Here is a 69,182-nt window from a genome sequence, read left to right as displayed (position 1 = left end):
AATGGATAAATGAAAAATGGAGCGGCGATGGCTAGAAAGCCGGTGACGTCGACCGCCGAATGCCGCCCGAACAAGGAGAGGAGCCGACTTCGGCGGAAGTCGTGACACTATTGCACACTTTGTGTGAAAGAATCAACTCTTGAAAATGGGTGCCTGGATGTGCACACATTGTGTATTCTGAAATAATTTTGTAAAAACTCGGCAAGTACAACACGTTTGTGTAAATGTGTGATAGTGTAACATGTTTTAGCGGTTAAGACATTGATCAATGGGTGAGACGTCGATACCTTTTACCGAGCACATCTCCCCTACAGGGAAACTTTTATCTGCTACCTATGGCACATACAATATTTTCTAGCCTAGACCTTTTGTACAACCAGCATTGTACAAAAATAAATAAAAAAATGAATTGAAAAAACGTCCTTGTGTCTAAAACTATTAATTGCATCATTTTTAATATCTCTCTCTCTCTCTCTCTCTCTCTGAGTGTGTGCCACAGACTCATGAGCTACTCCCCATCCCCGTATGATGAGAAATCATTACGCAAATCATTATTTATAAATCCTCATAATCTGATTATAGATTTGTTGAATGAACAATTACACTTTTTTTAAATTAATTTAAATGTTATGAAACCGATTACACAAATCAATAGAATTTAATGGCATTTATTTGCAGTTTAATAAAACAAATATCCTATTTTTCGATGTCTTTGAAGCATGCAGCGGGCATTCTCAAAAGATGACTTCTGACTGTAACATAAAGGTGTGAGATCTGCACATATAGGCCAATGTCATATTAAATAAGTGCTTCCAACACGTTATGAAGTTATGCAGGTAAGACAATATCCTATGTCTCAGACAGTTGGCCTACTCCTCTTAATACATCTCAGTTTTGGTCCACCGACTCAGGGGAGGGGAGTGTGGGGGGAAACCTGTTTTTCCGGCTGGCATGGGGACATACCACAGACGAGTAGCCTATATCTGTGTGCGCTGTCTAGATGTATCTTCTTTAACAGTGCAGTGGCCTAAAAACAAAAGCAGACGTTTAAGTAAGCCTACTCTCATAGTAACATATTTGACCAAATAATGTATTTTTCATTTAGGCCACCATGAGGCTTATCAAAACGGCCCATAGACCTATACATTGATTTCCTAATACAGTGAGGTAAACATAATGCCCTCTGGTGGAAATACACTCTTAGAAAAAAGGGTTCCAAAAGGGTTCTGCAGTTGTCCCCATGGGAGAACCCTTTTTGGTTCCATGTGGCACCCTCTATAGAAACGGTTTTACCTGGAAAAAAGTGTTCTTCAAACGGTTATCCTACTGTATGGGGACAGCCAAAGATTCTAGATAGCACCTTTTAAAAACAAAGTGTAGGCACAGCATCTTTACAGTATTACATTCACTTATATGGCATCATGTGTGGGTGCCTACAGTAGCAGTGTTAGCAAATGTTTACTTATCAGGATTCCACGTCTATTCTGACACCTAGTGGTATGAAATAATACTACGGCAGGGGTCTCCAACCCTGTTCCTGGAGAGCTACCCTCCTGTAGGTTTTCCACCAATCCCAGTTGTAACTAATCTGGTTCAGTTTATCAACCAGCTAATTATTAGAATCAGGTGTGCTAGATTAGGGTTGGAGTGAAAACCTACAGGTAGGTAGCTCTCCAGGAACAGAGATGGAGAGCCATGTACTACAGCCACTACCTGATTGGCTTTTTGCAACACATGGACCCAATCCCAAAAGGACCCCTAGACCCTATAACCTATGCACTTGTGGAGATCTGATCATATTAGACATCTGCAATCAATATGGTAATAGCTCCACCTTGCCCTCTGATAGGCTAAGTGGAAGTTTCACCATATTGCTTATACGAATCAAATCATCTCAGATCCTCGCAAGTGCATTAGGTCTAGGGGTCCATTTGGGAAATAGGAAAGGAGCAAAGCCCAGGTAAAAAATTAGATGAAAACCTGCCTCAGTCTTCTGAAAACCTAACCCTGGGTGGGATACAGTTTTATTTTTCAGCGAGACAATTACACACATTTTAATTCCAAAGGCACAGCAGAATGGCTAGCCAAGAGGTGCTGCTGAGTGGTCTAGTCTCAGTCTCAGAACTTGAGCAATTTTGATAAAAACAATGGATATATGTTGCCCTAAGAGTTGTGCAAATTTGATGGAATCTTATTCCAAATGATTCACAGCTGTAATGGCTGCCAAAGGTGCTTCCACCAAGTATTAACTAAGGGGGGTGGAGACTCCAATTAGGATTTCAGTTATTTTGTATTAGTATAGAAACATTTCATTAACCTTCTTTCACTTTGAAAATGTGGAGTAGGTTGTGTAGATCTGTAGATCTACATGTGGAGTAGGTTGTGTAGATCTGTAGATCTACATGTGGAGTAGGTTGTGTAGATCTGTAGATCTACATGTGGAGTAGGTTGTGTAGATCTGTAGATCTACATGTGGAGTAGGTTGTGTAGATCTGTAGATCTACATGTGGAGTAGGTTGTGTAGATCTGTAGATCTACATGTGGAGTAGGTTGTGTAGATCTGTGTTTCTAGATACGAATGAAATACCTTTTTAGATTTAATTTTAAGGCAGCAAAATGTGACCTTCCTATTCCATGTTTCAAAAATTGGTAAATTATATTATTTTATACTAATACAATTGCTCAGAGAAAGAGATTTTGTTGAACAAGTCTCAAAAGATAGGGAAAGAAAGAAATATTGGTATTATTTCAATACTCTAGCAGCCTCCTTTTGTGAGGATAACTACACTGATCATTTTTCTAATGATATTATTGATTGTATAGTCTTTTTTTAATCAAGGGTACAAATAATATGTATTGCCCCTCATCATCATTTTGAGATAAACCAAGTTAAAATGATAATACTATTGTGAATTCCTCAAGATATTTTAATGCATAAAATCAACCTAATACAAGTGATATTTAACTTTCAATCTTTATTGATAATGCTGCATAGTACAACCAGGCAACTAAAGAACAACATAACAAAAAACAGGCTATGAAGTTTAGATGAGGAGCATATATTTTCAGAAAGCCCTAAAGAGGTAAATATATTCCCATCTATTCATTTTAACAGTGCAGAATTATAACTATTTAACAGCCATACATCTCGGTTGTAACAATATGAAAGACAGGGACTGGTACCACTGAATATCCATTCCATTGAATATAGGGTTATGAAACATAGATATGGAGAGCTCTCTTGGATCTGTGAGCATAGAAATGGCATCATTAACACTGGAAATCTGAGTAGTGGGGTTAATAGCACAGAAGAGATCAAATCAAACAGCAGTGCTTTAGAGCACAAGGACAAATGAAGTAAAGAACAGAAAACATAACTGTGAACCCTTTCTTAGGTAAGACACAGTAGGGAACACAGAACATGGACCACAGTGTAAGATGAAACAATATTGGTTAGTCATGAGCAGATCATGATCAAAATCAAAACTACTATGGCAAATGAAGATATATAAAATCCCCAAAACATCTAGAAAACATGCCCATAATGTCTTTTAGAGTGATTCTTTTGTCTCTTACATTACTTTTGGTGTAAATTGCTTCAAAATATGTCAAATATATAATAGATTACGTAAAAGAAAGATATGTGCCGAGCAAAGACAATTCTCCAGAAATTGAATTATTTTGTTATAAGAAACACAAATAACTGTTATAATACTTAATCTCTGAGATACAATAAAACACATAAGAGATACATTCATAGATAACTTTGGATATTTGTTTTAAGTACAATTTTGGTTAAATTAGATTTTACAGTGTATTATTTATAAACACATTTTTTATCCAATTTCCACTCAAATTGTAAATAATAGTTAATTTAGGTGCAGATATTTAGTTACAAATTATCTACAGTAATAAGTAAAGGAATACCCTTCTAATTAACCCACTATTGAGTCAAGTCTTTTGGTATTTAGGTAATTGGCCTGCTCTGTTAATATTTGCAGCTATATAGATACAGATACATTTTTTTTACTGAAAGTGCAAGTGTATATCTTGCATGGAGTGCATATCTGTTCAAGAGGGGGGGATGACCGCGGCAGCTTTCCAATCTTTAGGGATCTCAGACGACACGAAAGAGAGGTTGAACAGGCTAGTAATAGGGGTTGCAACAATTGCAGTGGATAATTTTAGAAAGAGAGGGTCCAGATTGTCTAGCCCAGCTGATTTGTAGGGGTCCAGATTTTGCAGCTCTTTCAGAACATCAGCTATCTGGATTTAGGTGCAGGAGAAATGGGGGAGGCTTGGGCAAGTTACTGTGGGGGTTTCAGAGCTGTTGACCGGGGTAGGGGTAACCAGGTGGAAATTATGGCCAGCTGTAGAAAAATGTTACTGAAATGATCGATTATTGTAGATTTATTGGTGGTGACAGTGTTTCCTAGCCTCAGTGCAGTGGCAGCTGGGAGGCGGTGTTCTTATTCTCCATGGATTTTACAGTGTCACAGAACTTTTTGGAGTTTGTGCTACAGGATGCAAATTTCTGTTTGTTAAAGCTAGCCTTTGCTTTCCTAACTGCCTGTGTATATTGGTTCCTAACTTCCCTGAAAAGTTATATATTGCGGGGGCTATTCAATGCTAATGCAGTACGCCACAGGATGTTGTTGTGCTGGTCAAGGGTAGTCAGGTCTGCAGTGAAACAAGGCCTATATCTGTTCTTAGTTTATTTTTTTTTGAATGGGGCATGCTTGTTTAATATGGTGAGGATAGCACTTTTAAAGAACATCCAGGTATCCTCTACTGACGGAATCAGGTCAATATCCTTCCAGGATACCCGGGCCAGGTCGTTTAGAAAGGCCTGCTTGCTGAAGTGTTTTAGGGAGCGTTTGACAGTGATGAGGGTTGGTCGTTTGACCGCAGACCCATTACGCACGCAGGCAATGAGGCAATGATCACTGAGATCCTGGTTGAAGACAGCAGAGGTGTATTTAGAGGGCAGCTTGGTCAGGATGATATCTATGAGGGTGCCCGTGATTACGGATTTAGGGTTGTACCTGGTAGGTTCCTTGATAAATTGTGTGAGATTAAGGGAATCTATCTTAGATTGTAGGATGGCTGGGGGGTTAAGCATATCCCAGTTTAGGTCACCTAACAGTACAAACTCTGAAGATAAATGGGGGGCAATTAATTCACATATGGGGTCCAGGGCACAGCTGGGGGGGTGAAGGGGGTCTATAACAAGCGGCAACAGTGAGAGACTTATTTCTGGAAAGGTGGATTTTTAAAAGTAGAAGCTCGAACTGTTTGGGCATAGACCTGGATAACATGAAGGAACTCTGCAGGCTAACTTCACCCGCTTTGGCAGTTCTATCTTGGTGGAAAATGTAGTTGGGGATGGAAATTTCAGAATTTTTGGTCGCCTTCCTAAGCCAGGATTCAGACACGTCTAGGACATCAGGGTTGGCGGAGTGTGCTAAAGCAGCGAATAAAACAAACTTAGGGAGGAGGCTTCTGATGTTAACATGCATGAAACCAAGGCTTTTACGGTTCCAGAAGTCAACAAATGATAGCGCATGGGGAATAGGAGTGGAACTGGGGGCTACAGGGCCTGGGTTAACCCTTACATCACCAGAGGAACAGAGGAGTAGTAGGATAAGGTTACGGCTAAAGGCTATAAGAACTGGTCGTCTAGTGCGTTGGGGACAGAGAATAAAAGGAGCAGATTTCTGGGTGTGGTAGAATAGATTCAGGGCATAATGTACAGACAATGGTATGGTAGGATGTGAGTACAGTGGAGGTAAACCTAGGTGTTGAGTGACGATGAGAGAGGTTTTGTTTCTGGAGGCACCAGTTAAGCCAGGTGAGGTCTCCGCATGTGTGTGGGGTGGGACAAAAGAGCTATCTAAGGCATTTTGAGTGGGACTAAGGGCTAGGTGAGTCAGGGTGCTGTTCGGTAGTCACTACGACGCTAGGAAAGCAGGGGATACAGCGCTCAGAAAAGCTAGCGGGCCGAAGTTAGTAGATGGTTCTTCGGCGACATCATAACAGAATATCCTGTTAAGACCACATCGGCGATCACGTCGGCAGTCCAGTCGTAATGGATCAGCGGGGCTCTGTGTCAACAATAAATGGTCCAGGACAATTGGCAAAGGAGGAGTTGTAGCCCTAGAATTAGCTGGTATATGGGCCTAGCTCAAGGCTAGCTGGTGATTGCTTCGGGACAGAAGCATCAGCTAACAGTAGCCACTCGTTTGCAGCTAGCTAGCTGCGATGATGCGGTGTAATGATCCACAGCGGCAGGAATCCGGTGATTGGTAGAGAGAAGCAGTCCGATATGCTCTGGGTTGATATCGCGCTGAGCAGACAGGCAGGTGTTGTCCGAGCTAAGCCCCCAAGCCATCTTGTATATGCAGAATTGCATTTGTGGTCACTTTTGAGAATTGTGTTTTCCTGCCAATGGAACATTCACACTTATAGCCAGCCTACTGCCGTGTGGTATTGCTCCGCTTGTAATGTGAAAAAAAGCCTAATAGTTTATCAACATTTTAAGCTAAACGTTCTCATCTTTTGAGTCAGGCTTATTGCTTAAAAGACATTTTTTGATTCTGTGGTTGTATTAATTTGGTATCTATCGTATCTCACAACTGTCCCAGACTGTTTGGAATATTTATTTCTCCCACAGAATAGAATAGGTAAACTTTTGTACTTTGGGGGATAGTAGATTGACATAGGCTAGTGCTTTTGCTGTTCATTAGGCCTACTCATCTTGTTGGCTGACGAAAAGTAAATGTGGACAGTTCTTCCAATACCTTCAATATGCGCCACGGAATTTGATAAGGACGTGCGCAGTTGCGTCCATGGATGTGTCTGTCTTCACTTGTAGCCTGTGAGAAAATCCCAATCCCGTGACTGAGAGACATGTGAGTGAAAGGTGCTTCGGCATGCAGCCTGGAGAAGGGAAAAGGCCACTGGCTGCAAAAGGCATGGATTTATTTTGAGGGCATTACGGCCACACAAAGGATGAAGCCGGGAAATCCGAGGCATTATCAAGTGCTTGTCAAATTGTGAATGAGACTGATGAAGTGTGTACAGCCTGCGCAAAAAACAAAGCAAAGCTCATGCCTTTCACGCAACTTAGAAAGTATTAAAACATCTAAACATATAGTCCAACATTTGTATCACAACTAAAGTTACATAAATAACTCTAAATTAAGCATATAGGAGTAGCTGTTTATCTGTTAACCGCTCAACACAGAAAAGCCGCATGTGCGCACTCCCTCAAATCGCTTGGAAAAAATGATCCTTTCTATTTTATTCAGTTATGTTCAATTGTATTCTTCATACTATAAAATAATATAAAATAATGCCATGGAATTCTAAGCAAATCTTGTCTACTAAATTAACTAGTGTAGCCCACAGTAATATGTAATAGCCAGATCAGGGCCTATCATAAGGATAACTCAGAATATGCTATTCTGTTCTTCTAAAATAGACTACATTTTCTTCATGTCATGTTTCTTTAGACCTAAATAATGGATTTATTGGGATGGTGTAGGCTATATTACATGGATTTATTAGACTTTTTAAAACATAGGTGTTCCAAAGGTCTGCATCAGTGGCTTGTAGGCTATGCGTAGAAGCCAGGAGATGCTAAACGTGTTTATGTTAATTAACGGTCAATTACCGTGAGACCAGCAGTTATTTGCTTGACAATTACCGGCTGACAAAATTTCATGTCCGCCACAGCCCTACGCACACCTGCTCTCAATCGTTATGCATACCTGGACTTAATCATTACCTTAATTACTTGCCCTTTATTTAGCCATCAGTAGCCTCAGTCTTCAGACAGTTTTGGTTTTGTTTAGGTTCAGTACGCTACTCCTGTTTTGTTTATCTTCATGTTTCTTATTATTAAACTCATTTTCTGCACCTGCTTCCTGACTCTCTGCGTATGCGTTACAGAATTCTGGAAAAAAAGGAAGCAGCAGAAGAAAACACTATCTTCCGGACAGTCAAGGAACAGGGTCATCTACTCCACCTACACCACGACCAGGAGGTCCTCCGCGTTTTCCACCACCTCGACAACACCAGCGAGGTTCTCCATACCTCTGACGGAAAGCCTCCTAACACGGGTTGTCACAGTGAGCCAGTCCCTCAGCTTAACCAGGCGTCTGCCCAAGTCAGTGATTCCTGACTGTCCCTTCCAGAGAAGTATGATGGTACTCCATTGAAATGCCATGGCTTCCTACTCCAGTGCTCCCTCTATTTCGCCTATCAGACAGGAGCCCCTACCAACGAGAGATCTCAGGTTGCCACGGTCATTTCCCTGCTGACCGGATGGGCGTTGGAGTGGGCTACAGCCGTCTGGGAGAGAGGAGAGGAGGAGCTGTGTTCCTATGAGAGGCTCATGGCTTTGTTCAGGACGGTGTTTGACCATCCTCCAGAGGGCAGAGAGGGAGGTGAGGGACTTTTCCAACTCCAGCAGGGTGCCCAGACTGTTGCGGAGTACGCACTCACCTTTAGGACTGTGGCAGCCTACAGCGGATGGACTGAGTCGGTGCTCCGCTCTCTATACACAGTGGACTGCGCGAGGAGGTTCAGAAGGAGTTGGCATGTTGGGATGGAAACATATCCTTGGATGCTCTCATTGCGATGGCTATCTATCTGGATAACCTTCTTCGGGAGCGCCAGTGTCCACCTCGCCACTCGCCTCCCTCCTTTGTCTGTCCTGAGGCAGAGCCTGAACCCATGGCGGTAGGAGACACACACCTCTCCGCGGAAGAGAGGCATAACCGGAGACAGCTGGAACTCTGTCCCTATTGCAGCCAGGAGGGGCATCAGCTTCAGCGGTGTCCAGTGCATCCCAACCTGGGGTCCACTAGAGCAGAGGAGTGGTCCCGTGACCTTCCATCTCCAAGTGTAGGTGTGAGTATTTCATTATCATCGTTTTCCACCAAACCCTTTTTACTGGCTGTCCCTCAAGTGTTGTCTCTACAGCTCTAGTGGACTCTGGTGCTGCTGGGAACTTCATCGACCAGGCCCTCGCCTCCCCCTGAACTTAACGTCCTACCCGCTGTCCTCTCCTTTTCCTGTCCAAGCCCTGGATATGCTACCATTGGAATCCGGCACAATTACACACATCACAGCACCACTCACCCTCACTGTGGGACCCATGCACCAGGAAAGCCTTCCCTTCCTCATCACCACCGCACCTGTACATAAAGTCATCCTCTGCCTCCCGTGGCTCCAACTTCATAACCCCACCATCTCCTGGTTGAGGATGAGAATCACCGCCTGGGGACCAGGATGCCAGAGGACCTGCTTTCCTGCACCCTGTGGTTTCATGTTGGTGAGAGTCCTGTGAGTGCACTCCAGCCTATCAATCTGTCCTCCCGAATTGTTGGCCCTGTGTATTGGGACGTGGATGTTGACATCCGCCAGTATTGGTTTAGTTTACATTCAAAATGGGTTGTCCTATGGGAACAGCCGAAAACCCTTTTTGGAACCCTTTTTTTTAAGAGTGTAGAGGAAGAGGATGAGGCGATCTCCATAGTGAATTTGTATTGAGGAGGAATTGGTGAGCCCGTCTGAACCCCCCAGTGTTTTTGGGATCTTCTTGTATCGCCCCGCTGTCAGATGTCACACTACGCTAACTCCTTACCATTGGAAAGGGACTCAACAGTATGTGGTGTGATGGGTGGTAATGACTGACGCTGGGAAACACACTGGCCAGGAGGCGTCAGTGTGAGGAAGGAAAACTCAGCTGTAAAATCATCAATTCAACATCTATTCCACATTGGCTCAACGTTTATTAAAGCAGTGTGTGCCCATTAGACTACTTCCTGAATCCTATTTCCCAAATATTCCACATTGCGTAAATTTGAGATGTCCCTTATCCTATCAAACATTACAGTTCACTATCCAGTGTGTGAAAATCCTAAATCCTTCATCCATTACCCATTTACCAGCAGGTTTTATGTTTCATTTTTTAAGGAAACAGTGGTAAAGTCATTAACCTCTCTGGCGCATGTGGGACGAATTCGTCCCACCTACGTAACAGCCACCTGAATTCAGTGGCGCGATTTTTGAATCGTTTGAAATACTATTACTTCAATTTCTCAAACATATGACTATTTTACAGCTATTTAAAGACAAGACTCTCCTTAATCTAACCACACTGTCCGATTTCAAAAAGGCTTTACAACGAAAGCAAAACATTAGATTATGTCAGGAGAGTGCCCAGCCAGAAATAATCAGACACCCATTTTTCAACCTAGCATATAATGTCACATAAATCCAAACCACAGCTAAATGCAGCACTAACCTTTTATGATCTTCATCAGATGACACACCTAGGACATTATGTTATACAATACATGCATGTCTGTTCAATCAAGTTCATATTTATATCAAAAAACAGCTTTTTACATTAGCATGTGACGTTCAGAAAAAGCCTACCCCCCGCAAACTTCCGGGGAATTTACTAACAGTTTGCTAAATTACTCACGATAAACGATCACAAAAAGCATAACAATTATTTTAAGAATTATAGATACATTACTCCTCTATGCACTCGATATGTCCGATTTTAAAATAGCTTTTCGGATGAAGCACATTTTGCAATATTCTAAGTACATAGCCCAGCCATCACGGGCTAGCTATTTAGACAACCACCCAGTTCAGCCTTCACCAAAATCACATTTACTATAAGAAAAATGTTATTACCTTTCCTGTTCTTCGTCAGAATACACTCCCAGGACTTCTACTTCAATAACAAATGTAGGTTTGGTCCCAAATAATCCATCGTTATATCCAAACAGCGACGTTTTGTTCGTGAGTTCTAGACACTATCAGAATGCTACATCACGGTCGTGCGCATGGCGCATGGCGTGACAAAAAATGTCTAAATATTCCATTACCGTACTTCGAAGCATGTCAACCGCTGTTTAAAACCAATTTTTATGCCATTTATCTCGTAGAAAAGCGATAATATTCCGACCGGGAATCTGCAATGAGCCTAAACAGCCGAATGAAATTTCTCCACGGGGGCGAATCGTTCACGCGCCTCATTCAATGGTCCTCTGATCGGCCACTTACCAAAGGCGATAATCTGTTTCAGCCAGAGGCCGCCTCGTCATCCTTCAGGTTTTTCCCGGGTTCTGAGAGCCTATTGGAGCCCTAGGAATTGTCACGTTACAGCTAAGATCCTTACTTTTCAATAAACAGATGCAAGACGCACGACTCCTTGTCAGACAGGCCACTTCCTGCATGAAACCTTGTCAGGTTTTTGCCTGCCATAGGAGTTCTGTTATACTCACAGACACCATTCAAACAGTTTTAGAAACTTTAGGGTGTTTTCTATCTAATAATATGCATATTCTAGCTTCTGAGTTGGTGTAGGAGGCAGTTAAAAATGGGCACATATTTTTTCCAAAATTCTCAATACTGCCCCCTAGCCCAAACAGGTTTTAAGATAATGACAATCAGGTGAACAAGGTGTGCCAGACAGGTCAGTGTATTTTCAGTTGATGTTTTGTCTGGTTTTACTCAGCTAAGATCCATAACAGCTTAATATTCTTGTTAAGCAACTTTGTTAGTAAATGGGTGGAATAAACATTGTTTCTCTCATTACTTTATGTGCTGATTTAGGAAATTACACCTTTCTTGCTGTCATGGGAATTTTCGAATCCCAATGATAATAATTAACAATCAATAAGCCTTGACTAATCCCCAAGGTTTGTAAGACACTGGGTTAATAATAATTAGGCAAGGACTCAGCTTTCTGCAAAAGGTCTGTACAGTTTATTCAGAGAACGTTCTGAAGTACATTACACAAAGAAGTTCATTTTATGCTCCCTCCCCGCTTACGCACATACCTCCACACAAACAGTAGATATCCTACCACATCCATACATGCGAACAGTAGGTGAATAGTATCCCTCCCCGGACTTCTCACCACTGTTAATCACTATCCAGCGCTGCCTGATCCTTTCCCCCGAGATTAGGGGGACCTTGAAGGTTACTCCCTGTTTCTTCCAAGCCTCTTCAGGTCGGGTCACACACACACATGTCTACAGTTCCCTTAGGCCCACTAACACACACACATTTCCCTTCCTCCCGGGCCTCTACTGGACCTTATGGGACTTACGTTCAGTACTTTAATTATTCATCACACATGCTACATATCTACTAACTACTAATCAGTTACATTTCAGGGAGGGATTCTTTATTCATTTACCTTTATTATACACTGCTCAAAAAAATAAAGGGAACACTTAAACAACACAATGTAACTCCAAGTCAATCACACTTCTGTGAGATCAAACTGTCCACTTAGGAAGCAACACTGATTGACAAATTTCACATGCTGTTGTGCAAATGGAATAGACAACAGGTGGAAATTATAGGCAATTAGCAAGACACCCCCAATAAAGGAGTGGTTCTGCAGGTGGGGACCACAGACCACTTCTCAGTTCCTATGCTTCGTGGCTGATGTTTTGGTCACTTTTGAATGCTGGCAGTGCTTTCACTCTAGTGGTAGCATGAGACGGAGTCTACAACCCACACAAGTGGCTCAGGTAGTGCAGCTCATCCAGGATGGCACATCAATGCGAGCTGTGGCAAGAAGGTTTGCTGTGTCTGTCAGCGTAGTGTCCAGAGCATGGAGGCGCTACCAGGAGACAGGCCAGTACATCAGGAGACGTGGAGGAGGCCGTAGGAGGGAAACAACCCAGCAGCAGGACCGCTACCTCCGCCTTTGTGCAAGAAGGAGCAGGAGAAGCACTGCCAGAGTCCTGCAAAATGACCTCCAGCAGGCCACAAATGTGCATGTGTCTGCTCAAACGGTCAGAAACAGACTCCATGAGGGTGGTATGAGGGCCCGACGTCCACAGGTGGGGGTTGCGCTTACAGCCCAACACCGTGCAGGACGTTTGGCATTTGCCAGAGAACACCAAGATAGGCAAATTCGCCACTGGCACCCTGTGCTCTTCACAGATGAAAGCAGGTTCACACTGAGCACGTGACAGACGTGACAGAGTCTGGAGACGCCGTGGAGAACGTTCTGCTGCCTGCAACATCCTCCAGCATGACCGGTTTGGCGGTGGGTCAGTCATGGTGTGGGGTGGCATTTCTTTGGGGGCCGCACAGCCCACCATGTGCTCGCCAGAGGTAGCCTGACTGCCATTAGGTACCGAGATGAGATCCTCAGACCCCTTGTGAGACCATATGCTGGTGCGGTTGGCCCTGGGTTCCTCCTAATGCAAGACAATGCTAGACCTCATGTGGCTGGAGTGTGTCAGAAGTTCCTGCAAGAGGAATGCATTGATGCTATGGACTGGCCCGCCCATTCCCCAGACCTGAATCCAATTGAGCACATCTGGGACATCATGTCTCGCTCCATCCACCAACGCCACGTTGCACCACAGACTGTCCAGGAGTTGGCGGATGCTTTAGTCCAGGTCTGGGAGGAGATCCCTCAGGAGACCATCCGCCACCTCATCAGGAGCATGCCCAGGCATTGTAGGGAGGTCATACAGGCACGTGGAGGCCACACACACTACTGAGCCTCATTTTGACTTGTTTTAAGGACATTACATCAAAGTTGGATCAGCCTGTAGTGTGGTTTTCCACTTTAATTTTGAGTGTGACTCCAAATCCAGACCTCCATGGGTTGATAAATTGGATTTCCATTGATTATTTTTGTGTGATTTTGTTGTCAGCACATTCAACTATGTAAAGAAAAAAGTATTTAATAAGATTATTTCTTTCATTCAGATCTAGGATGTGTTGGTTAAGTGTTCCCTTTATTTTTTTGAGCAGTATATAATTTCCTTATCACTTGCGCACACCTTTCCAATGCACTTCTCAATAGTTGGTATTCAGACTTACCTTGTGAAGTTGCGTAACGGACTTCGCGGGCATGGTTCCCTTGAGTGCTCTGAATAAATGTAATTCAACTGCTGAAAACCCTCCCACTTGCTGGCCAATAGATGTTCTCATGGAGTTTTCATTAAACAGGGTACTTTTATTTTAAGCCATCCCTTTAAATACGTTGTACCTTTAATTATAATTTTCTTGACAGACTAGAAAATATCAAAAGACATCTAAATATATTCATATTAATCTCCGTTTCAACACAAACTGGTAGATTAAAAAATACTTTGATCTTCTAGATTATTTAGGCACATTTTTTGGGTTAGGAAAGCATGTATGAATCATATAAAAAAACTTGTTTGGAAAGCATTTTACGCTTCAAATATATTGGTGAATCAAAAATACAGTGGTTTGATTAATTATGAAAATTGCCATATTCAGTTCTTTATCACATGGTAATGTTGGAAGATTAGTGTACATAGAATAATATTAGGGAGATTAGTGTACAATAGTAGTGTAACGGGGTGAGTGACTGGTTGCCGGGAAGTCAGGCGCAGGAGAGCAGAGATGGGTGATAACAGGAGAACTTTAATATACCCTCTGGCACAAAGGCACAGGCGAGGCAGCACAAAGCACAACCACGGTAACATGAACCGGATAAAACAAAACAAACAAACCTAGGTATGAAACAAACCTAGCGCAAGCCAGCCTGTAGTATAACACCCTGCACAAAGAACAATTCCACACACAGACATGGGGGAAACAGAGGGAAAATTTAGTCTGATGATGGAATTTGAACCAGGTGTGCGGGAAAACAAGACAAAACAAATGGAAAATGAAAGGTGGAGCGGCGATGGCTAGAAGACCAGTGACATCGACCGCCGAACGCCGCCCGAACAAGGAGAGGGACCGACTTCGGCGGAAGTCGTGACAGTACCCCCCCTTGACGCGCGGCTCCAGCAGCGCGCTGACACTGGCCTCGGGGACGTCCCGGAGGGCGAGGTGCAGGGCGATCCGGACAAAGACGGTGGAACTCCCACAGCATAGAAGGGTCCAAAACGTCCTCCACCGGGACCCAGCATCTCTCCTCCTGACTGTACCCCTCCCAGTCCACGAGGCACTGAAGGCCCCTCGCCCGACGCCTCGAATCAAGTATGGAGTACGCCGGGGCCCCCTCGATGTTCAAAGGGGGCGGAGGAACCTTCCGCACCTCAGACTCCTGGAGCGTGCCAGCCACCACCGGCCTAAGGAGGCGGACAGAGGGGCAGGTTTCGGGTTGAGAGCCAGACCCAGTCCCCCGGTGCGAACACCGGGGCCTCACTGCGGTGACGGTCTGTGCTGGCCTTCTGGCGCAGCACGGCCCGCTGGAGGTGAACATGGGCGGAGTCCCAGGTCTCCTCCACATGCCTGAACCAGTCCTCCACCGCAGGAGCCTCGGTCTGACTCTGATGCCAAGGCGCCAGAACCGGCTGGTACCCCAGTACGCACTGGAAGGGCGAGAGGTTAGTGGAGGAGTGGCGGAGCGAGTTCTGAGACATCTCGGCCCAGGGCACGAACGCCGCCCACTCCCCCGGCCGGGCCTGACAATAAGACTGCAGAAACCTACCCACATCCTGGTTCACTCTCTTCACCTGCCCATTACTCTCGGGGTGAAAACCCAAGGTAAGGCTGATCGAGACCCCCAGACGTTCCATTGAACGCCCTCCAGACCTTCAAAGTGAACTGGGGACCCCGATCAGACACTATATCCTCAGACACCCCGTAGTGCCGGAAGACGTGTGTAAACAAGGCCTCCGCAGTCTGTAGGGCCGTAGGGATCCCGGGCAGAAGGAAGAGACAGGACTTGGAAAAATGGTTCACAACGACCAGGTTCATGGTGTTACCCTGTGAGGGAGGAAGATCGGTGAGGAAATCGACCGACAGATGCGACCAAGGCTGTTGTGGAATGGGTAAGGGGTGTAGCTTACCTCTGGGCAGGTGCCTAGGAGCCTTACACTGGGCGCACACAGAGCAGGAGGAAACATAAACCCTCACGTCCTTTGCCAAGGTGGGTCACCAGTGCTTTCCACAAAGACAGCGCACCGTCCGACCTATGCCTGGATGACCAGAGGAGGGTGACGTGTGAGCCCAATAGATCAACCGGTCACGGACAGCAGACGGAACGTACAGACGCCCAGCGGGACACTGGAGGGGAGCAGGCTCTGCACGTAATGCTCGCTCAATGTCTGTGTCCAGCTCCCATACTACCGGCGCCACCAGGCAGGAGGCCGGGAGTATGGGGGTAGGATCCATGGGCAGCTCCTCTGTGTCATACAGCCGGGACAGTGCATCTGCCTTAACATTCTGGGAACCTGGTCTAAAAGAAAGGGTGAAAACAAAACGGGTAAAAAAACATGGCCCACCTTGCCTGACGAGGATTCAGTCTCCTCGCTGCTCGGATGTACTCCAGGTTGCGGTGGTCAGTCCAGATGAGAAAAGGGTCTTGAGCCCCCTCAAGCCAATGTCTCCACGCCTTCAAGGCCTTGTAGACAGCCAACAGCTCCTGGTCCCCCATGTCATAATTTTATTTCCGCCGGGCTGAGCTTCTTCAAGAAGAAGGCACAGGGGTGGAGCTTCGGTGGCGTACCCGAGCGCTGCGAGAGCACGGCTTCTATCCCAGCCTCGGACGCGTCCACCTCCACCGTGAACGCCAAAGAGGGATCCGGATGCGTGAGCACCGGAGCCGAAGTAAACAGAGCCCTTAGGTGACCAAAAGCCCTGTCCGCCTCAGCCGACCACTGCAAACACACTGGGCCCCCCTTCAGCAGTGAGGTAATGGGACCCGCTACCTGACCAAAACCCCGGATAAATCTCCGGTAGTAATTGGCAAACCCTAAAAAACGCTGCACCTCCTTTACCGTGGTGGGAGTCGGCCAATTACGCATGGCTGAAATGTGGTCACTCTCCATCTCCACACCTGAGGTGGAAATGCGGTATCCTAGGAAGCAGACAGACTGCAGGAAGAACAGACATTTCTCAGCCTTGACATACAGGTCATGCTCCAACAGTCGACCAAGCACCTTGCGCACCAAGGACACATGCTTGGCGCATGCAGCGGAGTATGTCAGAATGTCATCGATATACACCACCACACCCTGCCTGTGCAGGTCCCTGAAAATCTCGTCCACAAAGGCCTGGAAGACTGTCGGAGCATTCATCAACCTGTACGGCATACCAAGGTACTCATAATGCCCTGAGGTAGTACTGAACGCCGTCTTCCACTCGTCTCCCTCCCGGATACGCACCAGGTTGTAAGCGCTCCTGAGATCTAGTTTAGTGAAGAAGCGCGCCCCGTGCATTGACTCAATCGCTGTGGCTATGAGAGGTAGCGGGTAACTGTACTTCACAGTGATCTGGTTAAGGGCTCGATAGTCAATACACGGGCGCAGACCTCCCTCCTTCTTCTTCACAAAAAGAAACTCGAGGAGGCGGGTGAAGTGGAGGACCGAATGTACCCCTGACGCAGAGAGACATATGTCTCCATAGCCGCCGTCTCCGCCTGTGACAGGGGATACACGTGACTCCTGGGAAGTGCGGCGTTTACCTGAAGGTTTATCGCACAATCCCCCCGATGATGGGGTGGTAATTGAGTCGCCTTCTTCTTCGAGAAGGCGAGAGCCAAATCGGAATTTTTGGGGGGAATGCGCACGGTTGAGACCTGGTCTGGACTTTCCACCATAATAGCACCAATGGAAACCCCCAAACACCTCCCCAAGCACTCTGGCGACCACCCCGTGAGAGCCCTCCGTTGCCATGAAACAGTGGGGTCATGACAGGCTAACCAGGGAAGGCCTAGCACCATGTGAAACTCAGGACAGTCAATGAGGAAGAGACTGATTCTCTCCCTGTGACCCCCCTGTGTCACTATGACCAAAGGAGCGGTGGCCTCCCTGATAAAAACTGGAAAGGGCCTAACCACTGGAACAATGGGGATCCCTAAACTTTGGGCGAATGCTCTGTCGATAAAATTCCCAGCCGCCCCTGAATCGACGAGCGCCTTATGCTGGGAATGCGGGGAAAACTCAGGAAAGTTGGTTTGCAAAAACAGGTGGGCAACAGAGGGCTCTGGGTGAGAATGGTGCAAGCTCACCTGGGATTACGCCAGAGCGCTCTGCCAGCTGCCTCGACCCCCAGAGGAACCAACCCGACACCGACCGGCAGTGTGACCTCTGCGGCCACAGATGGTGCACGTGAAGGCCCCCCCTCCGGCCTCCCTGAGCGCAGCACCCGCCAGCTCCATATGCACCGGAGCGGTGGTGCTGGGAGATGGAACCGACAGAGCCGCTTCTGAACGTCCGCGGGTGACCAGCAGGTTATCCAGCCGGATGGACAGGTCCAACACCTGGTCAAAGGTGAGGGTGGTGTCCCTGCAGGCCAACTCCCGACGGACGTCCTCACGCAAGCTGCAGCGATAAATGGTCGATCAGGGCCCTGTCGTTCCATCCCGCTGCGGCGGCCAGGGTCCCGAAGACCAGGATGAACTCCTGGGCGCTCCTCGTCCCCTGCCTCAGGTGGAAAAGGCGTTCACCCGCCGCTCTACCCTCGGGTGGGTGGTCGAAGACTGCCCGGAAGCGGCGGGTGAACTCCTCGAAGTGGTCCAGCGTCGCATCTCCTTCTACCCACACGGCGTTAGCCCACTCCAGCCAGGGCTTTCCCCGAGAGGCACGAGACGAGGGTGGACACCCCCTCGTCAAGTAGGCTATATCCTCCTCTATTTCAGCAATAACCATGGAACTCTGTGATGACACAGCCAATTATTGCGGAATGCATCGAGGTCAAACTGTTATGGTTTGACCTACGCTCCGCTCCATAACAATTTAATTAGCCTACATGTCTTTTTCTGAATATTAACAACTGTTACTAATGATCCGCAGCAACAACCACATGGCCGTGACAGCATTTACAGGGGAAGCAAAAAAAGGTAAACAAAACAATGTAATTAAATTGTTTTTGGGTTAGGAAAGCATGTACGAGTCATATAAAGGCTATGTAGGCTATACCAACTAAAGGGAACTAATAGTAATTTGGCAGTTGAATATGTGTTGTTATTAGGCCTACTGATGGTCGATACTGATAGTGGCTAATATTTAACATGATAGAAATAGGAAACGGAGAAAGTCGCAGTAACCTATGATTAAGACATTTGAGAGTGGCCATCCCTACAAGTTAAAAGGCTGTACAATTTAAATTCTGCATAATAGCACAGCATTTCATGAACTTTACTGTCATATGCAGTAGCCGTGCGTGGGGAAGCCACAGTACACGCTTGTATTTTTTGTTGTCCTAGGCTACCTGGCTAAAATGCTTCTCAGGCCAGGGGCACAACAATGTATGAATTAATGGTTGGATCAGATTCACCGTTCTAATCATTGGCCAGTATAGAGAATTAAGTAAAACCACAAGTCCAAATCTCTATCTCCATCCATGGCTAATTTAGGAAAGGGACAATTTTAGCTAGCTAGCTAGCTAGCCCACCGGAGGACAACAACATAATGAGATTCAACAATTGAAGTTTTTTGTCAATGACGCATGCTCTCAATGGGATTTGATAGGATTGACGTCAAAATCCAAGCTGGCCACCATTGAACCTTTTTCTGGTGCGCCAGAACCATTCACAGTTTAGCTCAATGCTGAATGGCAAGTTTTTTTATACTTTTTTTTTATCACTGGAGGCCAAATGCTCACAGGCTTCACTTACCTTCAACGCTATGGGCGGCAACAATATCATACTCGTTTGGACCAGGCAGCATCAGATAGATTGCCAACACGTAGAAAGACAGAGAGGTGCTGTTTCGCTTGCTCGGATGATTTCTCCTGTGAGATACATTCAGCCTCTTGCGAATTGAAGAAAAATGATGAGACACAGAGAGACAAAATATCTATTATTTTTCTTTTTTCTTGGTAAATATTTTTGGGAAGCCTGGCTTCCCCTGGCAGCCATGAATACACACCACTGGCAATATGACATATCACATTTGCCTCTAGTGAGTATAAGGTTGAATAGATCTAAAACAAGTGTAATTTATATTAACATTTCACTTATCAAAAGAGATGACTAATTTACCTAGCTCTTATCAATAGCTCTTATCAAGTTGTAAATTACAGTGCATGGAGAATTAAAAAATTAAGTAGATACTTTTTCCACTTGGAACCGGTAGGTTCCCTCAACCTTATTCATGGTTTTCTCTCTGGTAAAGGTGGTGGAATTATAAAGGAATTAAGTCAAGGCTCTATGTAGTAGTGTGTGCCTCCCATAGTCTGTTCTGGACTTGGGGACTGTGAAGAGACCTCTTGTGGCATGTCTTGTGGGGTATGCATTTGTGTCCAAGCTGTGTGCCAGTAGTTTAGAGACAGCTCGGTACATTCAACATGTCAATACCTCTCATAAATAAAAGTAGTGATGAAGTCAATCTCTCCTCCACTTTCAGCCAGGAGAGATTGACATGCATATTAATAATATTAGCTCTCTGTGTACATCCAAGGGCCCGCTGTGCTGCCCTGTTCTGAGCCAATTGTTTTGAGCCAATTTTGTGGCACCTGACCACACAACTGAACAATAGTCAAGGTGTGACAACTCTAGGGCCTGTAGGACCTGCCTTGAGTTGACACACCACCGCCACACCTTAATTTATAATTCATAATTCAGGGCTCATCTGTAAATTAGACATTTCAGTATGACTCCATGATAAAATAAAGTTTAAATAACAATTTCTTAGATCTCCACCCTGCACGAATAGCAGGTGAATAGCGTGCTAATCTCATGCTTGTTCATAGTCAAAATACGTATAAAGAAAAAAAGTGCATCGAAATTGGGTGCATAGTGAATCTGCAATCATACTGGCACACTGAACTTTTTCTTCTTTTTGATGATACTTGTACGCCTTCAGAAAGTATTCAGACCCCTTGACCTTTTCCACATTTTGTTAGATTACAGCCTTATTCTAAAATCTATTAAATATTTTTTTCTCATCAATTTACACACACTACCCCATAATGACATAGCAAAAACAGTTAAAAAAAAAAAAAAAATTGGCCGATTTATAAAAAAAAAAAAAAGATATAATATATGTGTAAAAAAAAACCTGAAATATCACATTTACATAAGTATTCAGACCCTTTACTCAGTACTTTGTTGAAGCACCTTTGGCAGAAATTACAGCCTCAATTCTTCTTGGGTATGACGCTACATGCTTGGCACACCTCTATTTGGGGAGTTTCTCCCATTCTTCTCTGCAGATCCTCTCAAGCTCTGTCAGCGTTGCTGCACAGCTATTTTCAGGTCTCTCCAGAGATGTTCGATCGGGTTCAAGTCCGGGCTTTGGCTGGGCCACTCAAGGACATTCAGACACGTGTCCCGAAGCAACTCCTGCATTGTCTTGGCTGTGTGCTTAGGGTCGTTGTCCTGTTGGAAGGTGAACCTTCACCCCCAGTCATGTGCCTTTTCCTGAGGAGTGGCTTCTGTCTGGCCACTCTAACATAAAGGCCTGATTGGTGGAGTGCTGCAGAGATGGTTGTCCTTCTGGAAGGTTCTCCCATCTCCACAGAGGAACTTTATAGCTCTGTCAGAGTGACCATCAGGTTCTTGATCACCTCCCTGACCAAAGCCCTTCTCCCCCGTGTCGTGACTTGACTTTAACATTAATCTGAAGACTGTTATTTTTCTAAGTACCTGAATATGTTTAATTGTTACCCGATTAAATGTATAATGTAAGAATTAACTAATTAGGATCTGGGGCACCACGGGAGTGGTTCTTTAAAGAGTTACCATCTCCCGAATTAAACTCTAAAGGTCTGTAACGGGCGTCGTAAGGATTAGACCAAGGTGCAGCGGGAATGTGTATACTCATCTTCTTTATTAAATCAAAAGAAGGAAAAACAAACAAATCACGTATACAAAACAACGAACGACACTAAACAGTCCTGTCAGGTGCACAGACACAAAACAGGAGACAACTACCCACAAATCCCATAGAAAAAACACCCCTCTTAAATAAGACCTTCAATTAGAAGCAACTAGGAGCAGCTGCTTCCAAATGAAGGTCAACCCCATTAACTAAACATAGAAATAGAAAGACTAGAACTAACATAGAAATAAACTAACAAGAACATAGCCCAACTAACCCCGAAATACTCTAAACAAACACCCCTCTTACATAGGAACATAGCCCAACAAACCCGGAACCACATAAAACAAACACCCCCTGCCACGTCCTGACCAAACTACAATAACAAATAACTCCTTTACTGGTCAGGATGTGACAAGGTCTTTACCTATCACATCTATAAACAGTCAACTTGTAAATCATAACCTCATATCATATCATCATTCTGAACAGTCGTAACTCCTTGCATCTGCTAAAACCTGAGCCTTACCTATGATTCAGTACTACACAAATTGGTTACATATTTTATTTACTAGCTAATTAAATGGTAACACAGGATAAACATACACACTTAACACGTTAAAACCTGGTCTCTAGCAGACTGACAAAAGAGATGGAGAGGATGAGAAAGAGAGGGACAGAGACACTTAACATTGGTGCATTTAGAAACTACTCTCACCTACAGTAATCGTATACTTTGGACACGAACCGCCGCCCGCTTTGAGTAAGAAATTCTGAATGTATTTACGTGAAATGCCTTGGTTCGCCGGATCTTTCTCGGTGGAAAGGGAGTTGGGCCTTTTTGCGGCACGCTGGTAAGGCTCTGATTATCCAAAGGGGTTCCAACAAGTCTTCTACTGTTGTTCTTCTCCGTAGTTGTCCGGTATCCGGTGACTTGTCGTGTAGTCCTGAATAGAACTACAGAGTTTATTTTCCTTCCCTTAGCTCTTGAAGATGCTTCTTTAAAGATAGGCTAGCCAGCTGTGTCGATGGTTTCCCGTGGGGTGATGAGAGTAGCATAATATGATGATTTGAGCAGAGTAATAGAATGGTCCCACTTAAATTCGCTTTCAAAGATACTTTACTTAGGACAGCTAATCAGCCGTACCAGTGATTGTCCGGGAGGTGAGTTTACCATCTCTACCTCATGTTGAGATTCAAAGGTCAGACCACTTTAAATGTGCAGCTGCAGCTTGATGTTTTTCTGGTCTGCTATGTTAATTTCTTAATTCATAATTTAAACAGTTTGTTCAACAGGGACGATTCCGTCAGGCTGACATGCTCTCTGAACTCACTCGGGGTGTGACTTGTAACTTGTACAAAATTATGTAAAACAATTATCTCTTATAGTTTCTCAAATCACATCCCTCTCTTAACAAAATCACTTTCATCATTTTCCATATTACATGCACAACGCATAGTATGGAAACTTCGTACATGTAGTGGGTATACTTTCCAAGTTACAGTATTTCCTTCATAAAATTTTTAATGACAACACAAAATAACAAACATAATGACATTAGTGTTCTATAGATCGCCTCTGACCATTCCCCACATTTCATTCCCCACATTCTATCTTCCGTTTAAGAATGATGGAGGCCACTGTGTTCTTGGGAATCGTCAATGCTACAGACATTTTTTGGTACACTTCTCCAGATCTATGCATCGACACAATCCTATCTCCGAACTCTACGAACAATTCCTTCAACCTCATGCCTTGGTTTTTGCTCTGACATGCACTGTCAACTGTGGGACCTTATATAGACAGGTGTGTGCCTTTCCAAATCATGTCCAATCAATTTAATTTGCACACAGGGGGACTCCAATCAAGTTGTAGAAACATCTCAAGGATGATCAATGGAAACAGGATGCACCTGAGCTCAATTTCGAGTCTCATAGCAAATACTTATGTAAATAAGGTATTTCTGTTTTTTATATTTAATAAATTTCTATAAATCTCTAAAAACCTGTTCTCAGTTTGTCATTATGGGATATTGTGTGTAGATTGCTGAGGATTTTTATTTATTTAATACATTTTAGAATAAGGCTGTAAAGTAACAAAATGTGGAAATAGTCAAGGGGTCTGAATACTTTCTGATGGCACTGTAACTATATCGGTTGAACGATATTATCAGCCGATATTAGCCTTTCTCATAAATATTGTAACGGTCTTTATTCCACCAACAAAGCACCGATATTATATATACTGAACAAAAATATAAAAGCAATATGCAACAATTTCTAATATTTTGCTAGGTTATGGTTCATATGAGGAAATCAGTCAATTTAAATTAATTAATTAGGGCCTAATGTAGGGATTTCACATGACAGGGAATACAGATATGCATCTGTTGGTCACAGATACCTTTATGAAAAGGTATGGGCGTGGATCAGAAAAACAGTCAGTACATGGTGTGACCACCATTTGCCTAATGCAGCTCGACACATCTTGTTCACATAGAGTTGTACAGGCTGTTGATTGTGGCCTGTTGTGGATGAATCAGAATTAGTTGGGTAACATAGATAATTAAGATGTCTTATCTGCATAATATGCTTATGTGATATACTTGTTATTAGAATGTATCCCTTTGGACTCTAGTGTTGGCAGTTGCACTTCTTCCCTCAGCTGGGGCTCAGTCAACTGGAGCCCAGAGAGGAAATGTGGCTCAGTTGGTAGAGCATGGTGTTTGCAACGCCAGGGTTGTGGGTTCGATTCCCACGGGGGACCAGTACGGAGAAAAAATGTATGAAATGTATGCATTCACTACTGTAAGTCACTCTGGATAAGAGTGTCTGCTAAATGACTCAAATGTAAAAAATGAGAGGTCAGGCTTGTCTTCTACATGTCCCTGGTGCCATGCAGAATATCGGGAAGAGGACAGGAGGGAACATTGTCTTCATAAGTGAATGTATCTGTTAAACCATGTGAAGGGATGGTGTGATTAATGGGGAACCAATTATTGGTTTCCACAATGTCTGTGCGCCAGTCACTCCCTCCTTTGGCCTTGGGGAATGTGTGTGGTAGTGTCTAGAGCTGACAATTGATTTATGCCATTAGATGAGTTGGTGTTTTTGTGCTAGGAGTAACAGGAACAAGATAACAACCTCGTCTTAGGGGCCAAACTGAACGATAATTTATAGCGAATGGCTGCGGGATACTCCTTTTTCATTTATAAAGTCTCACTTTGTGAACTGTTCCTAATATCTGTGGTTTGTTATGTCGACTAGGGGGTGGATCTTTGCTATAAAAGATCTCAGTAGCCATTGTGTTGTCACTCTCAACAGATCATTAGAAAATGGTGAATCGTTGAAAGTCATTGCTATTGCAAAGCTCTTATTACTAAAGATTTAGTTTAAGTATAACTCTGACTTGTGTGATAAGTTTGTCTCTCCTTATTTGATAGTAAAGAAATTAACCACCACAGGCCTGTGGATGTTGTTCCACTGCTCTTCAATGGCTGTGCGATATTTCTGGATATTGGTGGGAACTGGAACACACAGCCATACACCTCCATCCAGAGCATTCCAAACATGCTCAATGGGTGACTAGTCTGGTGAGTATGCAGGCCATGGAAGGACATTTTCAGCTTCCAGGAATTGTGTACAGATCCTTGCGACATGGGGCAGTGCAATATCATGCTGATTATATGAGATGTGAGATACAGCAGGAGGCTCCTACTGTAAGTTGGGTCACAGCCAGAAACTGTAGGTGCATCAACATCATATGTCTGCATCATCAACATATGTGAGTGCTAATATGAACATAAACTGTGATATCACAATATACTATCACTTCATGGCATGGTATACTGAGAACTGCTTGGTTATTAGGTCACTCTTAGATAAATAAGTATATATTGTTTTCCATATCCAACTCCTCTGAGACACCCTCGGAGGTTTCCTTATTTCCTTAAATGAAAAGTTATCAAAAAACGGTTGTGTCTTAACATTTTGAAGGTTAGAAAGATTAAACATGGTCAATAGCATTGAGGAAGTCTTCTATTTCATCAATGCTAATGACCACACTTGATCTTTCTGACCTTGGCTTATAGCTACAGTACCTTCAGAAAGTATTCACCCCCCTTAAATTTTTCCAAATGTTGTTTTACAGCCTGAATTGAAATTGACTACATTTATATTTTGTGTCACTGATCTACACACAGTACTTTTTTGTAGATGTTAGAAATTAAATTAATACACAAAACGTCTTGAGTCCAAAAGTATTAATTCCCATTGTTATGGCAAGCCTACATTTGTTAGGGTGCAAAAAATGTGCATAAGAAATCGCAAAACAAGATGCATGGACTCATTGCGTGTTCAATAATAATGGTCAACATGATTTTTGAATGGCTACCCCATCTCTCTACCCAACACATAAAATTATCTGTAAAGTCCCTCAATCGTGTAGTGAATTTCAAGTGCAGATTCAACCACAAAGACAAGGGAGGTTTTTGATTCCTCGCATAGGAATGGCACCGATTGGTCGATGTGTAAACATTTTAAAAGCAGACGCTGAATATCCCTTTGAGCATGGTGAAGTTATTAATTAGGCTTTGGATGGTGTATCAATACACCCAGTCACTGCAAGGATACAGGTGTCCTTCCTAATTCAATTGCCGGAGAGGAAGAAACTGTTCAAGGATTTCACCATGAGGCTTATGGTGATTTTAAAACAGTTACCGAGTTTAATGGTTGTGATATGAGAAAACTGAGGATGGATCAACAACATTGTAGTTACTCTACATTACTAACCTAAATGACAGAGTGAACTGAATGAAGCCGGTACAGAATAACACATATTCCAAAACATGCATCCTGTTTGCAGCAAGGCCTTTAAGGAATACTGCAACAACAACAAAAAATGGTCCTGAATACAAAGTGTTATGTTTGAGGCGTATCCAACACAACACATCACTTAGTACTACTCTTCATATTTTCAAAACATGGTGGTGGCTGCATCATGTTATGGGTATGCTTGCCATCAACAAGGACTAGGGAGTTTCTTAGGATAAAAAAAACAGAATAAAGCTATTAACACAGGCTAAACCCTAGATCTATTGTGTTATATTCTCCTACATTTCACATTTCCACAAACTTCAAAGTGTTTCCTCTCAAATGGTATCAAGAATATGCATATCCTTGCTTCAGGTCCTGAGCTACAGGCAGTTAGATTTGGGTATGTCATTTTAGGCAAAAATTGAAAAAAGGGTCCGATCCTTAAGAGAGCTGTATGGCAAGACTTAAAAATGGCTGTCTAGCAATGATCAACAATACATTTGACAGAGCTTGAATAATTCAAAAAATATAAATGGGAAAATATTGTACAATCCAAGTGTGCAAAGCTCTTATAGAGTACCCAGAAAGACTCACAGCTGTAATCACCGCCAAAGGTGCTCCTAGAAATGATTGACTTAGGGCTTGGAATACTTATGTAAATTAGATATGTCTGTATTTTATTTTCAATAAATTAGCAAACATATCTAAAAACATGTTTTACTTCGTCGTTATGGGGTATTTTGTGAAGATGGGTGGGGAGAAATCTATTAAACCCTTTTGAATTCAGGCTGTAACACAACAAAATTTTGAATAAGTCAAGGGGTATGAATATTTTCCGAAGGCACTGTATAGGGTTTCCTCCTTGCAACAAGATGTCAATTTAGTTCACTGGAGAAAAAAAACAGTGTCTAATCCAAAACAGCACGTACCATTTTGCCAGAGGGGGATAAAACTGGTGCTTGGCTGTGACAGGGCAAGAAATTGACCGTTTTTTGCATAATGTTGATATACATGATGTCCTTTGGTCTATAATGTGTTTGTCTTGAATATGGTTGGGTGAGGAAAAACTGGAAGTCTTTCATGTCATGATGAGAGTTGTGTGAATTTCAGACTACACCCTGATTGACAGAATAGTCCGGTTTTTGGATTATTGTTGCTACGGACTTCACTGGTAATTAATTTGTAGGCAATTTCGAAAGATTACACAGTTTTTTACTAAAAGACTTAACAAACAAAAAGGCATTTGACAAACACATGAAAATACACTTCTAGGTAATAACTGCTTTCTTTTCAAATAAAAGCAAACCATACTTTATTCCACATGACCACAGTGTATGGTTGAGATACTTGGAATGAGTGATGGTTATTCAAACAAAACGTTGTTACTATTAAGAGGACTTTGCATCAGGTATCCCAGATTTGAGAAACTCCCAATGGAAGAGAAATGTGGGTTGGATTGACAGTTCCCTAGCAATAGGGTTGAGCCTTAAAAATAAAAGTGCTTCTCAGGCATAGGGGGTGCTATTAGACGTGAGATACATCCAGGTTGGGTCACAGCCAGATACTGTAGGTGCATCAACATCATATGCCTGTATCATCAACATACAGTATGTGAGTGCCAATGTGAGCATAAACTATGATATTAGAATTTAATATTACTTCATGGCATGGTGTACTGAGAGCTGCTTAGTTATTAGGTCAGTTATGCCATGTACAGGTGTGGTATCTTAATTTGATCACTGTTGTCACTGAGAATTTTCCTGCGGTGCATGAAATTCAAATGAGCCTTAATTTACATAAATTCCCTGAAAATCCCAAATGTTCTTCCTCTCTCGCTTGCTCAAACACTACAGTACTAGACAGAATAAATGTCCTAATACTGTATGTCCTTTTACTGCGACCTTCAAATGTGTAAAAATGTATCCGAAATGCAGCCATATACATCAACAACTGTCGTTTTTTAAAGCTTAGTAAGACAAGATAGATATTGGTCTCCAATATGACATACATGTGTATCTGAAATACAGCTGTAGGCTACACCTAACCTATAGCTTAGTGTAGTCTATCAAAACTAATTTCTGGTTAGAAATGACCCATTTGTTTTTTGAAAAATCAAAACCACGTTTATTTTACTCTTGAGACTGGTCAAATTAAGATGCTACACCTCACTGGGCACAAACAGGTTGAATCAATGTTGTTTTTACATAATTTGTCAACATATTGTCAAATCAAATGTAATTCGTCACATGAACCGAATTTAACAGGTGTAGACTTTACAGTGAAATGCTTACTTACAAGCCCTTTCCCAACAATACAAAACTATTGTTTTGAGGGTGAAATTTCAATCACAGGATTATGTCATAATTTTATTAGATACGCTACAGCCAAGCAGCAGGCTGTTAGCCAGGCTGCCAGCCTGCCAGCTTAGTGGAGTCTACCCCTAGCACAGTCAATGTAGTCAGCTAAGTTTTTCCCATTGAGACTGTGTCTGTGCCTCCATCTAGGTCAGGCAAAACTAAACATCACGGTTTTCGCAGTAGCAATCTCACTGGAATAAAGACCGCCTCCATTCCTGTCATTAAGAGACATCTCAAAATAGGACTACTTAATGTTAGATCCTTTACTTACAAGGCAGTCATAGTCAATGAACTAATCACATATCATAACATTGGATACCATTGGACTGACTGAAACATGTCTCAAGCCTGATGAATTTACTGTGTTAAAGGAAGCCTCTCCTGCTGGATACAATAGTGACCATATCCCCCACGCACCACGCAAAGGTGGAGGTGTTGCTCACATTTATGACAGCAAATTTAAAGAAAAAAAAAATGACTGCGTTTTCGTCTTTTTAGCTTCTAGTCATGAAATCTATGCAGCCTACTCAATCGCGTTGTGTAGCTACTGTTTACAGGCCACCTGGGCCATATACAGCGTTCCTCACAGTTCCCTGAATTCCTGTCGGACCTCGTTGTCATTGCAGATAATATTCATATTTTTGGTGACTTCAACATTCACATTGAGAAGTCCACAGACCCACTCCAAAAGGCTTTAGAAGCCATCATCGACTCAGTGGGTTTTGTCCAACATGTCTCGGGACCTATGCATTGCCACAATCATACCCGGTATCTAGTTGTGTCCTGTGGAATAGGTATTGTGGATCTAAATATTTTTCCACATAATCCTGGACTATCGGATCACCATCTTAGTATGTTTGTGGTGGCAATTGTATTATTTCTAAACTCGGACAAAACAGAGATCATAGTTGTAGGTCCCAAGAAACAAAGGGATCTGCTAGGGGACCTGGAACCATCGGCCTGAGGAGGGAAACATGAAAGGAAGGTGAGATCCGGTAGTTAGTGGGGAGTTTGAGATGATAGGTTACCTCATTGACCCTCCAGAGGACCTTGAAGGGCCCCACAACTGGGAGCTCAGCTTCCGGCAGGGCAGGCGGAGCGGGAGGTTCCTGGTGGAGACCAAGACGCGATCACCAGGATGGAACACGGGAGCCTCACTGCGGTGGCGGTACACCTGATCCTTCTGACGGCGGACAGCATGCTGGAGCTTCAGATGGATGGAACCTTTTGTCCACTGCAAGGACCTTGGTCTGGCTCGGAGTCAACAGAGGCAGGGCTGGCTGATATCCCAGGATGCACTGGGAGGGAGTCAGCTGGGTGGAGGAGTGTCGAAATGAGTTTTGGGCGTATTCCGCCCAGGGAAGGAACCGGGCCCACTCCCCTTGCCGGTCCTGGCAGTGACTCCTTAGGAACATCCCCAGCTCCTGGTTGGTCCTCTCCACCTGCCCGTTCAAGACCCAAAACATGAACTGGGGACCACAGCCGGGAACAATGTCCTCCAGAAGCCATAGTACTGGAAGACCTGCTGGAATATTGCCTCAGCAACCTGGAGAGCGGTGGGTACACCAGAAAGAGGGATATAACGGCAGGATTTAGATAATCTATCAACAATAAACATAATAGTGGTAAAACCATCAGAACGGTGGAGATCAGTTACAAAATCTATGGACAGATGTGACCAGGGCCGCTGAGGCATGGGAAGGGGAGTTGACATAGTGGGTGACGTCCTGCACTAAGGTGGGCCACCAGTACTTCTTGCAGAGGGATTGGATAGTGCGGGTGATACCTGGGTGTCCAGTGGTGAGGGATGTGTGTGCCCAGGTCAACAGCCGATCTTATACCCCTGTGGGAACGTAGATGCGCTCCGGAGGGCAGGTGGCAGGAGCAGGTTCCCTCTCCAGAGCCTGGTGGATGTCTAAATCTAGGTCCCAAAACACGGAGCCAACGACACAGGAGAACCAATTGATGGGCACTTACAGGGCCCCTCCACCGGCGTGGAACCACAGGGTACGAGAAAGCATGTCGTCCGACATCCTGGTCCCCAGGTGATAATTTTCATGCTCGACCATACAATGGTGGGGTTGTGATGTTGGAACCACAGGAAGCCGAGGATTACCTTGTGTAGAGGTGCGGAGGTGATGAAGAGGGAAGGCTTTCCTGATACATGGCTCCCATGGTGAGGGTAAGTGGTGCGGTGATGTGCGTAAATGTGCCGGATCCCAATGGTCGTGTATCCAGGGCTTGGATAGGAAAAGTAGAGATATGATGTTAAGTTCAGGGAGGATGCAAGGGCCTGATCGATGAAGTTCCCAGCAGCACCAGAGTCCACTACAGCTGTAGAGACAACACTTGAATAACAGCTAGCCAGTGAAATAAGAACCATAAAGGGTTTGGCGGAAAGCGATGATAATGAAATACTCATGCGTACACTGGGAGATGGAAAGTCACGGGGCCGCCCCTCTGCTCTAGTGGACCCCGGGTTAGAGCACAAAGGACACAGCTGAAACTGGTGCCCCCCCTGGTTGCAATAGGGACAGAGCCCCAGCTGTCTCTGGCAATGCCACTCTGCCGCAGAGAGGTGTGTGGCCCCTGCCTCCATGGGTTCAGGCTCTGCCTCAGGATAGCCAAAGGAGGGAGGCGAGTGGCGAGGTGCACACTGGCGCTCCCAAAGAAGGTTATTTAGACAGATGGCCATCGAGATGAGAGCATTCAAGGAAATGTTGTCTTCTCGACATGCCAACTCCATCTTGACCTCCTTGCACAGTCCACTGCAGAATAGAGCGCGGAGCGCCGGCTCATTCCATCCACTGGAAGCTGCCACAATCCGAAAGGTGAGGGCGTACTCTGCAACAGTCTGGGCACCCTGCCAGAGCTGGAAAAGTTGCTCACCTCCCTATTGCCCTTTGGAGGATGGTCGAAGATCAACCTGAACACAGCCATGAACCTCTCATAGGAACCCAGCTCCTCCTCTTCTCTCTCCCAGACCGCCGTAGCCCACTCAAATGGCCGTCCGGTCAGCAGGAAAATGACGGTGGCAACCTTGGACCTCTCAGTGGTGCGGGCGCCCATCTGATAGGCGAAATAGTGGGAGCACTGGAGTAGGAAGCCACGGCATTTCGATGGAGTTCCGTCATATTTCTCTGGAAGGGACAGTCGGCATCGCTGACCTGGGCGGACGGCTGGGTATGCTGGGGGGCTGGCTCACTGTGAGGCCCTCTGATAGGGGAATGGGTAACCTAGCTGGTGGTGTTGAAGTGGTGGAGAACGCAGAGGACGTCCTCCATGGCCGTAACCAGTTTCACCAGCAGGTCTTGGTGTTGATGGAGTAGATGACCCGTCTGGAAGAGAGTTGAATCTTCTTCGGCTTCCATATTGTTGAGGTGTTATTCTGTAACGCATACGCCGGGAATCAGGAAACAGGTGCAGAAGGTGAGTTTAATAATGAACCGAAACAGATGAACAAACATGAGAAGCGTACTGAAGGTGAGAGAAAACAATAACACCTAGTGACCGATGACAACTGAGGGCTAAATAAAGTGGGAGTAATCAAGGAGAGAATGACGACCAGGTGTGCGTAATGATGGTTAACAGGTGTGCGCAATAATGTAGCCAGGACTGGTGGTTAGTAGACCAGCGATGTCAAGATCCGGAGGGAGGGAGCAGGAGCAGGCTGACAGCTCAACACTCCGGCTACCCAGATAAAGTACTAAATAAAATTCTAGTTAGTTCCATATACGACTGCAAGAATCTTCAACCAGCAGTGCTATTTGCAGAGTTAGCTCAGCCATTCCTGAACATGCAACCAAAACAAGCTATATATGGACAGTACCAAAACAAATTATCTAATGATTCTGAAAAATCTGCAGAGCTGGGATGGTTATGTCCCCCATACAGTTGAAGTCAGAAGTTTACATACACCTTAGCCAAATACATTTAAACTCAGTTTTTCACAATTCCTGACATTTAATCCTAATAAAAATTCCCTGTCTTAGGTCAGTTAGGATCACCACTTTGTTTTAAGAACATGAAATGTCAGAATAATAGTAGAGAGAATGATTTATTTCAGCTTTTATTTCTTTCATCACATTCCCAGTGGGTCAGAAGTTTACATACACTCAATTAGTATTTGGTAGCATTGCCTTAAAATTGTTTAACTTGGGTCAAACGTTTCAGGTAGCCTTCCACAAGCTTCCCACAGTAAGTTGGGTGAATTCTGGCCCATTCCTCCTCACAGAACTGGTGTAACTGAGCCAGGATTGTAGGCCTCCTTGCTCGCACACACTTTTTCAGTTCTGCCCACAAATTTTCTATAGGATTGAGGTCATGTTTTTTTGATGACCACTCCAATACCTTGACATTGTTGTCCTTAAGCCATTTTGCCACAACTTTGGAAGTATGCTTGGGGTCATTGTCCATTTGGAAGACCCATTTGCGACCAAGCTTTAACTTCCTGACTGATGTCTTGAGATGTTGCGCAATATATCCACATAATTTTCCTACCTCATGATGCCATCTATTTTGTGAAGTGCACCAGTCCCTCCTGCAGCAAAGCACCCCCACAACATGATTCTGCCAGCCCGTGCTTCACGGTTGGGATGTTGTTCTTCGGCTTGCAACCCTCCCCCTTTTTCCTCCAAATCAAATCAAATCAAATGTATTTATATAGCCCTTCTTACATCAGCTGATATCTCAAAGTGCTGTACAGAAACCCAGCCTAAAACCCCAAACAGCAAGCAATGCAGGTGTAGAAGCACAGTGGCTAGGAAAAACTCCCTAGAAAGGCCAAAACCTAAAGAGGAACCAGGCTATGAGGGGTGGCCAGTCCTCTTCTGGCTGTGCCGGGTGGAGATTATAACAGCACATGGCCTAGATGTTCAAATGTTCATAAATGACCAGCATTGTCAAATAATAATAATCATAGTAGTTGTCGAGGGTGCAACAAGTCAGTAACACAAGAGTAAGTGTCAGTTGGCTTTTTCATAGCCGATCTTTGAGAGTATCTCTTCCGCTCCTGCTGTCTCTAGAGAGTTGAAAACAGCAGGTCTGGGACAGGTAGCACGTCCGGTGAATAGGTCAGGGTTCCAGCAGGTCTGGGACAACAGGTCTGGGACAGGTAGCAAGTCCTCCAAATATAACGAAGGTCATTATGGCCAGACAGTTCTATTTTTGTTTCATCAGACCAGAGGACATTTCTCCAAAAAGTACAATATTTGTCCCCATGTGCAATTGCAAAACGTAGTCTGGCTTTTTTATGGTGGTCTTGGAGCAGTGGCTTCTTCCTGCTGAGCGGCCTTTCAGATTATGTCGATATAGGGCTCGTTTTACTGTGGATATAGATACTTTTGTACCTGTTTCCTCCAGCATCTTCACAAGGTTCTTTGCTGTTGTTCTGGGATTGATTTGCACTTTTCGGACCAAAGTACGTTCATGTCTAGGAGACAGAACGCCTTCTCCTTCCTGAGCGGTATGACGGCTGCGTGGTCCCATGGTGTTTATACTTGCGTACTATTGTTTGTACAGATGAACCTGGTACCTTCAGGCGTTTGGAAATTGCTCCCAAGGATGAACCAGACTTGTGGAGTTCTACATAAAACATTCTGAGGTCTTGGCTGATTTCTTTTGATTTTCCCATGATGTCAAGCATAGAGGCACTGAGTTTGAAGATAGGCCTTGAAATACATCCACAGATACACCTCCAATTGACTCAAATTATGTCAATTAGCCTATCAGAAACATCTAAAGCCATGACGTCATTTTCGGGAATTTTCCAAGTTGTTTAAAGGCACAGTCAACTTAATGTATGACCCACTGGAATTTTGAAAAAGGAATTATAAGTGAAATAATCTGTCTGTTAACAATTATTGGAAAAATTACTTGTGTCATGCACAAAGTAGATGCCCTAACTGAATTGCCAAAACTATAATTTGTTTACAAGAAATTTGTGGAGTGGTTGAAAAGCGAGTTTTAATGACTCCAACCTAAGTGTATGTAAACTTCCGACTTCAACTGTATATAACATTCTATTGGTTGCAAGAATTTTGTATAATAATGTAAATTGAAAAACTCTAAGCTTTGAATCCAGTGTTGTTTTGTGCGTCAGTTCATAAACCACCTGCCATGGAATCGCTATATCGAAAATCTCTTCCCAACTATTTTGCGATCTATATGGCACAGCTATCAATTTTGGAGTCCTTAAATGAAACTGGAATACTTTTTCATTCATCACAATTGTCTTTAGCTAAATTTGATCATTAATGCAGTGCCGACAGACAAGTTCCTTATTTTCTCCCCCTTCCACTGGCCTCTTTCCATTTTTGCGGTAATGCTGCAATTAGTTGGTTGTAATTTTGAGTAGAGCAGATATTCCATATTTTGTTGTTAGCTGCATGTGTGACATAACTTCAACAGTCCTATTTATGATATCATTTGCAAAGATTATATATTTTATTTAATTTTAATTTTAAATATAAATAATTTTTTATCAATTAGTATATTTGCTTTTAATCATAATATTTGTTGTAATATTTGTTCTGTCTTTTTCTGGTGGATTAAACTGAAATTGCAACCAACTTTCTATAGCTTCTTTTAAAAATATATACATTTTGGGCATTATTTCATTTTCAAATAACCCAAAGTGAGTGGTTGTAATCTAAATAAAGGGGGAAAGGCCAATTTTGAACTTGGGGTGAGAAATTCTTACTAATCTGCAAGAGAACCCATTCGGATTTAAGTATAACCTTTGAATGACTGAAACCTTTAGTGAGAGGTCAAATGCTTTAAAATGTTATAATTTCTTCCCTCCAAATTTGTATTCACTGTCAGAGTGACCATCAGGTTCTTGGTCACCTCCCTGACCAAGGCCCTTCTCCCCAGATTGCTCAGTTTGGCCCGGGCAGGCAGCTCTAGGAAGAGTCTTGGTGGTTCCAAACTTCTTCCATTTAAGAATGATGGAGGCCATTGTGTTCTTGGGGACCTTCAATGCTGCAGACATTTTTTGGTTCCTTTCTCCAGATCTGAGCCTCGACACAATCCTGTCTCGGAGCTTTACGGTCAATTCCTTCGACCTCCTGGATTTGTTTTTGCTCTGACATGATGGCGCCGAAGAACATGGCTGATGTTTTACATTCTCCCAACCAATTGTGTTACCTTAGCCTCCTAGTAGGAGGGAGGTGCAACATGAAGGAAAACACGCACAAAACGAAGTTGCCACACACAGGGAAACTCAATACACACACGGAGGAGAAACCTCGACTCCTAAACAAAATCTCGAAACGGTAACACTACCGAAAGAAACAAAAACCCTGTGGTGCAGACACGCACCCCTAACGTAGTAAACATACAAACAATCCCGCACAAAGACTAGCAGGCAGCGGGGTGTAAATAAACCCACCGAAATCAACTGGATCGGTGGCAGCTAGTAGGCCGGCGACGACGACCGCCGAGCACTGCCCAAACAGGGAGAGGAACCACCTTTGGTGGAAGTCGTGACAGTGGGCAGAAGCCACAGCTCCCGCAGCGCGCCGATGCCGGCCTCGAGGGCAACCCGGAGGACGAGGCGCAGGGTGATCCGGATGGAGGCGGTGAAACTCACTCAGCAGAGATGGGTCCAAGACGTCCTCCACCGGCACCCGGCATCTCTCCACCGGCACCACCAGACAAGAGGCCGGAAGTATGGGGGTGGGATCGATGGACCGCTCCTCTGTATCATACAGACGGGACAGTGCATCTGCCTTAGCGTTCTGGGAACCTGGTCTATACGATATCGTAAATCTGAATCTGGTGAAAAACATGGCCCACCTTGCCTGGCGAGGGTTCAGTCTCCTCGCCGCCCGGATGTACTCCAGATTACGGTGGTCAGTCCAGATGAGGAAAGGGTGTTGAGCCCCCTCAACCCAATGTCTCCACACTTTCAGAGCCTTTACGACAGCCAGCAACTCTCGGTCCCCCACGTCATAGTTTCGCTCCGCTGGGCTGAGCTTCCTCGAAAAGAAAGTGCAGGGGCGGAGCTTCAGTGGCACGCCCGAGCGCTGTGAGAGCACGGCTCCAATCCCAGGCTCGGATGCGTCCACCTCCACCATGAATGCCAAAGAGGGATCTGGATGAACCAACACGGGAGCCTCGGTAAACAGAGTCTTCAGGCGACCAAAAGCTCTGTCTGCCTCAGCCGACCACCGCAGACACATCGGCCCCCCCTTCAGCAGTGAGGTAATGGGAGCAGCCACCTGCCCAAAACCCCGGATAAACCTCCGGTAGTAATTGGCAAACCCTATAAACCGCTGCACCTCCTTTACCGTGGTGGGAGTCGGCCAATTACGCACGGTTGCAATGTGGTCACACTCCATTACCACCCCTGATGTGGAAATGCGATACGCCAGGAAGGAGACGGACTGTTTGAAGAACATGCATTTCTCAGCCTTGACGTATAAGTCATGCTCCAACAGTCGCCCAAGTACTCTGCGCACCAGAGACACATGTGCGGCGCGTGTAGCGGAATATATCAGAATGTCATCAATATAAGCCACCACACCCTGCCCATGCAGGTCCCTGAGAATCTCGTCTACAAAGGATTGGAAAACGGCTGGAGCATTCTTCAACCCATACGGCATGACGAGGTACTCATAATGGCCGGACGTGGTACTAAATGCTGTCTTCCACTCATCTCCCTCCCGGATACGCACCAAGTTATACGCGCTCCTGAGATCCAGTTTTGTGAAGAAGCATGCTCCGAGAAATGACTCAGTCGCCGTAGCGATGAGAGGTAGCGGGTAACTGTAACTAACCGTAATCGAATTTAGACCTCTATAGTCAATGCACGGAGGCAGACCTCCCTCCTTCTTCTTCACAAAAAAGAAACTCGAGGAGGCAGGTGACGTGGAGGGCCGAATGTACCCCTGCTTCAGAGATTCAGAGACATATGTTTCCATAACCAACGTCTCTTCCTGTGACAGGGAATACACGTGACTCCTGGGAAGTGCGGCGTTTATCCGGAGGTTTATTGCACAATCCACTCGTCGATGAGGTAGTAATTGGGTTGCCCTCTTTTTACAGAAGGCGATAGCCAAATCGGCATATACGGGGGGAATGTGCACGGTGGAGATTTGGTCTGGACTCTCCACCGTCGTTGCACCGATGGAAACTTCCACACACCTACCTGAGCTCTCCTCTGACCACCCCTTTAGAGCCCTCTGTTGCCACGAAATAGTGGGGTTGTGAAAGGCCAAGCAGGGAATTCCCAGCACCACCTGAAACGCAGGAGAATCAATGAGGAAGAAATGAATTCTCTCCTCATGACCCCCCTGCGTAACCATGTCCATTGGAGCCGTGGGCTCCCTGACCACCCCTGACCCTAATAGTCGACTATCTAGGGGTTGCACGACTGCCGATCCAACGACTGCCGAGCACTGCCCGAACAGGGAGAGGAGCCACCTTCGGTGGAAGTCGTGACAAATTGTGAAATTGTGTTATTTTCTTTGCATTTTGTGTAACTTATTTATTTACTTATTGTGTACATAATGTTGCTGCTGTCGTCTCTTATGACAGAAAATAACTTCTGGACATCAGAAGAGCGATTACTCACCGCGGACTGGAAGAAACCTTTTCCTTTACCAAGTCCTATGAGAAGGATATCCTGCTTTCACTGGAACACTGATCCACACCTTTTGCGTGAAGAAAAGACGCCAAAGGGGATGCAGATCGGGGATCCTTCTGAGAATCTGGAGGCGAGCGAACAAACTCCCAATGCCTTCAATTCTTCTTGCTATCGTGCGATCATTGGAAAATAAAATTGATTACCTACTATTAAGATTATCCTACCAACGGGACATTAAAAACTGTAACATCTTCTGTTTCACCGAGACGTGGCTGAATGAAGAAACGGACAATATAGAGCTGGCGGGATTTTCCATGCAACGGCAGAACAGAGACGCTACATCTGGTAAGACGAGGGATGGGGGTGTGTGTCTTTTTGTCAATAATAGCTGGTGCGCGATGTCTAATATCAAAGAAGTCTTGAGGTATTGCTCGCCTGAGGTAGAGTACCTTAAAATAAGCTGTCGACCACACTATCTACAAAGAAAGTTCTCATCTGTATTTTTCATAGCCGTCTATTTACCACCGCAAAACAAAGCTGGCACTAAGACCGCTATCAACCAACTCTATAAGGTCATAAGCAAAGAAGAAAATGCTCACCCAGAAGCGGCGCTCCTAGTGGCCAGGGACTTTAATGCAGGCAAACTTACATCAGTTTAACCAAAGTTTTGGTCGTACTGAATGGATTACTGTATCATCATAACAGGGTTGACCTTTGAGTTGCTGAGCCAGCACCTACTCAGAACCCTGATGGTCATAGGGGTCGTGAGGAGCCAGGGGATCACAGGACGCCCGCTCCCTCGCCCATCAACTCCCCTCAGACAGTCAGATGACATGCCTGTGCGTGATCCCGCAGTCTTCACAGAAAAGCCCCCTGTCTTTTCACGCTGTGGGCGGCTGTCCCAGCCACCTAAAATACTTAATCTGTAGGTTTCCTCCTATAGATTACAGACAGAAAAAAAAAAAATGTATGGGAAAAGTGAACAGACTATCAAAATGTGTTGTTTATTTTATACCTGAAAAAAACTAAACTGTTCATGTTGGATATTATTACTAGATTTGCTTTGTTAGTGTATTGACATCTCCTGTCCTATTTTATAAACGGGAAGATGTTATGGGTGTAGGTTGGCTCGTTAATGTCATCTGTTGGTAAATGTTCATTGCTGCAACACACGTGTTTTTACCAGTGTGCTTGATATACCCGGATGTATTACAATGTGCTGAACAAGACTGGTTACTCGCATCATTGACTCCTTCTCATCATTTAACATCCAAACAAATGCTGCTATGGCAATTAACTATTTGATAATGACTAACGTCACTAACAAACACAATTTCTCACTCTCCCTTTCCCTCTTTGTCATGTGTTGTTAAGTACAATAGGCTAATCATCCATAAATGCTGCGCTCTAACATAACTTTGACCAATCTGAGTCATAACTCACTGGGCACACACTGGTTGAATCAACGTTGTTTCCAAGCCATTTCAATGAATTTACACTGAACCATTGTGGAATAGATGTTGAATTGATGTCAGAGCCCAGTGGGAAGCCACTGATCTGTATACACACAGCCGCCCTACTGGTGAGGGATGCTTGTTTGTGTCTCCATCACAGAGACAGGCCCAAGCCATGAGTCAGTCCCACGGATCGATACAAACTCAGGTTAGATCAGAGAAAACAGATAAACGTTCAGAGGATGGGATAGGTCAGCTTATTGATTGCAGACAAATCCCAGACGTCATCCTTGCCCCTACAAGCCAATCGAATGACCTTCAGACTTTAAGCAAATTGAAAATGTAATTACTCTGACTGTCGAGAATCTTGTTTACCCCCTAATTTCAGGATTTCCTTTTACTATAAGTTTCATCATAGCGGCTCATACATTAAAATGTTCTGATGCACGCAGGTAGGAGCACTGTTAGAAAATGTGGACAACAGCTACACTCCAATAATCTGTTTGATTGTAACCAGATTATACTGTCCATCAGAGGTGGAAAAGGTATTCAATTGTCATACTTGAGTAAAAGTAAAGATAACTTCATATAAAATGACTCAAGTAAAAGTGAAAGTAACCCAGTAAAATACCACCTGAGTAAAAGTCTAAAAGTATCAGATTTTAAATGTACTTACAGTAAGTACAGTGGTGGAAAACGTACTCAATTGTCATACTTGAGTAAAATTAGAGAGTAAAAGTAAATGCTACACATCAAATTCCTTATATTTAGCAAACCAGACGGCACAATTTCCTTTTGTATTACTTTTTTTGACAGCCATGGGCACACCCCAACACTCAGACATAATTTACAAAGGAAGCATTTATGTTTAGTGAGTCCAACAGATCAGAGGCAGTAGGGATGACCAGGGACGTTCTCTTGATAAGTGTGTGAATTGGACCTTTTCCCTTTGCTGCTAAGCATTGAAATTGTAACTAGTACTTTTGGGTGTCAGGGATAATGTATGGAGTGAAAAGTGCATAATTTTCTTTAGGAATGTAGTGAAGTAAAAGTAGTCAACAAATTTAAATAGTAAAGTAAAGTACAGATAATCAAAAAGAAAGTTGTATTGTACTGAGGTCCTTTACACCGCTGCTGTCTATTGTGTCTCAAATCATATTCTGAGGTCTATTTGCTTGATTGAGTTGCACACAACTCAGTGAGGCAGTGAAGCTCTCTTTAGAATCTGGCCTCATCAGTATTTGAGTGGTGTAGGTGGACAGCTAGACAGTCACGTGATTCTTTCACATGCCTCATTGTTCCAGTATCATTGGCCATGGCCCCCTGCTGTGGACCCCAGCCTACCACACACAGGCCCACGCTTTGCCAGCCAAACAACTAATACCATTCATAGGAAGAGAGGAGTGCCACAGTGCTTAGTAGAGAGACCTCATAGGGTAACCATGAGTGTCCACCAAAGTCTGCTAAATATTTAGATACAGTTATACTTGTACCAGTGTTGTGATCCAGAATGTTATTTTGTCTTACAGACAATTTTACACCATTTAAGTTGCACACATGGAACTTGCTATGGTGTCAGTCTCAAAGGACAAGGTAAGAAATCCAAACAATTTGAAGAATATGTATTGTATTTTCTCCATGTTGAAGTTCTGTAGTGATTGGTTGTATTGTACAGTATATGTGCATGTAAGAGAGTGAGAGGTGAGTGCGTGTGGGGGTGAGTGAGAGTAAAGAGAGAGAGGAGAGAGAGAGAGAGAGAGAGAGCTAAAGAGAGAGAAAAGAGAAAAAGAGAGAACAGAGAGAGCACATGTTTTACAGAGCACACTGAATTGTTTAGATGAATATACAGATTACAACTTCAATTCACTAATGGTTTTGTGGACAGACAAATAACAGCAAGCCTGGGGGACTATTTATAGTCCTGCTACAGGGAACCACCCAGACTGAGGTTGAAGCTGGTACTTTACTCTAAATGTGACCCTTTCCCTGAAAGACTAATGTCTAATTAAAAATTCACACAGCCAGTTATGACGTGGATTGTTTAGATGGGGATTCTATGTAGATTCCAAACTATTACTTCCTGTGCGTTGACAATCATAGATCGCTGCTGTATGGTTTCCTGATTTCCCTTCCTCCATTTCCTCTTTCTCACGCTTTCGCTCACACTCCTTATACTCCCCAGGGGGAAGGCCTCTTAGCCCCCTCCCCACACACACTCCATAGCCCTTAACACCCAGCTCATACAAGGCTACAGTAGATGAATCCTCTAACTGAATTGGTTGATGTGCTGGACAGTATAAAAGAGGTACTACTCTGTGTGTAGTTTAGGGAGGAGGGTAAGTTTGGGGGAGGAGAGCAAACAAGAAATTCTGGCTCTTATCTCCTAGAGAGAGAGAGAGAGAGAGAGAGAAAGAAAGAAAGAAAGAGAGAAAGAGAGAGAGAGAGAGAGAGAGAGAGAGAGAGAGAGAGAGAGTGAGAGAGACAGCCATGACACAGACAAATCGGCTGAGATTCTTGGCTGCTGACGTGATGTGTAAACCGTTATGAGGAGAGAAATTTTGCTGGGGAAAGTCTAGTCTACAGTATACTGCACAAACGTAATGGGGCCTTGAGGGGAGAGCACTGAGGGCCTGGGGGTAGACCGGAAGTGTTGCCCAACATGAGGGAACTATTTGAGGCAAGAGCACATGGCAAAAACATGTTTGGTATTCACTGGACACACTTTCTCTATGGTATTTCACCATAAAGATGTGTTCTGTAGACATTCCATACACTATTTCATAGAGTCCCATATACCACTACTCCTAGCTGAACACCCATAAGACTACAGCCCCAACCGCAGATCCTCCAACCAGGAGAGAGACCTTTTAGAGAGTCGATCCTGAGTGCTGGGCTGGACCTGCTGCTGTGTGTCACTGAACAAATGTTTTAATGCTTTTTATCGGATTAGCCCACTTAAAGAGCAGCAGGCTGGTCGATGGTCCATTCCGACTGATGGGTAATAACATTATCCTGGGCTGGGATTGGCAGAGACAGCCAGGCAGAGCCATCCTGCCATTGATTCAGAACCCTCCAGGGCCACTCTGATGCTGCCCTCCATCAAATCACTCATTTGTTTATGAAATATTGATATTAGCTGCGATCTCTTCCTGAAGACGGGTAAACGTGGCTAGTAGGAGAAGAACATGTGTTTAAACAGGACTTTGGATCTACTAGATAGGGTTTATTAGAATGCCTAAGCAGGTTAAAATATTAAATCCAACAAACCTGTTGCTGATTGTTCATTAATGTCCCCTAACATTAGGGGGCTCAGCCATTCTGTGCAAACAACATGATGGATTTCGTGTCCTGTCTCCTCAGTGCTGATTGTCACAGAGTGGAAGTATATAGGCATAGATTCCAATGGAAATGTCAGCCGTCGCTTCTTTTCTATTTCATCCGTATCTAGGGGCGATTTGGAGATGGAAGACAGGGATCAATACTCTGACATACTCTGACATACTCTGCTTACATCAGCTACATGTGGTCCTGTTGAATTATAGGAATCTTTGAATACTTTATGAAAGTGAAAGTAAACATCAAGATGTTTTGGAAAATGTCTTCAGATTAGGATTATGTTCTAGTTTTGAAAGGTTTAACATTTTACCACATATTGCAAATAATCTGGTATGAAAAATCTAACATGGTCATGCACAATATATGGTAAAAACCCTCAAATGTTAATCCCTAACTGCTTTGAGACAGCTGCAGATTGTGGAGAATCAACATGCAAATCTGTCATTCTGAGGGAGTCTTGGAGAAGACCAATCAGAAGCCTGTTGATCTGTTTGTTGATAGCGCCCTCTGTCTTCAGAGTAGCTCCATGTCACCATACAACCTTTCTCATTCATTATGGAGAAACCCAGATAATATTTTTAACCAGATGAACAAAGTAACCTTAGCTCCTTCCCTACAAAGCAAACAGAAGCTTTGATCGTTCCATATTGTCAGTTGGAATTGACGTGCTATCACAGGGAAAGCTCTTTATGCAGGAGTAGAGCTCCATGGATCAATAGACGTTACCCAGGAAAAGCCCACAGAACCACTAATGAATACAAGAGATTCCATGGGTTTATGCTGTATGGTTTCTGCAATAAGAGCTGAACTAACCACCAACCTACAGTGATAAACAGACCATGGAGAGGGACAACAATACTCCATTCCTGTATTTAAAAAAATAAAAATGTAAACCCCACCAGCCTATGAATTGATACATTGCAATTATTTCCATACTTATATACTATACTATAGCCTACTATGGTAGGCTGATGAAGTCCAGGGATGCCCTGTTAACCCCAATTTCCCGTCCTCCTGGGAAAAAGTTGCAATGGAATTCAATTTTGTGGCATTGTTTATCCTGTTGTGATGATGCATTTCACCAGTGGTCTGCTGGACAGGTTTTATGGGGTGTTTGAAGAGAAGTGATCTTTCATGGTGAATATTTGACACACCCATCGGTCTGCAGCATTCAATCTCTTCAAACACCACCTGTTTTTCAATGGTGGTAAATGTATGATCAATGAGACCCTTTGTATGGAACTCATACCCTTGACTATGAAACTCAACCTTCAGAGAGGAGAAATGTTACTCTATTATATCACCCTAGTAAACAACAAGAAATCTCCTAACCCCTGTTTTCCTCACACATCCCATAGACACATTAAGAGAAGGTGCATGGAAGACAAGGGGATGATTAAAAAAGGTCTATTTCCTACTGCACTGTATATTACAGACTGCGCTCAATCAATTTTGACAGGCTTGATTGACAATAGTGTACCACTGAGGCTAAAACCCTGGCAGAACCATATAGCTACTCCACCGGCCAAGAAATGATGACCGTTTCCACCGCTCTCCACCTCCAACACCGATAATGTGTGATTCCATCATGCTGATCCAAGCACTTTGGAGCTCGTCTACAGGATATTAGCACAGCCAAAGGTTATTCATAGACTATCTAACCAAAGCTGTGGACAGGAAATGCTGACTTATGTGCAAATATCAATTCAATTAGTAGGGGCCCCGGTGAGTGCGGGTGCACTAGCTTGCTTTAATGGCAATAGACGTCAACATGTTTACACAAGACAGGCAAGACACACATATATACATCCAATAACGGCCGATGTGTTGCCGTTTATTGTCACAAAGTATAATGACAAATTTAGAATTCGGATGTTGTTTTTATTAGGACTGAATTAGTAGGAATTAGAAAGATTAGTCAATTAAACATCACTTCACATCCATGCTGTAACAACTGGCATGAATAATCTGTTCACAAATAGGCACAGCTAGGGAGGTAATACCATTAAAGTTCTGCTACTGCAGCATGCCTGCTATGGGTTCAGAAGCAAGGGTTTGAGTGTATTGTGAAGACAAGGCACAGTAGAGAACACTGCCAAGTTGTTTTCACGGATGGCAAAATAGCTTCCATGCTCTCTTTCACTGTAATGTAGGCCAGCCTGTGTCGTAGAGAGACAAAATGAGAGCATAGCTCAGCAGTTGCAATCTCATCAAAATCATCTCTGTGGAATTGTGGGCAGCAAGGTTATTCCTATTTGGCAGTAGGGTAAGATGCATTGAGTTAAGCTATTTAACTACGAGAGAGTATTGAGTAAAATTTGGTCATAAGCTATGGTAGGGGTTAGTCACTTATAATAAAATGCATATACAGTTCATTAAATACTCTGCAAACACTGGACTATTGTAACACTGCCTCCAATTAGCAATGCATTCAGATTTCTATACAGTGAATCTAATTGCCACCAAAGCTACTTGCAATACACAGTGCATAGTATTACGTAATGGATAGGACAAACTGCGTGTCGTATTCACAAAACCTCATCACCATTTACCATCATTTCCCACACGTCCTCTTTGAGTCGGTCAATTAAGAATTTAGAATAACCCTTCAGGTTGATTACATAATGATCCCTATTTGTCTGACTTGTTGCACCTCTATCAGCATCACTCTGAGTGTACGCACAGCGCCACGTTCTTGTGCCTCTCCCAGTAGTGACAGTCCTCAGGGAAGCTCCAGTTGGCCTCACTCTGCTTATGGTGACTGACAGCATGCACCACAAACCCTGCCAGCTGCTTCTCCAGGACCCCCACCACAGACTGGGCATCACCCTTCTTCCCCGGGCCCTCCATCAGTTGCCGGATGCAGTCGCGGGGCACCGGTTGGGGACTGGTGCTGTAGGAAACCACCAGGTTGGTATCGTTCACCTGCAGCATCTCAAACCAATTCTGACCGGCCATGTGTTGGAAGTGGTCCCCGGCACGCCAGTTCCGATAGCTGCTGCCAGAGTGGTTGACCACTCGGACCGACCAGCTCACCCAGTCGTACTTCCTGGTGAGAAATTCCTGTACTTCCTGAGCCGTGTCCTGAAGATTGCGTTCCTCTTTTTCCTGGAGAAGACGCTGGGCGTCAAGGCAGGCCTGTTCAGGGAAGGCTGCTACGCAGGCCTCGATGCATGCCTTCATCTTTAATTCCACTTCCTCGATTTTTCTGCTCCAGACGTGGATGGTTTCCTGCTCCTCATCGGGGCCCTTGGTGAGGGCACAGTGGCCCAGCAGGGCAATCAGGCCCAGGCAGAAGATCTCCTTCATCCTCACACAGAAGTCCTCCAGTATGCGCCTGTTCCTCGCCTCATACCTGAGACAGATGAAGAACCAACCACTCAGTTGTTATGAATAACAATAAAAGTAGTCATCCTATTTACCATAATCACAAGTTAACAGTTCAAATTCATGCCATAAGTGTTCTCAAACTAAAACACTCAACAAACACCATGCTCCCCAGGTGCGTAAAGGCCCATTTAGCATGGTTAAGAACACTTTACCTCTCCACCACCTCCAAGATGGACTCCCCAAAGCTGTTGGTGCCCATCAGAGCATCATACAGCACATACAGGTTCTTCTCCCCTCCGGTCTTGGAGAAGTGCTCCAGAAACAGCATCTTCTTGACCTCCTGAAACTGTGGCTTGGCCTCCAGAATGCCCATATATTTCCGGAACTGGTTCCTGATGTTCTCCTCCACCGAGAAGTACTGGGAATCCAGCCTGCCCTTCTTAATCTCACAATCAATGTCCTCCAGCTGGGTGGACAGTACGTCCAGCTTGTTCCTCACGGCCAGGAACTGCTCTTTGACATAGAAGACCTCTTTGCTCTGCACGTTGTCCAGGGCTAGTCGTAGGACAGGGGCGGCTGCCACACAGAGAGGGAATATCTCGCCTACTGCGCTGGCCAACACCTCAGCCCCTCGCTCAAAACTCTCCATCACAGCCTCGATGGCCTCTTTCTTCTGGGCCACCACCTTCTCCAGAGGACTTGCCATACTCTGGAGGGAGAATCAATAGGAAAGTTAAACTATGTGTCAATGCTTGGCATAGGTGTGCCGGTCTTCAGGAATCATGCTCAAAATCTGGAGGGAAAAGCTGCATAGTAATCTCAACTAAAGTGGTTGAATGCCCTATAATAACATTTAACATTCAAATCCTTATTGGGGCGCAGGGTGTGAGTTTTCCCTCCAGAGGAACACACTTGGACATTTACAAATAATATTGAGTACCTTGTTAGAGACCAAAACACACATTTATGGGTCACATCGTTATTCAATCTTAAAGGGGCAATCAGCAGTTCCTACATACATTTTTGGACTTATAAAGTAATGATATGTACACATTGATTCCTGAAAAAATATAACTTAGAAATGCATAATGAGCTTAGTTCAACTATCGTACTGTATCAGAACCCAAAATATAAGCTTGTTTAACTCCAATGTTTGTCAACAAAGTCAATGTAAACAAACATATATTTTTTATATTATGGATGGTCAGTCCTTACATCCATAGGACTGTTTATGATTATTTATTTTTTCGTTACAAACGTTATCGCAGTGGGGTGTTTTTTGTTATAGTTTCTACCGCTGATTGTCCCTTTAATGATTGACAGTCAGTAAAAAGAAATACATAGAATATCATAATTAAATCAATAAAGTGCTCTAGTCAGGCAGCAAGTGTAATCACTGGCCATGAATGTGACTATGCCACTATTTACAGACACGTTTTAGAGATGCTTGTATACAAGAGCTACATTTTTATATGTCTGATATTGTCAAGGTCAAAGGTAAAAATCTGTATAATATTGAATGAGATGCAACATTTGCATGTAAAACAAATGACAATCTAAAGCCAAAAGGGATGATACATTTATCATGTCATAAAATGACTGAAATAGACAGAGGTGTGAGCAGCCCTTCACTGGGTCTGTTTATGCCTCATTTGGTTTCAGAACCGACCAAACTCAAGCAATATATTTACAAAATCCCCTAGGATCCCTTGTCTGCAAACTCTAATAGGCTAAATGATTACACCACAATCCGTAGAGGACGGACCGTCATACAGACACTGCGTCATTTTCAAATACATGATGTCCAATTAACCAAGCCTAAATAAATAAACACCAGTTAAATGTGTTTTATTGGAATATCTTCGATTATGTTTTTGCCAACCGTCTGTGTTGTAATATCCAATGTTTGAGAAAAAAATATTAACAATTTATAGCACATTTTGATCCTGAGTTTAATTTACTTCTACATTTGTATTACTCCAACTGTAATTAATAACTATTGCAGTTGAGTAGGTAGAATAATATAATAATTCAGTGTTTTTATTCATGCCCATGTATGATGGAGACGCACTGTATGGGTACATTTACGCACGCATTTGGCTAAGCCCCATGAGTAACACTGGGCACACCTTGCAGTCCTGACCCCTGTCTTGTTGTTCGAGAAACCCATTCCTCTCTTACAACAGCACAGCGTTTCTTTACCTGGTAGTGGCTCGACTTGTCCTTCACGCCCGATCAGCCCCAACAGCTGCAGTTAAGATTTTCTTCTTCAGTTTTCCCACAGCTTTCTTTTCACTGTGATGTTGAGGAGAGGTCCAAAAAGAGAGCAGGATTTACCGCCACGCATTTAATATCTGCAGTTTTATACGTAGAGACAAAGAGAGAGAGGGGGGAGATAGAGAGGGGGCGAGAGAGAGAGAGAGAGAGAGAGAGAGAGAGAGAGAGAGAAGCGCACACTATGCGGTGGAATATTTTTGGATTCCCTCTCCCCTGTCTTAACCGCCAGTGCTTACATTTAGATGATTTTGGTAAGCTCTTATGAGAGAGGGAAAGATAGATGTGACTGTGACTGACTGTAATTTTCCCAGATTCTCAGGTACAGGCGTTTGGCTGAAGATCTTGGAAGAAGACTATTGCGCACTTTGCGTGAAAGAGTCAGCTCTTGAAAATGGGTGCGGGATGTGCACACATTGTCTATTCTGAAATGGTTAAAACAATTCGGTATGTACAACACTTTTGTATAAATGTGTGATAGTGTGACATGTTTTAGCCGTTAAGACATTGATCGATGGGTGAGACGTCGATACCTTTTACCCGAGCGCATCTCCCCTACAGGGAAAGCTTTTATGTACTACCTATAGCAGATAAAATATTTTCTAGCCTAATCTTTTTTGTTTAACCAACATTCTATTCAGGAGTTTTCTTATTGAAATCCAATTAATGAAGTGTTGTATACAATTTGGGAATGTTCATGACTGTTTGAAGCTTTTTGACCTTATAATCAAAATAATATTGTGCCATGTTGTGTCTAATATTGTATAGGCTTATATGACAGTTCAATTACATTGATGAAATTGGTCCATTTTACAATTTTTTACAATGAATTGAAAGAAACTCCCTAGTGTCTAAAACAATTAATTGCATCAGTTTTATTATCCCCCCCGTCCTTCTCTCTCTGTGCGCGCCATAGACTTGGTGCGCGAGCGCGCCTCGCCTACTCCCAAACCCCGCATGATCAGAAACCATTACGCAAATCATTATTTATAAATCATTATAATATGCATATAGATTTGGTTAATGCACAATTATAACTTTCTATTCATTGATATGTTATGAAACGATGACATAACACAATTGAATTTAACGGCATTTAATTGCCATTTAATAAAACATATATCCTATTTTTCAGTGTCTTGGAAGCATGCAGCGGCCTGTCTCAAACGATGACTTCTGACTGATGCATAAAGTTGTGGGAGCTGCACATATATGCCAACTGCACATGAAACAAGTGAATCCGACAAGTCATGAAGTTATGCAGGTAAGACAATATCCTATTTCTCAGACAGTTGGCCTACTTGTCTTAATACATCTCAGTTTTGGTCCACCGACTCAGGGGAGGGGAGTGTGGGGGGAAACCTGTTTTTCCGGCTGGCATGGGGACATACCACAGACGAGTAGCCTATATCTGTGTGCGCTGTCTAGATGTATCTTCTTTAACAGTGCAGTGGCCTAAAAACAAAAGCAGACTTTTAAGTAAGCCTACTCTCATAGTAACATATTTTCCCAAATGAATGTATTTTTCATTTAGACCACCATGAGGCTTATCAAAACGGCCCATAGGCCTATACATTGACTTTGTAATACAGTTTGGTATACACCAGGCCCTCTGGTGGAAATATACAGTACACTCTTAGAAAAAAGGGTTATTTGGCTGTCCGCACAGGAGAACCCTTTTGGGTTCCATGTAGAATCCTCTGTAGAAAGGGTTCTACATGAAACCCAAAAAGGTTCTACCTGGAAACAAGCATCTTCAAGCAACAGCATCACCTGGCAACAAGAAAATGACATTCACTAATACATCATAGTGATTTATTATAACAATGTTTTAACTACTTATGAGTTATGGCAGCTAATAGCAAATGTTAAAATGCACTTCATCATTAGGTATTAAATTCACTCATATGGCACCGTGTGTTGGTGCCTACAGTAGCAGTGCTACCACGTTTACTTATCAGGATTCCACGTCTATTCTGACACCTAGAGGTATGAAATTATGCTACAGCAGGGATCTCCTACCCTGTTCCTGGAGAGGAACCCTCCTGTAGGTTTTCACTCAAACCCCAGTTGTAGCTTATCAACCAGCTAATTATTAGAATCAGGTGTGCTAGATTAGGGTTGGAGTGAAAACCTGCAGGTAGGTAGCTCTCCAGGAACAGAGATGGAGAGCCATGTACTACAGCCACTACCTGATTGGCTTTTTGCAACACATGGACCCAATCCCAAAAGGACCCTATACATTTATTCTTATTTATTTTACCTTTATTTAACTAGGCAAGTCAGTTAAGAACAAATCCTTATTTTCAATGATGGCCTAGGAACATACAGTTGAAGTCGGAAGTTTACATACACTTAGGTTGGAGTCATTAAAACTCGTTTTTCAACCACTCCACAAATTTCTTGTTAGTTTTGGCAAGTCGGTTAGGACATCTACTTTGTGCATGACACAAGTGATGATTTTCCAACAATTGTTTACAGACAGATTATTTCTGTTATAATTCACTGTATCACAATTCCAGTGGGTCAGAAGTTTACATACACTAAATTGACTGTGCATTTAAACAACTTGGAAAATCCCCCAAAATTATGTCATGGCTTTAGAAGCTTCTGATAGGCTAATTGACATCATTTGAGTCAACTGGAGGTGTACCTGTGGATGTATTTCAAGGCCTACCTTCAAACTCAGTGCCTCTTTGCTTGACATCATGGGAAAATCCCAAATAAATCAGCCAAGACCTCCACAAGTCTGGTTCATCCTTGGGAGCAGTTTCCACATGCCTGAAGGTACCACATTCATCTGTACAAACAGTAGTACACAAGTCTGTCTCATAGAGATGAACGTACTTTGGTACGAAAAGTGCAAATCAATCCCAGAACAACAGCAAAGGACCTTGTGAAGATGCTGGAGGAAACAGGTACAAAGTATCTATATCCACAGTAAAACGAGTCCTATATCGACATAACCTGAAAGGCTGATCAGCAAGGAAGAAGCCACTGCTCCAAAACCGCCATAAAAAAGCCAGATTATGGTTTGCAACTGCACATGGGGACGAAGATCGTACTTTTTGGAGAAATGTCCTCTGGTCTGATGAAACAAAAATAGAATGGTTTGGCCATAATGACCATCGTTATGTTTGGAGGAAAAAGGGGGAGGCTTGCAAGCCGAAGAACACCATCCCAACCATGAAGCACGGGGGTGGCAGCATCATGTTGTGGTGGTGCTTTGCTGAAGGAGGGACTGGTGCACTTTACAAAATAGATGGCATCATGAGGGAAACTTCTGTGGATATATTGGCGCAACATCTCAAGACATCAGTCAGGAAGTTAAAGCTTGGTCGCAAATGGGTCTTCCAAATGGACAATGACCCCAAGCATCCTTCCAAAGTTGTGGCAAAATGGCTTAAGGACAACAAAGTCAAGGTATTGGAGTCGCCATCACAAAGCCCTGAAAAAGCGTGTGCGAGCAAGGAGGCCTACAAAACTGACTCAGTTACACCAGCTCTGTCAGGAGGAATGGGCCAGAATTCACCCAACTTATTGTGGGAAGCTTGTGGAAGGCTACCCGAAACGTTTGACCCAAGTTAAACAATTTTAAGGCAATGCTACCAAATACTAATTGAGTGTATGTAAACTGTTGACCCACTGGCAATGTGATGAAATAAATAAAAGATGAAATAAATCATTCTCTCTACTATTATTCTGACATTTCACATTCTTAAAATAAAGTGATGATCCTAACTGACCTAAGACAGGGCATTTTTACTAGGATTAAATGTCAGGAATTGTGAAAAACTGAGTTTAAATGTATTTGGCTAAGGTGTATGTAAACTTCCAACTTCAACTGTACATGATGCACTTGTGGAGATCTGATAACATTAAACATATGCAATCAATATGGTAATAGCTCCACCTTGCCCTCTGATAAGCTAAGTGGAAGTTTTACCATATTGCATATATACAAGTCAAATCCTCTCAGATCTCTGCAAGTGCATAGGCTCAAGGGGTCCATTTGGGATTAGGCCATGGACTCAGGGGCAGACTGGGCATAGGGCAGTTTGAGCAAATGGCAGATAAATTGTTAGTTTTTTTGTTTCACAAAATTATTATTTGGCGAATAATTTGGGTCTTGGGGAAGAAAATGGGCCAGTGTGTTAGAAATGTTAATTCCTATTTCTGGTCCCAGTCTATCCCTGCATGGACTTCTCAATTCTCAGCGCCTACCTTTTTCAATGTCCCAGATAAAGTCAGGTCCATAATTATTGGCATCCTTGAAAATGAGCAAAAAAAACTGTATAAAATAAATAATACAAATACTGAGCTACTGTGCCTACAGAAAGTCTACACTCCCTTGAACTTTTTTCCCTACAGATCTACACAATCTACTCCACATTTTCAAAGTGAAAGAAAGTTATACAAAAACATTTTGAAATAATAATAATAATACCGAAATATCATAATTGGATAATGTGTATTTTGCATTAAGATGTGTGTAATTGTCCTACAGAAAAATAAAATCCCAGGGGTTTCAAAAGACTGAGGTGAATTATTTTGATCCTAACAAACTCCCCAGTCTCTGCCGGTGACAACCATACCCATAACATGATGCTGCCACCACAATATTTTAAAATACAAAGGAATCAGCAACATTACATTCACGCCATATTACTGGCCTGTATGACAAAGGGAAAAAAAGAAGCCTGTTTTTAAAAAATCCACTCCAAATCATCCATTCTGTTTGCAACAAGGCCGTTAAGTAATACTGCAAGACAAAACAGCAAATAAATAAACTTTTTGGCCTAAATTCAAAACTACATTGTGGTGGCAGCATTACGTTATGGGTATGCTTGTCATCGGCAGGGACTGGGGAGTATGTCAGGATCAAAATAAATATTAAAGGAGCAAAGCCAAAGTAAAAAGTTAGAGAAAACCCGCCTCAGTCTTCTGAAAACCTAACCCTTGGATAGGGTTTTATTTTTCAGTGAGACAATTACACACATGTTAATGCCAAAGACACACCAGAATGGCTTTCCAAGAGATGTACCTGAGTGGTCTAGTCTCAGTCCTGACTTAAATTTGCTTGAAAATCAGAGACAATATTTGAATATTGCTGTCCATCAATGATTCCCAACCAAATGTAATGAGCTTGAGCAATTTTGATAAAAACAATGGATATATGTTGCCCTAAGAGTTGTGCAAATTTGATGGAATGTTATACCAAATGATTCACAGCTGTAATGGCCTCCAAAGGTGCTTCCACCAAGTATTAACTAAGGGGGGTGGAGACTTATCCAATTATGATTTCAGTTATTTTGTATTAGTATAGAAATATTTCTATAACCTTCTTTCACTTTGAAAATGTTGAGTAGGTTGTTTAGATCTGTAGAATTTTTTGGGGAATTTAATCCCTTTTAAGTTTACATTTTAAGGCAGCAAAATTGAAGAGGGTGTAGACTTTATATTGCATGCTCAAAAACATTTATAAATGATTTTTTATACTAATACAATTGCTCAGAGAACGAGATTTTGTTTAACAAGTCTCAAAAGATAGGGTTAAAAATGATATATTTTTGCGCCCGTTTTCAATACTCTAGCAGCCTCCCTTTGCGACGGTAACTACACTGAGCCTTTATCGAATTGTATTATTTATTGTATTGACTTTTTTTTTAATCAAGGGTGCCAAAAATCATGGACCTGACTGTATGTATTGCCCCTCATCATCATTTTGAGATAAACCAAATTAAAATGATAATACTATTGTGAATTCCTCAATATATTTTAATGCATAAAATCAAGCTAATACAAGTGATATTTAACTTTCAATCTTTATTGATAATGCTGCATAGTACAACCAGGCAACTAAAGAACAACATAACAAAAAACAGGCTATGAAGTTTAGATGAGGAGCATATATTTTCAGAAAGCCCTAAAGAGGTAAATATATTCCCATCTATTCATTTTAACAGTGCAGAATTATAACTATTTAACAGCCATACATCTCGGTTGTAACAATATGAAAGACAGGGACCGCTACCACAGAATAGCCATTCCATTGAATATAGGGTTATGAAACATAGATATGGAGAGCTCTCTTGGATCTGTGAGCATAGAAATGGCATCATTAACACTGGAAATCTGAGTAGTGGGGTTAATAGCACAGAAGAGATCAAATCAAACAGCAGTGCTTTAGAGCACAAGGACAAATGAAGTAAAGAACAGAAAACATAACTGTGAACCCTTTCTTAGGCAAGACACAGTAAGGGAACACAGAACATGGACCACAGCGTAAGAGGAGACACTGTTGGTCAGGATTCTTATCAAAATAAAAAGTACTATGGCAAAATAAGATATATAAAATCCCGAAAACATCTACAAAACATCCCCATAATGTATTTGAGTATTTTTTTTTATATATTACATTACTTTTGGTGTAAATTGCTTCAAAATATGAAAATAATATAATAGATTAAGTGAAAAGAAACGGGGTCACAGGGCAAAGATAATTCCCCAGAAATCAAATTATTTAGGGTGTGTTCGTAATTTGCGCGCTCTGGGCCTTCATATTTTTTCAGTGTTGTCAGATTCTCCGTTTGTATATTCAGAGCGTTTTGCTCTCGGAGCGTTTAGAGGGCACAATGGACGCTCTGGCCGGGGAGTAGGGTTGATCTGAGCGTTCTGACCTCACAACGGCAGTCAAGCACCTAAGCTAACTGGCTAAAGTTGGCTAGCTTGCTAGCTACTTCAAGACACAAATGAGAGAACACCTCACTCATGTTGTCTATAGAGTGTTGGTGACTAACTGTGCTGCTGGCAACAATTTAAATACGTTTTCTTTGCAGATGTTTATTGACATCGGTCATATTCAACGGGTGTTGCATGTACGAAAATGAATCTGTTATTCTGCGCTCTGACACACTCAGACGAGAGTGCTCTGAAATCGTAGTAGATGGCCAGAGTGAATTTATGAACGCACCCTTGGTAAAAACAAACAAACATTTTTGCTAATACTTAATTTATCTGAGATACAAGCGAACCCATAAGAGAGGAAGCACTTAAAGCTAATGTATACTTTGACCTTTTGTATTGTTGTGTGATTAGTTGTCACATATAGTTTAGTGTTGTCACTGCACTTGGTTGGCTCACATCACATCCACCATAATGTAGTGTGTTCATGAAAACAAACAAACACCAAACAATATGGTTGAAAAGGAAACAGTAGTGTTTTTGGACAGTATAGTAGGCCGGTTTTGGTATTAAATTAAAACAGGCTACAAGTGTTTAGTGTTAGTTACAGTATGATTATCATTCCACTGACTTCATTATCCGGGCCAAAGCGCTTTGACAGACAGTCTAGTGTTTTTGTTGAATAATTATGGAAGCAACATAATGCTAGTGTTGTGTGTCTGGGGGGTAAACTATAGGATCCCCGCCAAAAATACATTCTTAGATAACTTTGGATATTTGTTTTAAGTTAGATTTTGGTTAAGTTAGATTTTGCGGTGCATTATTTATCAATAGTTTTTTATGCTATTTCCAATTAAATGCTAAATAACAGTTCATTTAGCTGCAGATATATAGTTACAAATTACCTACAGTAATAAGTAAAGTAATAGTAATTAACCCACAGTAAAGTCAATTGTTTTTGTATTTAGGCAATTGGCCTGCTATGTTAATAGTGTCCACAGTATAGATCATGTTTTTTTTACTGAAAGTGCTAGGTTGCATCAGTGGCACTATTAGAATTGCATGGAGTATATATCTGTTCAAATAGATACCCATTATGTTGAATCTTACATTCATGCAACAGAATGAGCCTGTTCTCTGTGTCTCCCTCTAAATCACCAGCAAATACCATCAAGAGAACATATTTTTCGAAAGTGCTGAATATTGTCAGACATTAAAACCACTCCATCTTACTCTTTAGAAGATAGGAATGGCATAGTTAAATCTAATTGAGAGCCAGTCCAAATGTTGATTGTCAGACCGCTGTGTATGCAGGTTTCCATATCAACATTCACGTATATTATATAGGTCTGTTCATTGACTACTGCTGTGGATGAGGCAAATCACTAACTGTTTTCATTCAATCTACTTAACTCTAACTCATAGATACCATCAGTGAATAGCCATGTGATCATTAAAGAATAATGAATCCACATCACGAGGCTGCTGAGGGGAGGGCTCATAATAGTGGCCGGAACTGAGAATATGGAATGGCAAACACCCGGAAACTGGGTTTGATGTATTGGATACCATTCCACTAATTCTGCTCCAATCATTCCCACGAGCCCATCCTCCCCAGTTAAGGTGCCAGCAACCTCCTATGATCCACATTGATAGTCAATTAACTGGTTGAATAAATAGAGATGTTGCATACACAGCTGTCCTGGAGTAAGGAGAAAAGTGATGGGGGGGTTCCTAAGTCATAGAGGGAATGTGGAGAGAGTCCTACATATGGAGGACAAGTAGCAGCCTCTACACCTCCTTCTCCTCCTCTTCTTCACTTGCATTTCTGGAGGGCCTCCTGCATCCTCTCCTGCACGTTCTCCATCTTCTCGGTCCACTCGTCGCTGATGCCCTCCTCGTCATCTCCGATGACAGCGGCGTAACCCATGAGGGCGATCAGGCCGATGCAGAAGAGGTATGTGAGGCGCGTGCACAGGTTCTCCATGGTGCGGCGGTCGCCCTGCGAGTGCTTCAGGTACACCTCCAGGATGGGCCGGCTGAACAGCTTGGGCTTGCCCACCACACCCTCGTAGAGTGTGTGCAGGTTCTGGTCGCCTAGGTCATTGGAGTAGCTCTCCTCGAAGTCGTCCTTCTTACGCTCACAGTGCTCGGGCCGTGCCTCCACCATCTCCATGAACTTGCGGAACTGGCTGCGCAGGTTTTCCTCCACACGGCAGTACTGGCCGTCCAGCGTCTCCTTCTTGATCTGTAGCAGTGCGCCGCGGTTCTGCTGGGACAGCTGGTCCAGGGCACGGTTGACCGAGCCAAACTCGCGCTTCAGTGTCTGGATGTCCTCATCGTCCACGTGGTGCAGCACCACTCGGATTAGAGAGCCGGCCACGCCAAAAATGGGGTTGACCACAGCCGCAGCAGATGAGATGGTGGCCACACACTGCAGCACCTTCACCAGGCCCTGTTTCAGCTTGGCCCGGTCCTCCACGATCTCCATCTCCGACATGATGACAAGCAGGGGGTCACGAAACAGAAGTCAAAACCAGGTAGTGCTTGAAAGGGTTGGGGAGGATGGTAGCTTCTGATTGAGAGACAGGAGTCTAAGAGAAAGAGAGAGAGAGTAGAGCAATCTATTGACAAGTTCTTAAAAAAAGAAAAGTGAATGTTTTAAACTCTAATAGTGTTACATTTAAGACAAAAAGGTATCTATATTGTTCCACACTACACAGAGTTAATGTTACACTTTCGAAAGTGTTGGCTTTTTAACTTTTTAGCTTTTTTTAGGGGCGGCAGGTAGCCTAGTGGTTAGAGCGTTGGGCCAGTAACCGAAAGGTTGCTGGATTTAATCCCAAAGCTAACAAGGTCAGCTGTCGTTCTGCCCCTGAACAAGGCAGTTAACCCACTGTTCCCCAGTAGGCCGTAATTGTAAAAAAGAATGTGTTCTTAACCGACTTGCCTAGTTAAATTAAAATGTAAAAAAATTAACACTCACGGAGTTTCTGTAACTTTGTAAATAGTTTGAAATGAACACTGGCCAACACTGTTGAAAATCAACTTCATCAGTATGTTGTACGCTTTGCAACATTCTCTGTGTAAATGTTTTGAACCTAATAAAGTGGACTATATTTTATCACCAATGGTGCCATTTACATAACTCCATGTAAGAGCATAAACATGAATAACAATTAACAACAAGTGCAAAAAAGCATTTATTTAGAAAACGTCAAGAAGCAAAAGTACACTTAATCGAAGGAAGAAAAAACAATGATATACAAGGTTACCATAAAGTACGCATTCAGACTCATTTCTGAAAATAAACATGACAGAGTCGGCAGTGGTAAATAGAAAACATGAGGGCTGAAGTGCAACACTAATCATAGCAAAATATTATACAATCTAGATTTAATCCATTCCATTCTCCAAACAGCTTTTAACCTTACAGGGATACTTCTGGATTTTGCCAATGAGGCCCTTTATCTACTTCCCCAGAGTTAGACGACTTCCCAGATACCCATAGACTTCCAGTCATTGCGCTAATGCTAGTTAGCAGTGACTCACAAAACTACCTTAACTTCCTTCATACTGGACACAGACATAAAAAGGGAACCCATGAGTTCATCTGACTCTGGTGAAGTAGATAAAGGGCCTCATTGCCAAAATCCCAAAGTATCTCTATAACGCCCTCATATGCCCACCCGACCCTGGGAGTGGATGAGGATCAGTTCCCCTCACACTGAGCCAGCGCCTCATCCATCTTGGCCTGAATCTTCTCCACCCTGGGGGCCCATTTCTCCCTGACTTCAGCCTCATCATCCTCTGTGACCACCGTATATGCCATTAGTGTCATCAGGCCCATGCGAAAGACATTAGCCAGTTGGGAACACTTTTTCTCCATGACGTCTCGGTTTTGCTTGTAGTGCTCAAGGTACACCTCCAGCAAACCCCTTTGTTCAAAGGTTTTATTCTCATTTATGACACTGCTGTAGTATGTGTCTAGAGCAAGGGTATCCTTGTCTCTCTCATAGACTTCCTGGAAATCTTTCATGTAGCGCTCTCTTTCCTCAGGGTCGTTTTTGAACTGTGTCACCATGGTGTTGAGGGCGGTGTACTGGTGCTTGATATACTCCTCATACTTGCTGTACTTCTCATTGACCTCGTCCAGGTGAATCTGCTTCAGAATCTGCTGGTTTGTCTTGGAGATGCTTTCCAACTTGACATGGATGTGGTCCAATTGTTGGGTTTCCGGGTCTTGGGTGAGGTCTTTGGCGACCAGGTTCTTTGTCACCTTCACCACTGCAGTGACAATGTTGAAGAGTGGGTTGATGGTGGCGGCGAAGGAGGAGACTTTCTCCATGCCTTGTAGGATTAGGACCACTGTCTCCTTGTCCATGGCTGCTGCTGCACATACGACTTCACTGTCGTCCTAGAGAGAGAAGAGAGTATTTTAGTATGTACATCGCTCATGTCTGCAAGTAGTGCCAACTTTATTGCATTTGAATCATGTGGGGTGATTTGCTTTGACTTGTATTCAGAATATTCAGAAAGCAGCCTTGTGAATATTTAATAAACTTTTTAGTGTGTACGTAACATTCTGCAACTGCATCTGGAATGTAGCTGAATAATAATAGAATATTGTCATACAGCTGAAGAACAGATTACTGTCTGCTCTTTTAACATCGGCTGACTCTACAAGATTGGGACACAACATTATACCCCTTATTTTTAACAAACAGAACATTTTAAGTATTCTGCTGTAGCCAATGGCAGATGGTTGCTGTCCAGTTCTGAAACTGGAGTTTAAAATACCATATATGTCACACATTAGATGGAAATGTTAGTTAAATAAATACTCTTCTCAGAGTATTGATGAATGTACAATTTTTTATGCAATCATTGGAAGGGATTACGTCTTTTGATATCAGTGTGATCTACAACTTGCACTATTCAATCTGAAATTGTGACCAAAAAATATGTTATTGTGCTAGATAAATTCAATGTCCATTGATTTAATCTAAAATTATGACTAGTAATCGAATCTTACCTGAGTCAAGTCGGTAGCTGTTTCCGCCTTCTGGTTCTGTAGTAGTACTCTTGGTAGTTGTGGTTCTGTAGTAGTAGTGGTAGTAGTAGAAGTAATAGTTGTAGTGGTCTGGTATTGTGGCTCTGTTGTCTCTGAACTAGCAGCCTTTACATCCATCTGTGGACCTTGGCCAGTCCTCCGTGCCATGTAAGGGCAGGGTGTGGGAGTGGCTCATGCATACACAATGCTGATTGGGTTACGGGGAAAAGGCTACTCTTCAATCCACTTTTGATTGGTTCACTATCCCATGGCTGCAGTGTCGAGTGACGCCAACTTCCATGGAAATATTTCTTTAATGTGAATGGAATTAGAGGAATGAGGAGTGACAATGACAAAGTGCTAAAAGATTTTTGTAATATTTTGTGTTTGTTTTGGTTTTGTCTTCAGGTTAACATGGAAATGATCTAGAAAGTTATGACGCAACTGCACACACAAAGAGCTACTGAGATGAGGGTGTCCATGGTTGCTGTTTCAAGACAGCTTCTGATGTAGCACATGGGGATATGTAAAACTTACTCCTCAGCCTGAAGTGTCCCCACTTTGCGCCACCAAATAGCTAGCTTTTTGTGTGGCATGACTGGTAAGAGGCTTCGGGAGGGCGGTCACATGTGCTAGCAAACAAGAGATCCTGGGTTTGAGCCTCTGTGTGAGCCGAATCAGGAGGAAGTGGTACTCGCTAAGCAAGAAGCGTGACGTCCATTATACCAACACCAGTACCACAGCTGTCGTGCAACTGAGACCCATTGTCAGAAAAGGCGTGCACAGAGGTATAGCAACAGCTAAAATAAAAGTTTACGTAAAACAGAAATATAGGTAAAATTGTGAACGCTTTAATCAAAGTGGAGGTGATATGTAGGCTACATTAAGAAGTGTCAGAGCCTTTGTATCATTGTTGTGAATAAAATATCTAAGTAGAATTCTGTATCTTTAAAATTCTGTATTTGTATCTGTTGACAAGTGAGTGGAGGAATTGTAATGGCTTACGCTGAAGGGTCTGACTAGCTCCTGGTCTGTGACTCTGATGCCTGAAATAAATAACATGCACTTACAACTAATAATCACTGTACCTGAGCACAGCTTATAGTGTCCTTTCAATTTCCAGTTGATATTGGACAGCAGTGAAGGTGTTAACAGCCATCTCTGTTAGTGAAACCTAAATCAGTGTGCTGCTAACAGCTTTGCTTCCTCAACTGTCCCCGTGTCCCCTTACTGGGCTCAAACCAGTGGTGCTCTAATCGCAAACACACGTGACCGCCACACGTGACCGCCCTCCTTGACAACTTACTAACCAGTTGCTCTATAGAAAATGATCCGATAGCACCATTGGAGACATTTAAGCTAGCTGTGTGGAGTAAACTTATGGCACTTTCTTACCTCCATTACATTAGCATAGCAGCCCTCCTTTTCAGTATTTCGGCACAAGGCCGATGTGAATGTGCCTTTCTGGAGGGGACTGATAGCTCCAGTGAGGAAGTCATACATTTTGAGTGGTAGTTAGAAGCAATGTGCGCTAACAGCCACTGGGCGGGACACAGTCATACAGAGAAGCAGAGACGACAGACTCTGAGCTCAATCTTGGTGGAAGAGAAACCTGTTGTGGGGCAGCACGGTTGACTTAAACTGTAGTGTACTACGTCAAAGACACTATATGATGCAACTGCACACAAAAAGCTACTGGGATGAAGGTGTTCACAGCTGCCCTCAACCGTACCACAGCTATCGAGCAACTGACACCCAGAGTTGTAGCAACAAACAAAATAATGTTATACACATTGCAGTAAGTTTCCATAAAACACCCTTATTATTTGACAGAAATGTAGGTAAAATAGTGAAAGCGTGATCAAAGTGGAGTATATAGGCTATATTAAGAAGTGTCAGACAGAGCCTTTGTATTATCCATGTGAGTAAAATATCTAAGTAAAATGATCTGAGTAAAATTTGTAAAGAAGTATTTGTAGCCGTTGACAAGTGAGTGGAGGAATGTAATTGCTTACGTTGGAGGGTTTGACAAGCTCCTGGACTGCGACTTCGGGCTCTGATCGATGTGACGCCTAAAGAAAAGACAACATCCATCAAGATTTGGGGAAAATATGACTGCATCTGTGCACAGCCAATAGTGTTCTTTCAATTTCTAGATGAGATTAGACAGCATTTCTCTCTACAGCCTTTCATGCAGTTTTTAAAAGGGGATCACATTGCCTACTATACAAAGACATTGCATTTGTCAGTGAAGGAGTTAACAGCTATCTCTGTTAGCATAGCAGCCCTCCGTTCAACACTTCAGCACCACGCTGCTTTGAATGTGTCTCTATGGAAAAGACTGATCGTGCCAGTGTAGCCGCGATATCAGCGCTAGCAGGCGAAATGTGGAAGTCGTGCCCCTCAACTGGTGGTCAGAAGCAATGGAAGCTAACAGACACTGGCCAGGACTGAGTCGTACAGAGAAGCAGAGACGACAACAGACTGAGCTTGGTGGAAGAGAAACCTGTACTATGGCAACACAGTTGCTTAAACTGTTGTGTACTACATCAAAGCCACTACTTTACATTAAGTGAAATAATTTCACGGTGCTAATTTAACCTGCACGAGTTGAATTAGAGTGATGGACATTTTCAAAGATCGGCAGTGGTTGCTAAAGGTGTACCTAGATCACTGCGACCGAAACCGAGGTGGCTTAAAGGCAAAATGCTGGGTCATCTCTTCCACATGTTTGAAATACAAATACAAAATATGTTGTTGTTTTTTTAGCTGTGTTTGTCTTCAGGTGTGGGTTTACATGGACATGATCTTGAAAGGTATTATGATGCCACATGATGCACACAAAGACCTACTGAGATGAGGGTGCTCATGGTTGCGTTTCTGTTTTACAGCTGCTAACAGTCACACAGCTGTCGTGCAACTGACTCCCATTGTCAGCTGTTTCTAAAAAGTGCACAGAAGAGATGTAGCCAAAATAATATATGGGGGGGGGGGCTACTCTTCAATCCACTTTTTGTTGGCTCACATGGCTACTGCTGCAGTAGAACATACAGTAGCTACAAACCAAAACAGAAGTCTAAAATCTGGAGTCTAAGTCTAACAGTCTAAAATCTGGAGTAGCAGTGGCATTTGGCAGTGAAGGAGTTAACAACTTTCTCTTTAAGCATAGCAGCCCTCTGTTCAGCACTTCAGCACCAGGCCGATTTGAATGTGCCTCTATGGAAAGACTGATAGCTCCAGTGTCGCTGCGATAGCAACGCTAGCAGGCTAAATGAGGAAATCATGCCCTTCGAGTGGTAGTTAGAAGCAATGTGCGCTGACAGCCACTGGGTGGGACACTGAGTCATACAGAGAAGCAGAGACACTGAGTCATACAGAGAAGCAGAGACGACAGACAGCTCAATCTTGGTGGAAGAGAAACCTGTTGTAGGGCAGCACGGTTGACATAACCATAGTACTACATCAAAGACACTACTGTACATGAAGTGAAATCATTTCACCGTGTTCTAGTGGAGGAATTCAGAGGCTAATTTAACTTATATGAGTTGAGAATTAATGTCTGAGAAGTGATTTCTCATTCTTCACAGTGGTACTTGTGCTCATGTTCAAATGTGTTACAGAAACACGTAATTGTAGACTAAGGTGTTTTTGAAAAAGCACAGCCTTAATGGACCAAAGTCACGAGTTGAATTTGACAGATATCAGACTGAGAGCGGTGTCAAAGTGAGAGCCTGCTCATAATCTCTTTTAGTCTCTCACCTCATTGAGTGCAAATGACAGGATATGAATGCCTGCTGAGACCACAGCCACTACAAACACACACACCAGTTGTGGGATTACAACAGTGGCTAAATGTACATGGGTTCTGGCAGAGGTTCACCCACATGTACAGGCGGAGACAAGGGTTTATCAAGAGTTGCCTGTTTGTCTTTGGTCCCACTCACTCTTCTGTGCCTGAATCTACCAGAGGGGGCAGTAAATGTACATATTTTTATGGGGGAAAAAAACTCAGTCAGATTTCAGCACCAACGATATGGACTGCGTAGCAATGTCACTCCAGAGCACGTTTTAACCCTTTACATTCAGGCAAATATTAGTTTGTGGGTTTGGATAGGATGTTATTTAAATTAATATGGGGGAAAGAAGCAAATGGGGAGATAGTAGCTTAAAGAAATCTGATTAAAATGGCCAGTTTTCATGAGAATATAATCTGGCTTTCGCTTACCACATCGGTGAGACAACATATGCCACTTTCTGAGATCTGAAATATATCTATGGATACAATTTCTAATTCATTTGGGTAATTATTTCTCTTTTTGTGTCTTTCCCTTTACAGATAACACCACATCTGAGAAATAACTTGTTACCCATCACCCCCGACTCAACCCAATACGGCTTTGAAAAGTAGGTCATGAAAGGGTTAATTGTTTTCTTTAACCTGGGGGGGCATTTTTTTATTTCTAAAACTAAGAAAACAGCAAAGAATTAAGTAAATTAAGAAACATAAAGCACTACTACAGACATTTTAACATTAATACTCTGTCTATCATCATCACAGAAATGCAAGCAAGCGGCAGTGTAATTTAACCCTTTGTGCAAATGAAGCCTGTGCTTAACTGTTCCTCCCAATTTAATGCTTTATAACTGGTGGTTTCAATTCTACCCATCCCATAGTAAACTGTGTTTCTACTCAGTAGAAAAGTGTATGCATGGAAAAGTTGATGTATATGGGCTGTCAACCCAATATGTTATTTCAGGGAAACAGCTGACCAGACCCCACGCCGTTAAACTAACGTCTCCCTTTCAAGTTAACCGATCACCACTGTGCTACTGTACAGCTGAGCCTTCAGAGACTCAGGACACTGCAGCACTCCCTGTTTGAAGCAGTTAGTCTAGGCCCATGTCCTGAAACCTCAAATACCACCATTATTTCCTAAATAATTAACTTAATTCTAAGTTAAAGCTGGTAATTTGTATTCAAACAACACATTTTGCCTGAGCATGAATGCAAACAAAGCAGTTGCGATGGTGCTTCAATCAGGAAGTGGGCAGTTACTCTCACCACTCTCCCTACAGTGGAGCGGCCATCTTTACAGCTCTCTAAAAAAGCACATAGCAGAGCAAGCTAACTAAATTCTACAGGTTCTCACACACTAAAATCTTTACAAAGTTTACCATTTGCATGTTTGCTCTTTATTTTAATAATTTTCTCTCTTATTGTTCAATCATGACAGCTTCCCATCTTTCTTTACAGAGCACAGCCTGTGAGGCAGTTTGGGCACTTCCCTTTGGACAACAGCCTTGAGACCAATATAAATCTGACAATAACTGACTAATTAACACAATAGACAACAATACAGTTTCTTCCGGAGTTTTACTGACTGAGTTTTACTGACTAAATCCAACCAACATCTCCTCTGCAGTAGCATAGAGCCAGCAAGCTCCCTTCCCTTCCCAGCTATGGCTCCCCCTAGCCGTGCTTCCATATTTCCTTGTTTATGCACAGCATAATGGCCTGACCCTCCCTTCTTTATAGCATTATACAGACACCACCTAGCACCTGAAAACCTAAATTTTTCTGGATATATTTTGAGATTAGAGTCTCTATATACCTAATATTCATCCAATGGCACCCTAACCATCGTGGAACATAGCTTTTCTTACCTTTACAAAGTGCCTCTCTCTATACCTCTCTCTCTCCAAAGTCCCAACCTCTAGCCTCCTTCTTCTTCCCAGAAATCCCTGCAAAAGGGGCACTTCCATGTAAGTTGAATGTGTAGGGGTGCTCATTTTGGACTCAACCATTACTGTAAAATACAGAAGGCCCCAGATGCTCAGTAAGGGCCTATTTGGGTACATAGTCCCACAGGCGTCAACATGTCCTTTCAAACGGTATGCCACTGGCCCTATAGTAAATAACCCTCCCCTAACTCCCTCTGTCCTCCCCCCCAATGGCTTTCACATCATATGGCCCATCCACCAGTCATACAGCCAATACTGAGAAGCAATTGTCACTTGCTGCACAAATGAGCTCTCAGAGAGTTTCTACTGGGTTTTTGTGGACTCACCAAGCCTTGGGGCCTCTTAGAGTGGCCCAAAATCATTGCTGGGGTATATTTTGGACACACAGAGACCCCTTTTTATTGAAACAAACCATTTGAATGCAGAGGAAAATATTCTGGTGTGAATATGATGCAATCAAGCAAAAAGAGAGCACTGTCTCCAAGTGTCCCTCTCCAAAAGTGCAGAGATGTATCCACCGGGACAAGGAGCTTTCCACTCACACAATGAGAAGGTAATTAAGCTCCTGAAGTTTAAAATTACATTTTTAAGAATGTTTTTCTTCATATATTACTAAACAAATCATAATTTTAAGGGGTGGCGGATGACAAATGACATTTTGGGGTCCGCGCTTTGAAAGCCCAACAGGTAAGCTCACTAATTGACAGGACACATTGCAGTGCATAAGGTAAGGACTTCATTCTTGTTCAAAACTATATGTATATAGTTAAATAAAATATTTATTTAAAATATTTTAAGATGTCATATATCAATGGTGTATTGTCTCAAACTGAAATGATACATATTTACCATATAGTCTACAATATACACCTACCACTTTATTATAATATTTTATTCAGCACTAGCCTATACTAGCCTACAGTTGAGAGCATGGTCCTGAAACAAGATAACATGCTAATGTTTTTAAAATAAGCTTATCAGAAAACGAACAAAACATAGCCTAGCAGTTTAAGACTTGACTGAGGGCCAAATTTGATATAGCCTACCTGAATAAGCAGCTATATTTCAGGATCTGACAGTAGGCATCATCAAGACATGAAATGAGTATGCTTTTAAAATTTCCAGTGTTTTCAAACCAAACACTAAAACCTCGTCTTATTTCACAGTATTTCCAAAGTAGAACTGGTGTGAAAAACAAATGTCAGTATTTGGTTTCCTGCGAGTCCAGACTTGAGATGATCTTTGTCCTAAAACAATAAGCCCCCAAGCCAGTCGTCAACTGCCCAAAGCAACAGCAGATCAATCCAACCCTTCAGTATCAAAATAGAGCGTAAAACGTGGTCTTCGTTTTAAAACCTTGAATAACAAACGCCTAAACAGCTGCCCAGAACGAATCTCGGCACTACAGCACAGATATGCTATTTAAAATGAATCATGTATTCGTAAACAATGTTCAATTATATTTAATAGAATAAAAATGAGACACTAGGTACATTCAGAATACGGAGACAGGCTTCAGCGCAAGACTGGGGATGTCAGCTGCTGGCGCGCGCCTGTCGCGTTTGTTCACGAGAACAGCCGCAGCTCTGACTAGAATAGAGCACATTTGTGAGCAGAATGAGCACCGATAACAGAAATTAACTGGTCATTTATCTGAACAGTAGCCAATAGCCATGGTGGTAGTAAGCTTTATATTTTAGTTGTCAGTCGGCGGTTTGAATGCGTAAATATTTACACGTAGGCCTACACAAACCTGGACGTTGCGAAAGATAGACGCCCTTGTTGATGGGGGTTTGTTTGCAGACAGGCAGACCATTGCATGGGCTACAAGGGAAACGCTAACCAAAATACCGGTGCATACTATTCGACAAATTAGGCCTCTTATAAGAGCATATGATTTGAGCATTTTACATTTTAAACCATTCCTTCTAGCTACCTAAAGTTGAATTATACATAAGGGATTAATGCAAGGCTAAATTTCGCATTTCACTACAAGTCCTAACACATATCAATAAAATCAATCAATATCTGCAGTGTAACAGTATCGCATTCCCATAATGATATGAGGCAGTGCAGAGCAGGCTATGTGGCTACGCAATATTCTGTGTGCGTAAAACACGCGCCAACGTCACTACGCTTCTACATTGGAACAGAGCATATAGATGAAATACAGTAATACAGTAATGAATGAATGCCTTCACTTTTGTTTCATTAATGTTCTTTATAATGTTGTAATTTTTGAATATCTGTACTATTTATCAGGAGCGTCATATACTCTGAGGGGGCACAAAGTATGTGAGGATGGCTTGGGGGTGGTCAGGAGGGGGGCTTGGCTCCTGTTCATTAGTTGGACAATTTAGCATTTTTCAAACACATTAAACGTATTTGTCTTGCCCTCTAAAGCCACAATCATTGTGCTTAATTCTATGTCAAACACTTTTGTTTTTCTGCATATCTAAGCATACCTTTTGAGCTGTCTGTATCCTCCTGATTAGTGGTTATTCTTTAAAGAAACTAAATATGCTTCTCTGCATCTCTGCTAAAATATGGGTAAAATATTGAAAGGAATGTGAGTCTTATTCAGTACATTTAGTTATTGCTTGCTTTTCTAAAGTCTACCGATCTTGCCAGCAGGCATGCCAGCGAAGATGATAGTTAGACAAACTAGCTACTCTAACTTGATTGATTACCTCAACCTATTTGGGATAGCTAAAGCCAAAATAAAATTGCTAGGTGGCTAGTAGTATTGAATTGTTTTATTAAATTCAGATTGTGTGTCCCTGATCTACACAGAATACC

The 69,182-nt window shown here is 43.0% G+C and overlaps 3 protein-coding genes and 1 long non-coding RNA gene across 4 annotated transcripts; 1 reads left to right on the top strand and 3 right to left on the bottom strand.

The window, feature by feature from the left end:
• The first annotated feature begins 41,333 nt into the window (after nt 1-41,333).
• LOC115178528 (uncharacterized) lies at nt 41,334-68,890 on the top strand. Its single transcript, XR_003872644.1, has 6 exons — nt 41,334-41,557; nt 49,219-49,351; nt 50,040-50,168; nt 64,978-65,045; nt 65,896-66,936; nt 67,018-68,890. It is a non-coding gene; the product is annotated as an uncharacterized LOC115178528 (long non-coding RNA).
• On the bottom strand, nt 45,103-49,034 carry LOC115178514 (protein rapunzel). Its single transcript, XM_029739738.1, has 3 exons — nt 48,833-49,034; nt 46,843-47,339; nt 45,103-46,655 (listed from the first exon to the last, which is right to left on the bottom strand). Exons 2-3 carry the CDS (start codon nt 47,334-47,336, stop codon nt 45,965-45,967), a joined length of 1,185 nt encoding a protein of 394 aa, XP_029595598.1. The 5' UTR covers nt 47,337-47,339; nt 48,833-49,034; the 3' UTR covers nt 45,103-45,964.
• Nucleotides 54,711-66,392, bottom strand: LOC115178522 (protein rapunzel). The gene is made up of 3 exons (XM_029739767.1): nt 66,306-66,392; nt 62,657-62,713; nt 54,711-58,182 (listed from the first exon to the last, which is right to left on the bottom strand). The coding sequence occupies exon 3, from the start codon at nt 58,086-58,088 to the stop codon at nt 57,405-57,407; it is 684 nt and encodes a 227-aa protein (XP_029595627.1). The 5' UTR covers nt 58,089-58,182; nt 62,657-62,713; nt 66,306-66,392; the 3' UTR covers nt 54,711-57,404.
• Nucleotides 58,774-62,625, bottom strand: LOC115178518 (uncharacterized). The gene is made up of 2 exons (XM_029739752.1): nt 60,624-62,625; nt 58,774-60,005 (listed from the first exon to the last, which is right to left on the bottom strand). The coding sequence occupies exons 1-2, from the start codon at nt 60,807-60,809 to the stop codon at nt 59,301-59,303; spliced, it is 891 nt and encodes a 296-aa protein (XP_029595612.1). The 5' UTR covers nt 60,810-62,625; the 3' UTR covers nt 58,774-59,300.
• Nucleotides 68,891-69,182: the final 292 nt, after the last annotated feature.

The sequence above is a fragment of the Salmo trutta genome, chromosome 3 (assembly GCF_901001165.1).
Source record: "Salmo trutta chromosome 3, fSalTru1.1, whole genome shotgun sequence".
NCBI classification, from domain to species: domain Eukaryota; kingdom Metazoa; phylum Chordata; class Actinopteri; order Salmoniformes; family Salmonidae; genus Salmo; species Salmo trutta.
Note: the sequence above shows the minus strand (reverse complement) of the source record. Positions and strands in the feature narration are given on the sequence as shown.

What these genes read in the sequence shown, in the direction of transcription:
- LOC115178514 (XM_029739738.1), bottom strand. Translation starts at nt 47,336, where the DNA reads ATGGCAAGTCCTCTGGAGAAGGTGGTGGCCCAGAAGAAAGAGGCCATC. An exon ending in ATCTTGGAGGTGGTGGAGAG is followed by an intron (nt 46,656 to 46,842) that starts GTAAAGTGTTCT and finishes CATCTGTCTCAG; the next exon opens with GTATGAGGCGAGGAACAGGC.
- LOC115178522 (XM_029739767.1), bottom strand. Translation starts at nt 58,088, where the DNA reads ATGTCGGAGATGGAGATCGTGGAGGACCGGGCCAAGCTGAAACAGGGC.
- LOC115178518 (XM_029739752.1), bottom strand. Translation starts at nt 60,809, where the DNA reads ATGGCACGGAGGACTGGCCAAGGTCCACAGATGGATGTAAAGGCTGCT. An exon ending in CAGCTACCGACTTGACTCAG is followed by an intron (nt 60,006 to 60,623) that starts GTAAGATTCGAT and finishes TTCTCTCTCTAG; the next exon opens with GACGACAGTGAAGTCGTATG.